Raw genomic sequence first — 72,089 nt, 5'->3', positions numbered from 1 at the left:
TTGTTGCCTGTACTTTTGGTGTTATATCCTAGAAATCGTTGCCAAGACCAATGTCAAGAAGGTGTTCTCCTATGTTTTTTTTCTAGGAGTTGGCCTATATGTCTGCCTTTATGCCAGTACTATACTGTTTTAATTATTGTACCTTTAATAAATTTTGAAATACGGAAGTATAATGCCTCTAGCTTTGTTCTTTTTTCTCAAGATTACTTTGGCTATTTTGGTTCCATATGAATTTTAGGATTTCTTTTATTTCTGTAAAAAATGCCATTGGGATTTTGATGGGGATAGCATTGAATCTGTAGATTGCTTTGGATAGTATGGACATTTTAGCAATATTAATTATTCCAATCTATGAACACAGCATGTTTCCAGTTATTTGTGTCTCTTAATTTATTTTGTAACTATTTTATGGTTTTCAGTGTACAGATCTTTCATCTACTTGGTTAAGTTTGTTCCCAAGTATTTTGTTCTTTTTTTCTTTTGGTGATGAAGATTGGCCCTGAGCTAACGTCTGTTGCCAATCTTCCTCTTTTTGCTTGAGGAAGATTGGCCCTGAGCTAATGTCTGTGCCAAACTCCCTCTATTTCGTACGTGGGATACTGCCACAGCATGGCTTGATAAGCGGTGCGTAGGTCCGCACCTGGGATCCAAACCCATGAACCATGGGCCACTGAACCAGAACATGCAAATTTAACCACAATGCCACAGAGATGGCCCCTATTTTGTTCTTTTTAATGCTATTGCAAATGAGATTGTTTTCTTAATTTCTTTTTCGGATATTTCAGTTTTGGTGTATGTAAACAAACTGATTTTTGTGTGTTTATTTTGTATCCTGCAGCTTTACTGAGTTTGCTTTTTAGTTCTAACAGTTTTTTGGTGGAGTCTTTAGAGTTTTTTACATATAGGGTCATGTCATTTGCAAATAGAGACAATTTTACTTCTTCCTTTCCAATTTGGGTTACTTTTATTTTTTTTTCTTGCCTAATTGCTCTGGCTAGAACTTCCAGGACTATGTTGAATAGAAGTGGTGGGAGTGGGTATACTTGTCTTATTCCTCATCTTAGAGTATTACTTGACTTTATAATAAACATGCTTCTTAGAAAGTATCCCAAGGATATATTAAAAACTCAGAAGAGGCCTTATTACCAAGACATTTATTATAACATTGCTTATGATAGCAAAATAATAAGAAATGAGTTTTTAAAAAAAATCAATAAGGGAAGATATGAATGAATAATGACATGCATACATAAGAGAATCATTCAATTATTAATTTCCGATTTTGGAGAAACTTTACTAGATGGCTGAATAACTTATAACTAAACATTTTGTGCTCAGAGTGAGCACATTACCTGGCACATGATTGGAATTAAATGCATATTTATTAAATGAATACTGAGAGAAATAAATGTTAAATAAAACAGTAAGATATGGACTTGTAAATTTATAATATATCAACTATGTAAATATATGTAATTTTTAAAAAAGTCTTAAGTATACCAAAATGTTAGTAAGTGTTTATCTCTAGTTGGGGGTAAGGATAAATTGTGAGTTATTTAATTATTTTTATTTATAGATTTGTATTTCCTGAAGTGCATATATATTATTTTTGTAATCAGAAAAATGTTTGAAAAAAGGAAATGAGGTTGTGTAGAGTTGGCATGACCTATTCTCAGTGAATTCATGTTGGCTTTGGATAATCACATCTTCCTTTTCTAAGTGCCCACAAACTGTTCATTTAATAATCCATTTTAGAGTCTTGCTAGGAATAAACATCAGGCTCATAGTTTGTCATATTTGATATATGCTTTTTTAAAATTCAATTTAGTTTAAATAACTAAAAAAACCCCAAAACAAACAATTCACCTATTCCTCCCACCCCCAAGCCTTGCCTCTGGTAATAACCAATCTACTCTGTTCTCTATATCTATGAGCTTGTATTTTTTTGCATATATATATATATATATTTCATATATATTTCAATATATATATTTCGATTCCACATACAAGAGAGATACTATAGTGTTTGTCTTTTTTTGCCTAACTTATTTCACCTAGCCCAATGCCCTTGAGGTCCATCAATGTTGTCACAAATGGCAAGATTTTATTCTTTTTTGTGACTTTATAATATTCCATTGTATATACCACAATTTCTTTATCCATTTGTCCATCACTGGACACTTAGATTGTTTCCATATCTTGGCTGTTGTAAATAATGCTGCAATGAACTTGGGGGTACATATATCTTTTCAAGTTAGTGTTTTTTTTTTCTTGATAGATACCCAAAAGTGGAATTGCTGGATCATATGGTGATTCTATTTTTAATTTTTTGAGAAACTTTCATACTGTTTTCCACAGTGGCTGTTCCAATTTACATTCCCACCAACAGTGTGCAAGAGTTCCCTTTTCTCCACACCCACGCCAACACTTGTTATTCCTAGTCTTTTTGATAACTGCAGTTGTAAAAGATATGAGGGAATATCTCACTGTGGTTTTGATTTGCATTTCCCTGATGATTAATGATGTAGAGCATCTTTTCATGTAGCTGTTGACCATTTGTATGTCTATTCTGGAAAAATTTCTATTCAGATTTTCTGCCCAATTTTTGATCACATTGCTTTTTTGCTATTGAGTTCTATGAATTCTTTATGTATTTTGGATATTAGCTCCTTATCAGATATATGATTTGCAAATATTTTCTCCCACTCAGTAGGTTGTCTTTTCGTCCTGGTTATGGTTACTTTCGCTGCGCAGGGGTTTTTTAGTTTGATGTAGTCCCACTTGTTTATTTTTCCTTTTGGTGTCAGATTAAAAAAATCATCATCAAGGTATGTCAAGTAGCTTACCACCTATGTTTTCCTCTGGGATTTTTATGGTTTCAGGGCTTCTGTTCAAGTCTTAAATCCATTTTGAGTTAATTTTTGTGTACGGTGTAAGATAGTGGTCCAGTTTCACTCTTTTGCATGTGGCTGTCCAAATTTTCCAACACCGTTTATTGAAGAGACTGTCCTTCTCCACTGTATATTCTTACCTCCTTTTTCATAAATTAATTGACTATATATGTGTGGGTTTATTCCTATGCTCTTTATTCTGTTTCATTGATCTATGTATCTGCTCTTATGTCAGTATCATACTGTTTTAATTATTATAGATTTGTAATAAAGTTTGAAATCAGGGAGCATGATGCCTCTAGCTTTGTTCTTCTTCTCAACATTGCTTTGGCTATTCAGGGTCTTTTACGCTTCCATACAAATTTTCGGATTGTTTGTTCTATTTCTGTGAAAATTGCCATTGGAATTTCGGTAGAGGTTTCATTGAATCTGTATGTTGCTTTGAGTAGTGTGGAAATTTTAACAATATTAATTCTTCCAATCCATGATCACAAACTATCTTTCCATTTATTTGTGTCTTCTTCAATGTCTTATAGTTTTCAGTGTATATATCTTTCACTTCCTTGGTTAAATTTATTCCTAGGTATTTTATTCCTTCTGATGCAATTTTGAATGGGATTATTTTCTTCATTTCTCTTGCTGATAGTTTATTGTTAGTGTATAGAAATACAATTGACTTTTGTATATTGATTTTGTACCCTTCAACTGCACTGATTTTTTTTATTAGTTCTACCAGCTTACTGATGGCATTTTTAGGGTTTTCTATATATAATATCATGTCATCTGCAAATAGTGATAATTTTACTTCCTCCTTTCCAAGTTGGATGCCTTTCATTTCTTATTTTAAACTGCACATCAAGCATCCCAACCTTTAAGACATACATTTGAGAGATGAGCCCACAAAACATCTAACTTTGAAAACCAATGGGGCTCATGTCCTGAGACTCACAAGGCTCTAGTGATCTGAGAAACTATGCTTAAAGGGCTTGCACACTTGGACTGTTCTGCCCTAGGGCCCAGCTTGCAGGTAGTCAATTGTGCCCAGACTTAAAGTGAAGGAGGCTCACCTGCTCATATTAAAGTGTCAGCCTCAGAGGCAGGCTTATAATCTAATACATATATCTAACAAACTGCTGTGACACTCTCCGGCAATGGAGAGTGGCACGTACCACCTTTGTGCTCTCCCTTTGCTGTACTCCCCAGGATCTCACAGAAGGGAGCTTTTACAGGGGTCTGGTGCCCTGATTTTTTTGGCTGCCACCTAGGGGATGTCTCTTGATTGCCTGGCTCTGGAGGCCAGAGGAGCTTGCGTTCCTGATCCCATGAGACTGTAATAATTGTTATCCATGAGAAAGGAGCTCATACCTCTGTCTGGTGCCCCAATTTTTGTGACTGCTGCCAGGTGACACCACTACATCGCTGGCTCTGGTGGGCAATTGGGCTTGCACTTGTGATCCCACAGAACTGTACATATTTGAAAACTTTTAAAAGCTGATGCCTTGGGGTCTGGCTTTTAGTCACCCTGAATATAGGTACAGATATCCTCCTCTTTGGGACACTGACAGGTCTTGGCACATCATCAACTACCTGGAGCTATTAAACATGTATTAGGTTGCTTGGACAAGTGGAAAGGTTTGAGATACAACCAAGGGCTGAGGCAGGGTTGAACAATAAGTTTCATCTCCTATACAAGGCCTACCCCTTCAAGACAGGGAGAAGTGGTTGTTTCATCTACTGTATAGAAACCAAGAAAGAGAGTCAAGCAAAATGAAGAAACAGAGAAGTATTTTCCAAATGAAAAAGAACAAAATAACACCTCAGGAAAAAAATGAAATGAAGATAAGTAATTTATCTGATAAAAAATTCAAAGTAATGGTCCTAAAGATGCTCACTGAACTGGGGAGAAGAATGGATGAACACAGTGAGATCTTCAACAGAGAAATGAAAAATGCAAGAAAGTACCAAATATAAGTCACAGAGCTGAAGGACACAATAACTGAACTGAAAAATTCATGAGAGGGGTTCAAAAGCAGATTAAATGAAGCAGAAGAAAGGATTAGTTAACTTGAAGACAAAGCAGTGGAACTCACCCAATCAGAGCAACAAAAAGGAAAAAAAGGAAAAATAATGAAGATGCCTTAAGCAACTTACGAGACAGCATCAAATGGACTAACATTCACATAATAGGGCTCCTAGAAAGAGAAGAGAGAGCAAAAGGGGTGAAAATCTTACTTAAATAAATAATGTCTGAAAAATTCCCTAACTTGGGGAAGGAAACAGACATCCAGATACAGGAAGCCCAGAGAATTCCAAATAAGAGGAACCCAAAGAGACCTGCACAAAGGCACATTATAATTAAAAAGTCAAAGTTTAAAGACAATGATAGAATCTTAAAAGCTGCAAGAGAAAAACAATTTGTTACATACAAGGGAGCCCCCAAAAGAATATCAGCAGAATTTTCAGCAGAAACTTTGCAGGCCAGAACGGAGTGGCACAATATATTCAAAGCTCTGAAAAAACCCTGCCAACCAAAAATACTCTACCTTGAAAAGTTATCATCCAGGATTGAAGGACAGCTAAAGAGTTTTCCAGACAAGCAAAAACTAAAGGAGTTCATCACCACTAAAATGGCCTTACAAGCAGTGTTAAAGAGACTTCTTTAAACTGAAAGGAAAGGGTAGTAATTAGTACAAGAACACATATGAAAGAATAAATCTCACTGGAAAGGTAAATATATAGTAAAAGTAGTGGATAAATCACTTACAGAGCTAGTAGAAGGTTAAAAGACAAAAGTAGCAAAAATAATTATGTAAAAATGCTTATAGTAATACAGTACTAGAGTAATATAGTACTATAGTAATATAGAAATATAGTAAAACTGATCATGATAATTTGTTAAGGGATACACAAGATAAAAAGATGTAAAATATGACGTAAAAACATAAAACATGAGAGGGAAGAGTAATATTGTTGAGCTTTACAATGGGATCAAGCTTAAGTCATTATTGACTTAAAATGTGATCAACTTAAAGTAAACTTAAGATGTTATAGATATAAGATGTTCTATGTAAGCCTCTTGGTAACCACAAAGCAAAAACCTATGGTGAATATACAAAAAATGAAGAGAAAAAATATAAGCATATAAGACTAAAGAAAGTCATCAAACCACAAAGGAAGAGAACAAGAGAAGAAGAAAGGAACAGAGAAGAACTACAAAAACAGCAAAAAAAAAACCAATTAACAAAACAACAATAAGCATATACCTATCAATAATTACTTTAAATGTAAATGGACTAAATTCTCCAATTAAAAGACATGGAGTGGCTCAATTAAAAAAAACACAGCCCATATATATGCTGCCTACAAGAGACTCACTTTAGATGTATGGACACAAACAGAGTGAAAGTGAAGGCATGGAAAAAGATATTCCATGCAAGTGGAAACCAAAAACAGCTGACATAGCTATATTTACATCAGATAAAATAGACTTTAAAACAAATACTGTAATAAGAGACAAGAAAGGGTATTACATAATGATAGAGGATTCAATCCAACAAGAAGATATAACATTTATAAATATTTATGCACCCAGCATAGGAGCATCTAAATATGTAAAGTAAATATTAACAGACCTGAAGGGAGAAATAGTCAGCAATACAAAAATAGTAGGGAATTTTAATACCCCACTTACATCAATGGATAGATCATCCAGACAGAAAAGCAATAAGGAAACATTGGCCTTAAATGACACATTAGACCAGGTGGACTTAATAGTTATTTACAGAAGATTCCATCCAAAAGCAACAGTATACACATTCTTCTCAAGTACACATGGACTATTTTCCAAAATAGGTCATATGTTAGGCCATGAAACAAGTCTGAATAAATTTAAGAGGATTGAAATCATATCAAGCATCTTTTCTTACCACAATGCTATGAAACTAGAAATTAATTACATGATGAAAGCTGGAAAATTTACAAATATGTGAAGATTAAACAACATACTACTGACAAATCAATGGGTCAAAGAAGAAATCAAAAGAGAAGTAAAAAAATATCTTGGAACAAATGAAAATGGAAATACAGTATACCAAAATTTACAAGATTCAGCAAAAGCAGTTCTAAGAGGGAAGCTCATAGTAATAAAATGCCTACATCAAGAAACAAGAAGAGCCTCAAATAAACAATCTCACTTTACACTTCAAGGAGCTAGAAAAAGAACAAATGAAGTACAAAGTTAGTAGAAGGAAGGATTAACAAAGATTAGAGCAGAAATTAATGAAATAGAGACTAAAAATACAATAGAAAAGATCAATGAAACTGAGTTGTGTCTTTGAAAAGACTATCAAAATTGGCAAACTTTTAGCTAGACTCACCAAGACATATGCCTTCTTGTACATCCTGAAAGTTAGGATAGTTGCCTGTCTCCAGTCTTCCATCATATATCTCTCCAGGTCGCCATGATTTCTCAAAATTGACAGCAGTAATTTTTTAATTATATGGAAGTTACATGGTCACTCAGGACCCTCAGAGGTAACTCTCCTGAGCTAGAAGATTTAAATTTCTTTAGAGCAACTAGGTGTTTTTTTCTTGCTTAACATGGACTTCTATTTTCTCTCAGGGAGGTTTATTCTACCTGTTTCTGTTGGAAAATCATTATCCCTGGTGGAAAAGATAGGAGTGTGGCAGTTCTTTCTAATCTGACCCAGGCAGAGGGTCTATCCTGTGTCTTTATCTTGTTCTAAAAAAAAATGGAAAAAGCACTGTCTTTTTTCTCAATTTAAATTCACTCTCATCTTTACCTTTCTGACTCTGCTCTTATAAGTTCATATAAGTTTTTCTTTTTCTTTTTCCTATTGAGAAATGGAAGAAGACCTGGGCTGAAACTTAATTTTGCTGTTTGTAAGGAAGTTGCTTTCTCTCCAAACCTGAGTGTTGGTTTTCTTGGCTGTAAACTGTTGATCATAATAATTGCCTTACTTATTTCTCATGTTTACAATGATGGTCAAATGGCACAATAGATGTGCAAATGCTTTGTAAATCTTGTGTTAGAACACATGCAATATCCTCTCCATGAAATGATTTGCAAACGTTTTGTTGAACTGCTCCCTCTTGTCAGTCTCATTGATTCCTAATTATCACTTAAGAAAGTGCCATCTTTTAAAAACTTTCCCAATCATTTGCATGTGTCTCATCTCTTAACTTCCTTCAAGGAGCAGTTATTACTTTTACATCTTTTCTTAGTACTTGGTACATATTTTGATTACTTATACAGCTAAAATTTATAACTTGCAACATTATTTCACTGTGTTATAATTGTTTCTTTCAATGCCTGTCATCCCTCTCCAAAGCCCAACTCCAAGCCTAGGTTTTGATTTGATTTCTTTGAGGTGAATTTGATTAATTTTTGTAACTCTGACCCAGGGCTTCTTACATACCAATGTTTGCTGAATGAATAAATCAATCAATGAATCAATGAATGACAGTACCAGCTATAACATGCTGTACACACATAAGGAATTGTTCTTGGTTGCTTCTTCTTCCTTTTCTTTTTGTATACGGCCTTTAAAATCTAGTAAGCCACACCATATATTATTCAGGCAATTAACACTTTTCTGTGTCCAGTTCTTTCTTGATTGTACTGTTGATTTCATTGCTAATAACCTCTCATACACTGAGCCATATTCTCCCTTAGAATCTCTGATCATTGGATCATACATAATTTGTTAAATCTGTCCACCCATTACTTTTTTGGCTACCACAGAGCCATAAAAATTATAGGGTCACTTTTTTCACCCAAGATTCATTTTCATTTCACTGATTCTTGTTATTAGGATTGGACTTGGAGTAACCAATCCTCCTTTTGCTTCTTTCAACTTCCGAGTTTTTACTCATTCCTTTTAGTAAGCAAATAATGTTTCATTGTAAGGCTAGACCACATTTTTTTTATCCATTCATCAGTTGATGGACATTTGGCCTGTTTCCACCTTTTAGTATTATAAATAATGCTGTTATGGACATTAGCGTACACAATTTTGCACAGACCTATGTTTTCAATTCCTTTGGGTATATACCTAGTGGAGGAATTCCTGGGTCAAATGGTAATTCTATGTTTAACTTTCTGAGGAACTGCTAAACTATTTTCCATAGTAGATGCCTATTTTTACCTTTCCATCATCAGTGTATAATGGTTCCAATTTCCCACATCCTCTCCGACACTTGTTGTCTGTTTTTTTTGATTATAGCTATCATAGTGGTTGTAAATTTACATCTCATTTTCATTTTGATTTGCATTTCGCTGGTGGCTAATGATGTTTATCATCTTTTCATATGGTTATTGGACATTTGTGTATCTTTGGAGAAAGATTTATTCATATCCTCTGCCCATTTTTCAATTGTGTTATTTTTCTTTATATAATTGAGTTTTAAGAGTTCTTAATATATTCTGGATACTAGTCTGTTATCAGGTATATGATTTGCAAATATTTTCTCCTATTCCATTGATTGTCTTCATTTTCATCACAGCATCCGGTCAAGTACAATTTTTTAAAATTTTGATTAAATTTGTTTTATCTATTTTGTTGTTGTTGCTGCTTGTTTTGTGGTGCTGTATCTCAGAAACCATTGCCTAATGCAAGGTTATGAAAACTTACTCTTATGTTTCCTTCTAAAGGTTTTATAGTCTTTGCTCTTACATTTAGGTCTTTGATTCATTTTGAGTTAATTTTTGTATACGGTGTCAGGAAGCTGTCCACCTTCATGCTTTTGAAGGTGGATACCCTGTTTTTTGTTGAAAACATTGTTTTTTGTTGAAAAGCACTTTTTGTTGAAAAGACTTTTCTGTCCTGCATTGAATTGTCTTTTGCCCTTGTCCAAAACAATTGACAAAAATAAATGTAAGGGTTTATTTCTAGACTCTCAATTCTATTCTATTTATGTATATTCCTCGACTAATGGAGTACCACAATGTCTTGATTACTGTTGTGATTTGGTAATTTTTGAAATTCAAAAATGTGAGTCCTCCAACTTTGTTCTTTTTTAAGATTGTTTTCACTATGTGGGCAGCCTTGCATTTCAAATTTCTACAGAAATTCATCTGAGATTTTGAATGACTCTCTGGATCAATTTTGGGAATACTACCATCTTAACAATATGAAGGTTTTCAATCTGTAATCATGGGATGCGTTTTCATTTACTTAGATCTTTAATATTTTTCAATGATGTTTTGTAGTTTTATTGTATCAGTCTTGCACTTCTTTTGTTAAATTTATCTCTAAATATTTTATTCCTTTTTTGGCTACTGTAAGTAGAATTGCTTCTTAATTTGATTTTTAGATTGTTTTATGTTAGTGTATGTAAGTACAATTAAATTTTTAAATTGATGTCATATCCTTTAGCTTTGCTCAACTAGTTTTTTTTTATTCTAATAGATTTTTTGTGGATTCCCTATAACTTCTAAATACAAGATCATGTCGTCCTCAAATAGAAGTCATTTTACTTCTTCCTTTCTAATGTGGATATCTTTCATTTCTTTTTCTTGCCTAACTGCCCTGGCTAGAACCTTCACTACAATGTTGAATAGAAATGGCAAGAGTAAAAATCTGCTATTTTTCCTAATCTTAGGGAGAAAGCATTCAGTCCTTCACCATTAAACATGACGTTAGCTGTGGGTTTTCATAGATGGTTTTATCAGGTTGAGGACATTCTCTTGTATTCTTATTTTGTTGAGTGTTTTTATCATGAAAGTTTATTGTATTCTTTCAAATTATTTTATTTTTCTATTAAGGTGATCGTGTACATTTTGTCATTTACTCTATTAGTATGGTGTATTGCATTGGTAGATTTTCATGTGTTAAAGCAATGTTGCATTCCTGGGATAAATTCCACTTGGGTATACTGTGTAATCCTTTTTACGTGTTGCTGGGTTTGGTTTGCTAATGTTTTGTTGGGGCTTTTTGTGTCTATATTCCATAGACATATTGTTCTATAGTTTTTTTTTTTTTAATTCTTGTGATGTCTTTGGTTTTGGTATTAGGGTAAGATTGGTTTCAAAGAATCAGTTGGAAATTTATCCCTCCTCTTCTACTTTCTAGAATTGTTTGTGAAGTGTTGGTGTTAATTATTCCTTAAGTATTTTGTAGAATTAATCTGGGAAGCCATTTGAGCCTGGGCTTTCCTGTGTGAGAAGTTTTCAAAATTACTATTAATTCAATCACTTTGCCTGTTATAAGTTTCTTGATATTCTATTTCTTCTTGAGTCAGTTTTGGTAGCTTGTGTCTTTCTAGGAATTTGTCCATTTCATTTAGGCTATCTAGTTTATTGGTATATGACTGCTAATACTACTCCCTCATAATCCTTGAAGTCAATAATGATGTCTCTCTTACATCCCTGATTTTCATAATTTAAGTCTCCTCTGTCTTCTTTTGGTCCTTCTAGCTAAAAGTTCTTCAATTTTGTTGTTCTTTGTAAATAAACAGTTTTGGTTTCATTAATTTTCTCTAATGTTTTACTATTATCTATTTCATTTATTTCCTCTCTAATCTTTATTATTTACTCCCTTCTGATGGTTTTAGGTTCAGTTTTCTCTTATTTTTCAGTTTCTTAAGGTACAAAATTATGTTATTTATTTGATATCTTCTTCTTTGAAATAGAGCTATAAATTTCCTTTAAGCATTACTTAGCTGCATCCCACAAGTTTTGGCTTGTTGTGGTTTTATTTTCATTCATCTCAAAGAATTTTCTAATGTTCCTATGATTTCTTCTTTCAGCCATTGTCTAGTTAGGAATGTATTGTTTAATTTGCACATGTTTTTAAATTTTCCAAATTTTCTTCTACTGATTTACAATTTCATCCCATTGTAGTCTAAGAACATACTTTTTATGATTTCAATTCTGTTAAATCTGTTGAGAACTGCTTTATGGCCTTATATATGGTTTATTCTGGAGAAAGTTACATGTACACTTGAGAAGAATGTGTATTCTTCTGTTGTTAAGTGTTCTGTTAAGTGCTCTAATTTTTCATTTAGTTATAGTACTTTTCAATTCTAAAATTTCTATTTGATTCTTCTTTACAATTTGTCTCTTATTGATATTCTTTCTTTGGTAAGACATTGTTCTCATATTGTTCTTTAATTCTTTGTTCATTCTTTCCTTTAACTCTTTGAGCATATTTAAGACAGTTGATTTAAAGTCTTTGTCTAGTAAGTCCAATGTCTTGTCTCCCCAGGGACAGTTCTATTCACTGCTTTTTAAACCTGTGTATATATCATACTTTCCTGTTTCTTTGCATCTCATAACGTTTTTGTTGAAAACTTGGCATTTAAAATATATAATATTGTCCCTGCCTCCACGCCCCAAGCTGGGCTTGTCACCTCCACGTCTCCCTGTACCCCTCGGACTAGAGATCCTTTCCCCCTTTGTTTGTTACCGGATATCCAGATAGCATCTCAAGACGCCTGAGAGACTTGTGCTGCTATACATCGGAAGATGGATGGACTTCCCCCCCGGGAGGAGGTGGAAATAGGTGAAAACTCTCTGACCCCTGACCCCCAGACAGCCTAGTACCTGCAAGAGGCTCTCTCCCAGTGGACTCCCCCATAGCATTGCCACACACCAAGGGTGGGAGTGTGCACTCACCAGCGGAGCGACGGTGGAAACAGGTGACAACAGCTCTACCTAAGTCCCCCGCAATTACACCTAAGCCCAGGGGGAAACTCCAGGGTCCTGCACCTGCTGGCAGGGAAGGTCTCTGCTCACCATTAGCAGGGAGGCCCCTCCCAGAAACCAGGACAAAGGGAAGCTCCCAGGGAGCAGATTCCCTGGCACAGCAGCAGCCCGCCAGCTGCTGCTGGACCCACAGTCTCTGGCTGTGCACGGGTCAGTGCAGGAGTCACCCAGACTTCCTGTGGATGTCCTTGTGGACTTGGTGGAGCTCCAGCACCCAGCTCTGCAGCCCAGGGGGAAACTCCAGGGTCCTGCACTCCCCCGGCAGGCAGGGCCTCTGCTCACCACTAGCAGGGAGGCCCTGTCCAGAAACCAGAACAAAGGGAAGCTCCCAGTGAGTGGATTCCCCGGCATTGCACCAGACCGCCAGCTGCTGCTGGGCCCACGGTCTCCGGCCCTGCACGAGACGGTGGAGGAGGCGCCAAGACTTCCTGTGGATGTGCTTGGGGACTGGGTGGAGCTCCAGTGCCCAGCTCTGCGGCCCAGGTGGAAACTCCAGGGTCCCACACCCCCCTGGCAGGGAAGGCCTCTGCTTGCCATTAGCAGGGAGGCCCCACCCAGAAACCAGAACTAAGGGAAGCTCCCAGGGAGTGGATTCCCTGGCAGTGCAACAGCCCTCCAGCTGCTGCCAGGTCCACGGTCCCCGGCTGTGCACGGGACGGTGCAGGAGGTGACCAGACTTCCCGTGGACATACTTGGGGACTGGGTGGCGCTCCAGCGCCTGGCTCAGTGGCCCAGGGGGAAACTCCAGGGTCCCACACCTGTCAGCAGGGAAGGCCTCTTCCTGCCATTAGCAGGGAGGCCCCACCCAGAAACCAGAACTAAGGGAAGCTCCCAGGGAGCAGATTCCCTGGCAGGGCACCAGTCTGCCAGCTGCTGCCAGGTCCACGGTTTCTGGCTGTGCATGGGTCGGTGCAGGAGGCACCCAGACTTCCCATGGATGTGCTTGGGGACTGGGTTTAGCTCCAGTGCCTGGCTCCATGGCCCAGGGGGAAACTCCAGGGTCCTGCACCCACAGGCAGGGAAAGCCTCTGCTCACCATTAGTGGGGAGGCCCCTCCCAGCATTTGGAACACCAGGAAGCTCCCTAGAGCAGAATTCCCCACAAGGTAGTAGCGTGCCAGCCGCCGCCTGGCCCATGGACTCTGGCCGTGTCCCAAAGGAGGCAAGGGGCTCCCAGAGATTCCATGAGAGTGGTGTGGGACAGGGTGGAGCTCCAGTGAAACGGCTACGTGGCCCAGGGTGGAACTCCAGGTTCCAACAGCAGCCTCAGTGAGAGCCTCTGCATAGCACTAGTGGAGAGGTCCTGACTGGCAATCACAAGGCTGGAAGGCCCTGGGGCAAAAGTAGCACAGCTAGGTGAGCTAAACACAGACTGCAGAAGATACCCATAGCTCTGCTGAGACCTATAGTGGACAAGTGTGATCTTGTGGGTTCTGTCAGTGACAAAGCTGTGATTATAGGTGATCCTGCTCCTGGCTGCTGGGAAAGCCCATAACACCGCTGCAGACCCCAAGGAGGGAGCAGGTCTAAGTGGGCTGCAACAGTAGGCACCTGCAGCCTGAGGCCCCCTTGTGATTGCCCCCACAACTGATGAGGGACCCCACAGGACCACTGTGACTACGAGGAGGGGTCCAGGTCCAGTCAGTAAAAGCTGACAGGGTTCCTGGTTGGTGCAGTCTAAACAGCTGCTCCCCTCCCACACCAGTCGCAACAAGTGGAAGCAGAGACTAAACTCTATCTCTATGTGGAGGCACAAATATACGCCATCAAGCAGTATGAAAAAATATATTAAATCTCCAGAATAGAAGGAAAATGATAAGCACCCAGAAAACAACCGCAAAGACAGTGAAATCTGTAACCTAAATGACGATGATTTCAAAACTGCCATTATTAAAAAACTCAACGAGTTAAAAGAGAACTCAGATAGACAACTCAATGAGTTCAGGAGCTATGGCACAAAAGAGCTTGATACTATAAAGAAGAACCAATTAGAAATACTGGAGATGAAGAACACAATGGAGGAGATTAAGAAAAATCTGGACTCTCTGAACAGTAGGGTCAATAATATGGAGGACAGAATTGGCAATTTGGAGCATAGGAATATAGAAATGCTGCAGACAGAGGAGGAGAGAGAACTAAGACTAAAAAGAAATGAAGAAACTCTCTGAGAATTATCCAACTCAATTAGGAGATGCAACATAAGGATTATAGGTATACCAGAGGGAGAAGAGAAGGAGAAGGGGGCAGAAGGCCTGTTCAAAGAAATAATAGCTAAGAACTTTCCTAACTTGGGAAGAGAGATGGAACTTCATGTGACAGAAGACAATAGATCTCCAAACTTTATTAATGCAAGAAGACCAACCCCAAGACATATAGTAGTGAAACTAACAAAAGTCAATGACAAAGAGAAAATACTAAGGGCAGCCAGCCTGAAGAGAATAACTTACAAAGGAAACCCCATAAGGCTATCAGCAGATTTCTCAGGAGATACCTTACAGGTTAGAAGAGATTGGAATGAAATATTCAAAACTCTGAAGGACAAAAACCTGCAGCGAAGAATACTCTACCCAGAGAAAATATCCTTCAAATACGATGGAGAAATGAAAACTTTCCCAGACAAACAAAAGTTAAGGGAGTTCATTGCCACAAAACCTCCTCTTCAAGAAATGCTCAGGAAGAACCTCATACCTGAAAAATTAAAAAAAAGGAAAGGTGTTACAAAATCCAGAACAAAGGAGATAAGCAGAAGGACAATAACACAAAGTAGCAGCTCTCCATCAGGACAGGTTAGCAAAAGTTAAATAAAACATTAAAGATAAACGGAATGGAAACACCAAGAATAACTATAGCCTAGTCATTTTAACCACAAACTCACAACACAAAAAAGAAGAGAAAAAAAATCAGACAATAACAACCTAGAAGGGGAAGAGAAAAGGGAAGGAACGTTTTAATTTAAGGAAATAAGAGGCTATTGGAAAAAGGACTATCTCATCTGCGAGATGTGTTATACAAACCACCTGGTAACCACTAAACAAATAACAAGAATAAAGACGCAAATTATAAATAAGAAGAAAGCCAATACAGAAATTTACCTACTTGAATTAGGAATCCAAAAATCATGGGACGAGAAACAAGGGAAATGCAAAAGAACCAGAAAACAAGTGATCAAATGGCAGCAGTAGGCCCCCACATTTCAATAATCACTCTACATGTAAATGGATTGAACTCTCCAATCAAAAGACACAGAGTGGCAGGATGGATCAAAGAACAAGACCCAACAATATGCTGCCTCCAGGAAACACACTTCAACCCCAAAGACAAACACAGACTCAGAGTGAAGGGATGGAAGACAATACTCCAAGCTAATAATGAACAAAAGAAAGCAGGTGTTGCCATACTTATATCAGACAAAGTAGACTTCAAAGCAAATCAGATAAAGAAAGACAAAGAGAGGCAGTATATAATGATAAAAGGGACACTCCGCCAAGATGACATAACACTTATAAATATATACGCACCCAACACAGGAGCACCGAAATTTGTAAAGAAACTATTAACAAAACTAAAAGGAGACATCAAGAACAATACAATAATAGTAGGGGACCTCAACACCCCATTAACACCAATGGACAGATCGTCCAGACAGAAAATCAACAAGGAAATTATAGAATTAAATGAAAAATTAGATCAGATGGACCTAATAGATATATATAGAACACTTCATCCAAAAACAGCAGGTTACACATTCTTCTCAAGTGTGCATGGAACATTCTCAAGGATAGACCATATCTTGGGAAACAAAGCAAGCATCAATAAGTTCAAGAGGGTTGAAATAATATCAAGCATCTTTTCGTATTATAATGCTATGAAACTAGAAATCAACTACAAGAATAAAGCTGGGAAAGGGGCAAAAATGTGGAGACTAAACAACATGCTACTGTACAAACAATGGATTATTGAAGAAATTAAAGAAGAAATCAAATATTATCTGGAGACAAATGAAAATGAAAACACACCATACCAACTTATTTGGGACGCAGCAAAGGCAGTCCTAAGAGGGAAATTCATTGCAATACAGGCTCACCTCAATAAGCAAGAAAAGTCGTACATAAACAACCTCAAATGACACCTAACAGGATTAGAAAAAGAAGAACAAACAAAGCCCAAAGTCAGTAGAAGGAGGGAAATAATAAAAATTACAGCAGAAATAAATGAGATTGAAACAAAAAAGACAGTGGAAAGGATCAATGAAACAAAGAGTTGGTTCTTCGAAAAAATTAACAAAATCGACAAACCCTTAGCCAGACTCACTAAGAAAAAAAGAGAGAAGTCTCAAATAAATAAAATTAGAAAGGAGAGAGGAGAAATCACAACAGATACCAAAGAAATACAAAGAATCATAAGAGAATACTATGAAAAACTATATGCCAACAAATTGAACAACCTAGAAGAAATGGATAAATTCCTAGACTCATACAACTTCCCCAAACTGAGTCAGGAAGAAATAGAGAATCTGAATAGACCAATCACAAGTAAAGAAATAGAAACAGTAATCAAAAACCTCCCCAAAAATAAGAGTCCAGGACCAGACGGCTTCTCTGGAAAATTGTACCAAACATTCAAAGAAGATTTAATGCCTATCCTTCTCAAACTATTCCAGAAAATAGAGGAAGATGGAGCACTCCCTAATACATTATATGAAGCCAACATCACCCTGACCCCCAAACCTGACAAGGACACCACAAAGAAGGAAAACTACAGGCTGATATCACTGATGAACATAGATGCAAAAATCCTCAACAAAATTTTGCCAAACTGAATACATCAATACATCAAAAAGATTATTCACCATGATCAAGTGGGATTTATACCAGGGACACAGGGATGGTTCAACATCCGCAAGTCAATCAACGTGATTCACTACATTAACAAAATGAGAAACAAAAACCACATGATCATCTCAATAGATGCAGAGAAAGCATTCGACAAGATCCAACATCCATTTATAATAAAAACTCTCAATAATATAGGTATAGAAGGAAAATACCTCAACATAATAACGGCCATATATGACAAACCCACAGCCAACATCATACTCAATGGACAAAAACTGAAACCCATCCCTCTCAGAACAGGAAGACAAGAGTGCCCACTTTCACCACTCTTATTCAACATAGTACTGGAGGTTTTGGCTAGAGAAATTCGGCAGGAAAAAGAAATAAAAGGAATCCAAATAGGCAACGAAGAAGTAAAACTCTCGCTGTTTGCAGACAACATGATCTTATATATAGAAAACCCCAAAGAATCCATAGAAAAACTATTAGAAACAATTAACAGCTACAGCAAAGTTGCAGGGTATAAAATCAACATACATAAATCAGTAGCATTTCTATAGGCTAACAATGAACTAACAGAAAAAGAACTCAAGAACTCAATCCCATTCACGATCGCACCAAAAAGAATAAAATGCCTTGGGATAAATTTAACCAAGGAAGTGAAAGATCTATACAACAAAAACTACAAGACTTTCTTGAAAGAAATCGACGATGACATAAAGAGATGGAAAGACATTCCATGCACATGGATTGGAAGAATAAACATAGTTAAAATGTCCATACTACCTAAAGCAATCTACAGGTTCATCACTATCCCAATCAGAATCCCAATGACATTCTTTACAGAAATTGAACAAAGAATCCTAAAATTCACATGGGGCAACAAAAGATCCCAAATTGCTAAAGCAATCCTGAGAAAGAAGAACAAAGCTGGAGGCATCACAATCCCTGACTTCAAAACATACTACAAAGCTACAGTAATCAAAACAGCATGGTACTGGTACAAAAACAGATGCACAGATCAATGGATCAGAATTGAAACCCCAGAAATAAAACCACACGTCTATGGACAGCTAATCTTTGACAAAGGAGCTGAGGGCCTACAAGGGAGGAAAGAAAGTCTCTTCAACAAATGGTGCTGGGAAAACTGGCCAGCCACATGTAAAAGAATGAAAATCAACCATTCTTTTTCACCATTCACTAAAATAAACTCAAAATGGATTAAAGACCTAAAGATTAGGCCTGAAACAATAAGTCTTCTAGAAGAGAATTTCAGAAGTACACTCTTTGACATCAGCTTAAAAGAATCTTTTCGGACACCATAACCCCTCAGATGAGGGAAACAATAGACAGAATAAACAAATGGGACTTCATCGGACTAAAGAGCTTCTTCAAGGCAAGGGAAAACAGGATTGAGACAAAAAAACAGCCCACTAATTGGGAAAAAATATTTACAAGTTATTTATCTGACAAAGGGTTAATCTCCATAATATATAAAGAACTCATACAACTCAACAATAAAAAATCAAACAACCCAATCACAAAATGGGCAGGGGACATGAACAGACATTTCTCCAAAGAAGATATACAGATGGCGAATAGACACATGAAAAGATGCTCATCATCACTAATCATCAGGGAAATGCAAATCAAAACTACACTGAGATATCACCTTACACCTGTTAGAATGGCAAAAATATTCAAAACCAAGAGTGACAAATGTTGGAGAGGCTGTGGAGAAAAAGGAACCCTCATACGCTGTGGGTGGGAATGCAAACTGGTGCAGCCACTATGGAAAACAGTATGGAGATTCCTCAAAAAGTTAAAAACAGAAATACCTTATGACCCAGCCATCCCACTACTGGGTATCTATCCTAAGAACCTGAAATCAGCAATTCCAAAAGTCCCATGCACACCTATGTTCATCGCAGCATTATTCACAATAGCCAAGTCATGGAACCAACCTAAGTGCCCAGCAACTGATGATTGGATAAAGAAGATGTGGTATACATATACAATGGAATACTACTCAGCCATAAAAAAGGACAAAGTCGTCCCATTCACAACAACATGGATAGACCTTGAGGGTATTGTGTTGAGTGAAATAAGCCAGACAGAGAAAGACGAACTCTGTATGACTCCACTCATAGGTGGTAGTTAACATATGGACAAAGAGAACTGATCGGTGGTTACCAGGGGAAAGGGGGGTTGGGGGGAGGGCGCTAGGGGTGAAGTGGTGTACCTACAACATGACTAATAATGATGTACAACTGTAATTTCACAAGGTTGTTAACTATCATAATCTTAATAAAAAATATATATATATAATATTGTAACTCTGGGAATCTGATTCACCCCTGTTCTAGGGCTTTTTGTTGTTGCTCTTTGTTATTGTTGATGTTGTTTGTTTGTGAGTTTAGTTGCTTTCTTGAATTTATTCTTTGAAGTGAATATTCTTTGTCATGTATGACCACTGAAGTCTCTCCTCGGTTATCGTACTTGTCAGCTAATGACTAGATAGAGATTTCCTTAAGTGCCTTGAACCAATATGTCTCCCTGCCTTTGCCAAGAGGGTATTTATGTGTTTTGGGGCATGTTCCCTGTTTGAACAGAACATCAATATCATGATGTGAGATATGAGAGATTAGGGCCTTCTCATATCTTTCCTGGGATACTGGGATTGCACACATCCTTGAACATGCACATGGCTTTCTCGAGTCGTAGAAGTATACTGGAGGTTTATCAAAGCACCCAGTGATATTTCATGCCAAGTTTTTCCTTTTTAGTTTTTCGGTCATATTTTTGTTACTCCCAACTGATATTGCCACCTTAAGCAGCTGTAATGTTACCAATCGCTGCTGATTGTTTTTGGCAAATGCCTTAGGGATAGGGCTATTTGCACAGAGTAAGCTCTGAATCAGATTGAATAATGACATGCCTTGAGAATGGAGCTTTTCAGGGAGTCTCCAAATAGGTTACATTATGACAATTATTTTGGGATTGGAGCTTTTTAAGAGTTCCAAACCCATTTTTCCTCCTTCAGTGTCTGCTGCGCTGTTGCTTTCCACAGCTTCAGTCACTGTGATGCTGTTGTCTTCAAGGTTACTGCAGAGCCAGAGAGAATGGGAATAGAGGACATTGAAATGCCAAAAAACTCACTGCTCTTACTGATATTCAGCCACTTTTCTTGAAAAAACACTTCTTGGATTGTTGCACACCTTACGTTAATTTCCATTGTTCTGAAAAAGTTGACAACTTTTTGCCAGTGTTCTGGTGCTTTTATGTAAAGTCAGATTTTCAGGAGTTTTTACTTCACCATCTCAGAGTGTTTCTTCAGGAAGAGCAACTTCTGTTCTTAGAATTCAAATAAAGTGCTCCTGAGGTGTTGTGATGGAGTGAAAAATCGTAGGCTTTGACATTAGACTCACTGTAGGTTGAATCCTGGATCAATTTCTTGCTTGTTGTGTGGTCTTAGGCAAGTGACTTATCTTCCCTGCACCTCAATTTTCCTGTTTATTTGTGAGGATGATAATACCTACCTCGTAGGATCATTGTGAGAATTAAATGAAATAATGGATATAAAGCTTCTGGTACACAGAGAGTATTCAATGTATGTTAAATTTGCCACTCACCTTTTCTGCTTAACTTCAAAGTCAGTGATTTAAATCTAAGTTGCTATGCCTCATGTTGGAGTTGCCCAATTTATTTGGTGCAAAAAGTATGTAATAATGGTGTTAGGATGCTTAGCCAGTGGATACCACCCCATTAGCTATCACCTTTTAGCTACAGACTCGTTTGCAAGGTTCCTTTAGGACTTGGTGGTTGCATTACAACTCCATTTTCATTTGCGCCTCCCAGCACTGGGTTGGCTTTACTAACAACGATAGTACATTGTTGACTTATTTTCAGCCTCTATTTATCACCATGCCCCATAGATCTTTTGTAGCCCAACTCACACATAGCCAGTTATTTCTCTTATTTATTATTTATTTATTGTTAGATTTATATAGTGCTTTCCTCTCTAAAAGCTTAAGGCACTGTACAGAGAACTTAAAAACATGGCCCATCGAACATTACACATCTAACATAAAATTGAAGATGGGAAAAGTAGGCAAGCAAACAGGAATGGAAAATCTGAGGGATAATGAATTATCAGGAGAAAGGGAAGAAGGCTATGTTGGGCAGTTCATTTTCCTTCTTTTGGTATGCCACTCTGAGAACTCATCCCTCATGAGTTTCTTATTTTCAGATCTCTGATCCAGTCTCAAGATTCCGGAGGTTATTTACAGTTCAAAAGAGATAGGTATGTTTGACATGTGCAGATTTAGGTGAACAAAGGCACAACTCAAGTTGTATTCCCTTCTACTGACCAAATCATAGATTCAAATGGCAAAAAACATTAGTCTCAGAATCAATTTCTTTCTTGAAAGTGGGACATGCTAATAAATTATGAACTCTCAGTAGGAAAACTGTATCTTGCATGGTTAGGCTTGTTGTATTCCACGTTTAATGATGGCAGACAGCACTAAAAGGAACAGGGTACTTCATAGGCTGTGAGTCACTAAGAGAATCATACTGATGTAAGGTATAGTGAATTTTGAATATTACTGTGGATGAAGTTGTAAGGAAGAATGATAATAGTGCCTTTGCTTGTTATTTCTCAAACTCTGGCATCCCACAGTGTACACTTTCAGTTTACGAGCATAAGTCAAATGGGTTTGGTGTTTAAAGTAGAGACCTGGTATTTGGAGGGTATTGAGGGGCATGTATAAATGGATATTGGCCTACTGCCTCTCACACTGACTTGCTGAGAAATCACCATTTGAGATCACTCACAAGACATTCTTTGTTTAATATCAGTGTTTTATACACACACATACACACTTTCCATCTAGTGTATTAAAGTGTGGTTTATATGATGAGAATTTATTACTCATTTTTGTTATTTTGATTACCATTAATATTTATCCCAAAGGGGCTAAAGTCAACTCAAAAGATTCACTGACTTGTTAGATTAGTAGGAAGAGCATTTGGAATTCATTTTTCCTGTCTCCTGTTACTATGAATGAGGATAAGTTGACTTTGACTTTTTTCATGATTCACAATAGGTTGGGGACTCCAGGACTTTGCTAATTATTTCATTAAACTGCAACTGGGGTGAGATGTTTTGTGAATTTCACTTAAAAGAGATGTGCCAAGGGACTGTTCAGAGAATACAGACCAAATTCCTTTTTAAAAACTAAATAGATTTTCCACAAGCCTTCTACTGTGACAAAAGCCCTGGATAAGGATCTTTATCTGGATACTCTCGGACCCAGGCCTATATCTATTTTCTCTGTTGGATCTCGGTACCTTATTATGGCTCTCTGTAGCATCCCATTACTTCAGGAAAAGTCATTGAGGCCCTTAGAATTTGGTTAAAATTCCAAAGGGCATCCTGCTCTGAAACAATCATGGTGGCTACAATTGTTCAAAGACTTGGTTGTCATTCTGAATTTTGGTTTTGGTTCTTTTGTTCAAAGAAGTTGAAGCATGTTTTGTGTAATACTTTAATATTATTGTGAAATGTCTGTAATATTTAATATAGTAGTGTTACGAAATATTTTGGTTGAGCCAAAAGAGTTTATCCCCTTCCCTTCCTCAAATAGCATGCAGCCAAATTACTTCATTTTGAGAGACAGAGGATACAGGGTACGTGGTACAGGGTAAAAACTGATTGTTTTAATATTTGTGATAAGTGACTGTTTTGTACTAAGGAATTCATACTGTCTGTCATATATCTTTGAAAGGTACACTGACATGGTCTCATTTTTAAGTGAAAAATAAAATTAGTGACTTAAGTTTCATTAGTAAGTTATAAGTATAAAATGAACCAATATTGCAAATTACTTCAGAAAATATTTTCACTTGACATTTTTTGCCAGTCCAAAGAACTTTTATCCTTTTCTCTTTCTCCATTGCTCATCATTGATTTGAGACTGAGTAACAATCTCCTTAGAATGATTTTTTCCTGTTTTTGATAGCTTTTTCCTTGCTCTAATTGATTTCAATTTGGTCTGGCCTAATTATGTTCAGGTGCAAGATATCAGAATCAGCTGTAATAAGGCAGGTTGGAGGGCTGGGAGCGAGTTGGCTATAACATTCAAAGCTAGAGCTACAATAACGCATAATTTTTTCTGTATGATTATTACCCCTTGTCCTAGAGTCAGATGATATGGTGCGTAGGTGTTTTGTGAAACGATCTACAAAGATCAACCTGAGTTTGGAACAAACTTCTAAGAGACAAACCTCCTAGACTATGGAGATTGGGGCACTGACTGTGGAGATCAGGGCACTGTCTTTGTCTTTCCTTTCTCCCAAGGCAGGTTACCCACCACTCTTAGACACAAAACTGCTATTTGAGCAAAACAAGCAGGTAATAATGGGAAATGCCTCTTAGTTAGGTAAATGGCAGTGTAATTGCAGCTGACACACCCTTGCCCCATCTTTCTTTCTTCTTCTTTCCCACCCTGTCTTTTTCTTTCTGTCTTTCCGTTCTTCCTTCCTCCTTTCCTTCCTTCCTGACACCCTCTCACTTCCCCTTGCTCCCTTCTCTCTCTCTCTCTCTTTTTCTTTCTTCTTTCTGAGATGGTGCTCCTGGGCTAAGCCAGTCTTACCATGGACAACATTGGTTTAATTCCTCATCTACACCAAGTGAGAGATACAGGATGGTACTGAATTCTCACTTTAAGTAATGCAGAGACCCCACAGAAGAGGGAAAATTCAACTTCCTTGTCAGTAAAACTACAAGAGCTCTATCTTAACAAACATTAGAGACTACTTTTAGCTGTTAAAAGGACATTACACCTTCCAGATAGGGAAGATAATTTAGTTAACATTGTATTGTTTTTATTGGCTTGTAAATAATTTTTAGTTAAACATTTTAATATATTTCTATTGAATTAGTAACAAATAAAGTAAAATATGAATATGAACACACAAACCTAAGCCTAAAATTTTACATCAGTTTCTGAGTATGTAGGGAAGAATTTTTCCTCCTTGGTTGTTTTTAGCTTGATAAATTCAATTTGGGGATTATAAACACAAACAGAGACCTGGTAGGTGATGCACACAAATACAGTGGACTTGGTGTTGAGGAAACAATAGGGAGTGCTGGAGACCGCAGAAAGCCCCAAAACATATGTCTATCTAAAGAGAATCACTGTTTCTCAGCTCCAGTGATTACTAAGTGAGAACGTGCATCCATTGTTGCCAGATTTTCTGATTTTCTAGAGCTGGAAATCCAGATTCTTCTGTGTACTCTTTTGAGTTGTGAATGTTGGCAAACAAAAAAGACATGAAAGTGTATATGTGTGGGAGGAGAGTGGTGTCTGTGGGATTTTTGCTACCTAAATGCTTATATTTGTGACTTCTGATGTAGTCATTCCCTCCACAGTGAGTGAGCTGTTATTTTTATATAGCTTTTTTATTTATCCTTGTAAAATTCTTTTTATTATTCAAGAATCATTGATTGAATGCCCTGGGTGTTATAGGGGAAATCTAGAAGAAAAAGAGACAGAAGAATGCTAATCTCATTTATCTGCAGGCTAATTATTGGAATTAGATGATATTAATTCCATTTTAGAAATTAAAGAAACTGAAGTTTGGAGGCTTTAAGTAATTTACCAACATCACACAGCTAAGGAGCAGCACTGCTGGGGTACAAATCCAGGTGTGTATGAGTCCAAAGCCTCTTAATTTTTTCTTTTCATAAAAATAATACAAGCTTTCTTTACAGGATTTGCAAAATGTAAAAGACAAATTGTGGAAAAGTTGCCTAAAATCACACCATGTGGAGTTAATGACTGTTAATATTTTGATGTACATATATACATCCAGTCTTACACACACACACACACAAATATATCAAAATCAGTGTCACACTGCATATATACTTGTATCTTGATTATTTTTTCCTTGACATCATATCAAGAGCATATTCCCATTTCATTAGCTATCCTTTAAAAATAATATATTAATGACTGGATAATAATCCTTCAAATAGCTGCACCATTATTTATTTAGCTAGATATTTTAATTGTCTCCAATTTTTCTCTATTATAAATAATGCCTTAACAAACATCTTTGGCTATAAATCTCTGTCTAAGCCTCTAATTATTTTATAGGATATGTTTCTAAGAATAAAATTACTAGGGCAAAGGATCCAAACAGTTTTAAGACATTTAACATCATATACTTAACTTTCAGAAATGTTTTTACCAATTTACATTCCCATCATTATGTCTGTTTTCTTATCTCCTTGCCAGCATTAACTATTATTATAAAATAATTATTTGTAAATTTGATAGACAATAATGCTATTTTTATTCTGTAGATGAGCTTTCCCTTATTTATTTGGCTTCTGCATTTTCTACAACATCAAATTAATTCATTTTTTTGTATTATTATGTTTCACTGCTGCTTTGTTGAGAAAGTGCTTCCCTATTCTCAGGTCAAATACATGCTGCTTATATTTTCTTGTGGAGTTTTAATGTAGTTTTTTATATTTAACTCTTTAATGTTATTGAAATGCTATGCTTTCTTGGCTATTCTACATTGCATTCCCAAGGGAAAGAAAAGACAGTGGTTCCTGTCCATGGGGCATGTGGCTCATGAGACAAACACTATGTGGCAATTCATTATATTACCTTTATATTACCAGCTCCCTATGCTGAAATGCTGAAAAGTTGCTGGAGTGTTAGAGTAAGTGATGTCAGGGGGTATTAGTCTGGGTTGGTATTGTAGAGGAAATGAGACCTGAGCAGAGTTTTGATTTAGAGAAGGACATAATGTGGTCAAACAGCGTACCCCATGCCTGTAGACAAGGTTCGGAGTATAACAATTTGTATATCTATAAAAGCTTGTATCTATCTCTCTATAGCTATTGCTTTATATATATTATGTATGTATGATTTTAACTATTTGAAATCTCATATCTTCTCCTATTTTGTTCTTTCCTTAATGCCATAGAGAATCCTGGTACCATGAAATAGAATCTTAGAGTATCAGAGCTGAAAATTATCTTAGATATCATTTTATGTTATGTAGATACAAAATCAATTTCTGGAATGATGAAATGATTTGCCTCAAATCACGCAGCTAGAATTGGCACTGGAATCCAGATCTCTGACTTCTCATTCAGGGCTCTTTCCATTACAACAAATTTGTTAAACGGTCCCTTTTATTAGATTGTAGATACTCATGATGAAGTGGTCATAGTGAATTCAAATATTGAAAGTGCTTCATTTTCATATATCTTATCACATGCATTTATAATTAAAGATACAACATATAAAATATGCACAAATATAAAAGATTTACTTTGTCTATAAGGAAACTATGTCAGCATGCTGACAAACTTTCCCTCTTCTCTGAAGAATGATGTCAAATTCTAATTAATGTCATCATCACTTATAGTTTATTCCTTTAAGTGGCATAATGGTTGTGATATATGGTTAGACTACATTTCAATTTTAAACTTTGCAATTTTCCAGCTTGACTATTTCAGCTGTTTTTTAAATTTCTTTCAGTTATACTGACAGAGACAACAAAGCTTCAGCTTTCAGACACACTCTAGAATATAAATCCCCATTGTGTTGAGCTCTGTAATTTTCTTGCTCGGTACTTTGGACATTTGAATCAATCATTTAGCAAGTTTTTGATGCACATCTTCTATATGCCTACTCTAGTGCTGGAAACTCTTGGGAACATAACAGTCCTTGCTAACTGAGGGTCTCCTTTTTCATTATAAGGATTGGCTTTGGATTTTGATGTTATATATGGGTAAGGTCACCAAAATTCAATTTAGGATCACATCAGGAAAACTGGATGAAGGAAATTATAAGGTTAGGCATAATCATTACCATCTTCATCACCAACAGCTACAAAAATTTATTGCATTTGATATGTGTTGGGGGCATAAATAAGTGGGAAAAATTTGTGACCCTAAGGAGCATATAATCCATTTAGAAGAATAACACATTGATGAAAGAATAAATAACAATACCAAGGGGGATATGCTAGAAACAAAATGAGCTGAACAATGTGACCTTATATATTCTGGACTTCAAAGGAATAACATACACATGGAGTGAGTGTGTGTTTGGACTGAGGGTTGGGAGGAGGTGAACAGGGCATTCCTGATAGGGAAATAAGTACGGATAAAAGGGCAGAGGTGAAATGTTCATGGACTATTTTAGAGAAAAATAAGAAAAGACTAGATGGCAGGTGCCATGAAAAAAGCACTGATAATTAGAATCAGGCAGACAGATGTTGGTTAAAATCCTAGATCAACCATGTAGGTACTGTTTGACCTCCACTTATCTGAGTCTAAATGTATTCTTCATCAAAATACTGATAAAAATATTCACTTCATAGGGTTGGTGTGAGGATTACGTGAACTGTGTGTAAAGTGCCCCACATAATATCATTTATTATGTCATTTAATTAGTACACGTTGACACTAATTAACTGATGGTTTCTTTCTTACTTGTTTTAGCTGGAGTAGAGGTAGGTGTAGGAGAATAGGGAGAGGTAAAGTTGCTGCGATGCTAACTCAGGCTAATGATTTTATCCTTTAGACCATCAGGAACCACTGAAAGCTTATGAAGAGGGGAACAAGATATGCACAGTGCAATTTTAGGACAATTAACCTCTTAATAATCCAGAATGTGGTTTGGAGAAGAGAGAAACTGGAGACCGAATGACGGTTACTGTAGTCTAGGCAGGAGGTGAAAGCGTTCTGTTCCAGAGTGGTCGTCGAATTGGAAAGGAAGCCATAGACAGAGAGATATCACAATGAAAGAATTGCCGCAAGTTGAAGAACGGTGAAAGAGGGAAGAAAAGGAGGAATAAAGGATGACTTAGAGGTTTGAAGACTAGATTACTGAGGAAAATAAAAAGATGAGGGGAGACGATTTTGGGTGAAGTATAATAAAATTGTTTTGATAAATATTAACTAAGCAGTGATACTAAAGTGGAGAATCAAGAATATTTGTAGAGCATCTGAAGACTTGGTTCTGCCAAGAGGATGTCTGAACTTTCAATGTACAAAGAGACTGTGCTGATTTGTTGCACTGTGTTCCTATGTATATACATGTATGTGGTTGGGTTGGGTCTTTGAGGCTTAGTGATCCATATTAATCTTATGGGAACCCTCTAATTCACAAGTGGAGAATCCATCCACATGCCAGCCTTAACAAAAAGAAAACATTGACTTTTTCTTATCAGCCTATTTCTTCACATCAGGGAAAAGTCTGTATCTGAAGAAGAATTTAAGCACTTAGAATAATAAGCAGCTCAATGTGCAGAATGGAGTAAGGGGAGCTGCAGCGACAGTGTGTCACGAGAGGTAGCAAAGCAGTTAAAAGAGAAAAGGGACAAATCTTTGAGAGGTGCTTTATTTGTGTGGACTAGACAATGGCAGTGCAAGCTGTTGGATGAGTTTGAACATTGTACTTTCATGGATTCATTTATGAAATGCAGTGCCTTTCTTAGAATCTGGAAGCCTAGATACCATTCCTAGGCATTGGGAAGTGTTGAGTTGAGATGGCGATCCCTGTGAAGTGCATTAGATAATAACAGCCCAGTGTGATGTTTTAGGTTTTCACAATAAACTAAATACCTCAATCAAACTCTATTTGCATGATTTCTCTTTTATAGGAGACCACAAAATTTGACAAAGTAAGCAGGACATGAAGTGGTTTTGCTCAGGGAGGTCCCACTTGAATGGCCCTGTATGTGTGTGGGGCAGTGTGTTTAATGAAAACCGTCTGTACCTTCAGCATGTTTGATGGTTTTGTTATGTTTCAAATCTGTAGCTCTTGTGTTAATTGCACAGAAGCTTTCAGATGATTCTTTTCCAACAATTCACATCCAAGTAAGTTTATCTTTTTTCTATTTTAGCTGGTTGGGGTAGCAGTGGAGTAAGCTTTTTTCCCAAGATGAGAATACCCAGCACCTCCAGAAAGGAAGCAGGCATTCAGGGCCAGCTTCTTCAAAAAGAAATTTTTTTTTCTGTAGATTTGCATCCATGGCAGTCAATTTGGGACTCATATTGTATGGGATTGAAAAGAGACTGATTTTACCTTGCTGAATTATCTGTGTTTCCTATTGATTGATCAAAAGGAAATGGGGTTGTGGCATTGCTACACATACTCAAACAATCTGCCTTCAGCCAGGGATGTGACTACATGCCTAGCAAAGGCTGCAGAATACCTTCTGCCTATTTTGATCTACTTAAAGAAATTGCTTTGTGTTGAGAGAGAATAGCTGACCCCGTCATCCTAGTCACATTTTATCCTTGAATAATGAGGAGAAAATCTCCCTGCAGTAAATGTTCGGTTTATGCTGTTTTCCCCTCACATCAAAAAGAAAAAAAGAAGCTTTATGAAATAACTATGCTATCCTCAGCTGAACATAAGAATTTGTCCTTAATATCGTAATCAATGGTTAGACTTAGGAAGGTCAGCTCATCTCTAAACTAAAGCTGGAATCAGCTGTCCACCACAGAAATGAAATCTGGCAAAGAGGGCCTCAGGCTCATCTAGCAGCTCCAGGTCTGCATCTCAAATGCATAAGTTTAGTAGTTGGTTTTCAGTACTTATCTTTGACATCTTGGCTAAGGGTCTTCAGAACTTTCATAGCCTAGCTAGAGACTACTCTAAATCTTCATTAGTGTTTCCATTTCAATTATTTTGCTCAAACCTGTGAGCAAGAGTTTGAAGTATGTCCCTATAAGAGCCCAGATTTCAGTTTTTGAAAACTACTATGGCATTTATTAATTTATTCATGCAATCAGGCATTCCTTTACCAAATATTTTTTGAGCACCTGTTATGTTCTAGGCACTGGATAGATAAGGGGATATAAATGGACTTATGGTCCAGGTTAGTAAACGTGCAATGGGCCAACTTAACCTTCATGCAGAAATGAATCTCAAATTTTTTACCATTTTAAATTGACCTAAGAGCACTAAACTCAGGTGTTCTCCTCATTCTATATGCATTTATTCTTTTCTTTATTTTGAGATGTTTAGACTTGAGATCAAATTCTGGTTCTGATATTTATCAGCTGTGTGATTTGGGTACATCACCGAACCATATCAATTTTCTTTATCTTATTTATTTTCCTTATCTGTATTTCTTTGTTTGTAAAACGTGGGTAAAGGTTGTACCTGCCTTAAGGAGTTAATATGAAGATTCAATGAAGCAGTGTCTAGTATACAACTATAACTCAATAAATATTAAGTTATACTAGTTCTTTTACTTTGAAAGAAAATCCTTTTATTTCTCCTCTATTGTCTGTGGAAAATGTGGACAGGAAAAATGAGCACGCTGGCAAATGGTGAATTTTTGTCTCCTGCCTCTTTAAGAAAGTCAAAGACAGCGTACAAGAGCATTGAGACCATTTAAAAATTGTTTCCTTTAAAATAAGTAAGCTATGTTATCGAGCTTGAAGATAGACCACTTAGGTTTGATTAGAGGTTCTGTACATTTTATGTTTTTACTCTCAGTATATTGAAGCTAATTTCATCATAATTTCTATTTCAAAATCAGGTGACTTGACCAATTTACCTAATTTCTGTCACTGCACAGCATGCATATATCCTGTAAGCCCTGAGAGGCACATGAGTAACATGTTTTGTGAAAGTGAGAGCTGCTAAAACTTTGAAAACAATTCCTCTTCCCTTCCCCTCCCCCTCAAAAAAGGATTTTCCTTTAACAAGACACTTTTGTGACCCATGATATCTAGTGATAAAAAAGGAGAGTAGTATTAGCTCATTCTAAAAGGAGATATAAGTCTTTTGCTATTATTTCATACAGAAGCAATGACTTTTGGCTGATGTCAACAGAATTATCAAGGTAGCAATCTTCCCACTCCTTATAAACTGTATCACTGGAATTCCCTCAAGCCACAGTCAAGTACCGGAGAATAATAGGTGTCCCAAATGATGTTGGTGGTTTTATGGGAATGAATGTCATTTAAAAGATAATCTCCCCTAAAAATCAACACGTCCTCAGAGGTGATGTATGACCTTGATGTCTTATGGTATTAACGAGCTCCCTAAAGGTAACATCAGTAAAAAATTATGGATTTTTTCTTTCTGCAAATTTTATCATAAAATTCAACAATCACTCATACGCAATGTTCAACATAATATTAGTCCAGATAATTATTCTTATATAGCTGGGTTTGGGTACATGTTAACACATAGGCAAACCTTTTATTGTCTATATTCAGAACTGGCCTACTTGAAGATAGGCATGTCTTGTCTGCAAATGAAATATCCTTATCCTAATATGATGGACTATCAAGGACTATTTAAAGCTTTTAGCACAGTTGGTTCTAACTTCAGAGAAGCAGGCCAAACAAGCCCTTACTTAAAGAGAATATCATCTGCTGTTCTTGGCTTCTCTAATTAACTTGGGAAAAGCTCTCAAATCTTAGTTATCTCAGATACCATTGAATGTGTTTCATTGTGTTGTTCACCATTTCTGATAACCTCAACTTTGCATCAGCTGCTTTAACAAATGTTGATGTTCAAGTTGTTATTGGGTTAATAATTTTCTATATTTCAGCAGGAATTTCTGAGAATAGGCTAGTTTCCACATACGGGCTGTGGGTAGTGACTGCAGATTTGAATCCCACCTTTGCAGTTCATGGCTCTAATATCTTTTTTTTCCTACTCTTTACATATTTATCTTTTTTTCAGTGAGTATATTTAAGTTCTACTCTCTTAGCAAATTTCAATTATATAATACAGTGTTATCATCTATAGTCACCATGTTTTGCATTAGATCCTCAGATCTTATTCATCTTATAGCTGAAAGTTTGTACCCTTTTACCAAGCTCACCCTATTTCCCCCATCCCCAGTCCCTGGCAATCGATATCTTGGAAAATAAATATAATTTATTTGAGCCTACCTAACTCATAGAGCTGTTTTGGTGATTAACATGAGAATGCCTATATAAAGGACCTAGAATGATGCTTGGCATATAATGAGTACTCATTAATTAGTAGGCATTATTATTGTTATAGCTTCAAACTGGCCTTAGACAATACTTAGTATTAATTCTGTCACATGAAAGAAGAAAGCAAACATTTTTCCCTCCTGGAGAATTGGAAAAGGCTAAGATGTTCAGCATGCAGAATTGATAAAAATCTGCACCAATGGGCATATCATGGAAGGGGTACTATGGTCCCTTAATAAGACAGACATCCATCTCCTGGGCCCACCAACACAAAGCAGTGAGGCACAGAAATCCAGAGCCCAACTTCAAATACTTTGAAAACCACCAGTTTCCAGAAACACTTTGAGGAGCTCAGTTACCTGGTTAGAATTTACTGTCACCAGTAAACAGATGGCTCCCATAAACTTGGCTGTCCTGCGATAAGCAGAGTTAAAAATTCCAGAAGCATTGTTGTATAAAATAAATGAGTTTTATAGGACTGTGTGACTATAGGTTGAGAACACCAACTCAGACATGTTTTTCACTCATTATTAATTTCAAACCCTTGAAGCATTTTGTTTTGCCAGTTGTAAAGTTGTGGCTCAGAAAGAAAAAATAAAGAAAAATGAAAGCAAACCCCCTACCAATCCATTAAAACACTGCAAGCAGCAATGATGGCTAGCAGCGTCTGATAATGCATCATGGTATCTTACTTATCAGCCCCAAGACTTTCATCCCTAAAAGGTTATTATTAGAGCACAAATGTGGTTTATTGTTCACATCAGTGTGTTAAGGTGCTGTTGGGGCTGGAATATTTGGGGAGCACACACAAATGGGACTTCCTGTGCATACTAAAGTGAGAAGACATTTTTGTCAGGACTTCGAGTGAGGCTATGGCTATTGAGAAAAACAAACCAAATGTGTGTGTATGTGAGAGAGAGAGAGGAAGAGAGAGATAGATTTTCAATGAAAAAAAATCAAAAGATGAGCATTGATCACGTAAGAGATCTCTAAGGGCTAGGACAGTGTCTTATTAAGTGCTACATTTTCTATACTATTCCTAGAATCAAGCACAGTGCTTAGCCCATAATACGTAGTCGGCTATGTGTCAAGCTGATTTTATAAAAAGCTTGACTGATGCAATCAGTGTTTCCTTTTGTCCAGGCTGTGGGGCAGAAAGATGGACAGTAGAGCTCTTCCTACTGACACCTTTGGAATAAGCATTTCATTACTAGTCTTCAGTCCCATGGGAGGGATAAACACTGAAGCCGTTTCCCATGTCATGTCCTCTGCCAGCTTCTTGGAGGTCTTAAAATTCACAACTCTTGAATATCAAGAAAAGGAAAAGAAGCTAAAAGCTCAGATATGAGCTCTTCCATCTACATTTTATAGATGAAATATTTAGTGTTTTAAATTAAACATGCCTAAAAATCTTATTCCAGAGAGGCTTTTGCAACCATCCTGCTTACAGAGCTCTAACCTTGGAACGAAATCTGCATCTGAATCAAGGTCAGCCTGTTGGAGTTTCTCTAACCAAAGTCTAAATTCAAAATCTCAACTTCAGGGAAACAGCAGGGGCTTGGTAGAAGGTGGGAGTAGAGAACACGGGGGATGACATGTAGGGGACAAGTGCAAAATCTGTATGATATTTGGGGTTGATAAATTATTGCCCCTTCTATCCTGCTTGGTATTTTTTTATTCAAATCAAGCCATTGGAAGTGAAAGAAAAAAATCGTTTTTAGAGGCTGCTGAACAAAGAAAATAAAAACTTAGCCTGTGTTGATAGACATATAATGTCCATTTAAAAAAAAAATCCCTGGTTCCACTCTACTCTGCAGTTGGTCAGCTTATAGTTTTAGTGCAGTATTCTGTTCTGGGTATCACATTTTACATGGAGTATTGATCAACCAGCATGGATTCAAATGAGAGGGACAGGCACGAGGATGGGTTTGGAAATCAGACGAGAGAAACTGTTGGGCATAACAACAATCATTCACCGTGTTAAAACTCTTAAATGGCGTCTTACTGCTTTTAGATGAAGATGAAGATCAAACTGTCACTATAGCCTAAGGTGCCTTACAGGTGAGGAAGACAGGAAACAGGAAACCAAGTTTTATTTCTAGCAAAGCATTCTGCTCCACTGTCCTATCTACTTTTACTTCCCACATTCCACACTCCCTGCCACACCCTCCATTCAATCTCTGTATGGCTCACTTAGAATACAACACAGTACAGTGCAATACACTAAAATACAAACCTACCTTTGTGTGATCTAGTTCCTGCGTGCTTTTCCAGCCTCATTGCTTTTCTCTTTCCAAGCAATCTCTCTTATGTTTTAGACAACTAACTATATTTCTGTACTTTCCAGGTATAAAGCTTTTCTTGTCTCAGGAACAAGCTTTGTATTCTGGTATTCAGCATGTTTGTTGAGAAGTTAGCTGTCAGGAGCAATATTTGCTTTTGTCAAGGTAATCTGTTCTTCCTCTTCCACCTCTGGCTGCTTTTACTACTTTCTATTGGTCATCACTTTTTAGCGGTTTTACTATGATATGCCTAGGTATGGTTTTCTTTGTATTTCTACTACTTGGGGTTCAGAGAGCTTCTTGAATCTGTGAGTCTTTTATCAGCCTTGGAAAAATTTCAGCCAAATATTGCTGCTGTCTGATTCTTCCTTTCTTCCCCTTCTGGGCTTCCATCACATGTTACGAAATTTTCTCTGGAAAATTCGGAAACCAATTTTTGTCACCCCAGCCCATGAGATCACCAAAAGTCTCTGTTGGCCTCTTTGACTCTTAGCTATCACCTTCTCTTCAGCTTCTCATTTTCTCTTGCCCTTTATGAAGAATTGGCAAATGCCCTTATGAGGAAAGTGGTATACAGTGAATTGACCTCATATTGGTGAGCTTTCTCTCTGAGATCTTAATCCCTTACTTCCTGGTTGACTGGGCAGCAACCTACACCTTCAAATAATTTTTCTTTTGGCATTTTATCCTGTTTTTCATAGTTTATAATTTTTCTTGGCAGATGTGTTAGTTGGCAAAATATTTCTCCTGAAATTCATAGCGGGAAATGGAATTATATTGTTATTATTATTATTATCAGTTTAAATTTAATTTTTGCTGGCATAATGGATGAGTCTGTGTGCATTTTGAGTAGGTAGCCACCTTCATGCCACCAGGCTGAAGGATTCCCAACGTTTTAGTGCCTTAATGTATTTTCTCTGTGGCAGAGGTGTCATAATATTGCTCTGGTGCCTGAAATCTTCCCTGTTGGAGATACTCCTTTAGGCTAAGGTACTATGCCTTAAGTTTCCAGCAATGTGATCTGATTGAATTTTGTATTTCCCACAGTGTATTTCCTTTGAACATTCTCCCTCAAGAGGTTCCACAGGGAAGATATCTATGGTCTCAGACTTGTTCATATAGTAGCAGTGGCTAGGTAATCAGAATGGAAGAAGAAACTTGCAATTTTGTTGAAGGGCAGGCTCAGAATTCTTAGAACATTATTTCTGCTCCACTCATTTGGCCAAAGGAAGTCACAAGGCCAGCTCAGATTCAAGTGGTAGGGAAATAGACTCCATCTATTGATGGGAGGTGCCGCAAAGAATCATGGCATTTTTGCTATTTTGTGGCAATAGTTTAGACACAAGCTAGTTCTGTGTCATCTTTGAAAAGTAAGTTCAGGTCCTTCAGAAACAGATACTGAGACAGGATAAGATGTCCAAAGATTTATTGGGAGAAATACCTGAGGATAAAGAAGAGGGAGCCAGAGATGGCATGGAGAACTTTTAGACCACATTGTAGACCTGACACCTATGAAGGAGAGGGAAAGGAAGGAATATTAAGTAGAAATAGCCTTAGACTGCAGCAAATTTCTAAAGATATGTCTGGAAACTGAGCGAAAGATTGTGACTTTTTATTGGCGCAACCTCCCTTAGCCTCCTGCTCTTCCACTTTCATCTTTTTCGGCTTATAGATGTTGATCAACACCCTTGTTGGTTATTCATCTATGTTGCTTTTATGGATGCCACGTTTTATCAACCATCTCCACAACTTGTAGGTAAAGCCCCCTTGGCTGCCCCTCTACATTACTGATTGTTATTTTAATTGTGGCCCCCTGGATCTTGGCATTTAAGCCTTGTTCATTGTCCCCTGTTACTTTAGGGTCCTATTATCCCCATGGATATTACTGAGCCCAGCTCTATGACTACCTCTCCTACAATCATCTCTGGTCTGCAGAGGAGAGCCAACACTGAAATTCTTAATGATGCTGGTACTCCTTTCACCAGTATATTCTTGATGGTCTCAGTGAATGGTGTGTCTTCTGGGCCTTCCTGTGGAACACTATCCTTGGTTGGATCTCCTGGCCTCTCATAGTCATTCCAGCCTTCCCACCTCCCTGAGACTGTACTTTTTCCTCTATTGTATGCTACTGTACCTCAGGCATTTCTGCTTCATTTAACATGAGCCATTGCTTTCTCCAGGCTTCTAAGAACTACACTAGCAATGTTTGCCTTATGCTCTGGGGTCCTTAAAAGAATGTTAAATCCCATGTCCCCCAAAAGTGCCACTAAGTCAATGAATTTTTGCTTATCCAGTCTTATATTCTGGCAACCTTAATCAAGCATCTTCAAAATCCAATCCCAGGAATACCTTCCTGCCTCCTGCTGGTACAAGCTAGCTAATTCTTGCAGATCCTTCAGGGCATAATCTCTTTTTTCCCCTTATCAGACCCAGCATGTCCCAGACAGGTTATCCTGGGATTTAACCCTAGTTATACACCTTGAAGCCAGGAAAGGAGGTGGAAACAGCTGTTGAGAGATGGAAGGGTGTGAGGATAGATACTGCAAGCTTGCAAGGTATGGGCCTCTACAGCATTTTCCAGCACAGCAAAAGTGTTAGCTCTTATAGGAAAGGCTAGGACATCTCTGCAACTTCTGAGGATTTGGGAGTCTACGGAATAAACATTCTCATGGGAGTCCATCCAGATGTCCTGCATTTTAAGGTCCCAGGTTTTCCACCCAGGACCCTAACCTAAGCATAACAGACCTCCCTTGTTGAGCATTTAAAAGTCTCTGGAGCTCTGTGACTCTGACTTTAAGATCCTATGTCTGCTCCTCAGCAGTATTTTGCTCTTCTACTGCCGAAGATAAACGCCTCTATTGATTTACCAAAGAAATTCTGTGATTTTAACCCTTAGCCTTTAATCTCAGTATCTCATTAACCCTCTTAAGGTCATCCATACAATTTCGTAATAACCAGTCTAGTCCATTGTTCTTGTGGATATACTCTTCCCATATCTTTAAAATGCCTGAATCATTGTTCCTGTAAGAGCATTCCCCTCCACTAGAATATGTCCCTAGGTCATCAACAGTGAAATTTATCAAGTGGGCTGTCACCTTGTGCCAGAGGCTATTTGTACCCCACATAACACTCAAGACAGTATTCTCTTTTCTCACTGGGTGGTGACTGAGCCAGTCTCAAAACCGCATATTACTGCCTATTTTATTAGACCTCTCTTGGCACCATTTTTGTTAGGGTCCTCTGAGAAGAGACCAAGATGGGATTAGATGTGCAATAGATTTATGGAGGAAAATGGCTTTTAAGGGTCAAAGGGAAGGAGCTGGGTAAAACTGAGAAAGACTTCAGATCTTGATATAGTTCAGACACTGTGAAGGAGAGAGAAAAAGAAAGAAGACTGGGTAGGAAGACTGCAGCACAGTTCAGAGAGTTTTTGGCCAGGCTAAAGTTACCCAATAGAGGAGTCCTACATCTGTCAGTAATGGGTCTCTATTTGTACCCCTGCCATGCTGTCACTGGTTGGGACCAGCCCATGGGAAGAGTGACCTCCATGTAAATATGGTGATGGATCCAGACAGGCAGCAACTGGGGCCATCAGTCAGTTTTGTTTTGTAAAGCAGGAGATCTGTGGAAGAAACAAAAGCTTAGCCATTTGGATTAGCATAAACTGTGCAAGTTTTCTAAATGTTTTAGATATTATTGTTTCATAAAGCAATTTCTGTTTAGTGGTGTTTATGTTTTCTTCTTTTAACGAACCCTCCCTAAACTTTAGAGTTTCCTCCCTAACTTTATCTGGATTGACATCTGTCTTTTTTTGGTGCTAGGATGTAAACACAGAAGTACTCTAGTTTGAAAATTTTATTTTGTGTTTTTCAAGGTAAGATTTAGGCAGTAAAATGTTTGGAGGACTCAGCCAGTTTCTTCCCTTAACCTGGCCAGTCTTCTTATAAAAGTTATAGATTCCTTGGTAACTAAGTAGCCTGAGTGAGAGTAGGGATGATTCAATTTATCTCCTTTACACAACTCAAAAACACCCAGCACAGAGTTCATGTCCAATTGCTGGTGGGTCAGTTTTGTCATTTTCACATCACATTGGTATCCACTACACTTGCTTGAATGAAGAGCAAAGTGCTGATGATGCAACTCTGATGGCATTTTACTTTATGAAAAGCAAGAAATATCAGCATGTGGTTCCCATGGGAACATCACCTCTGTCCCTTTGTGCTACTCTAATGATTAGAAAATGGCAGGTAGATCAGCAGTAATTGCTACTTTAGTTGGATAATACTGAAGGCTACAGGCACAATGGATGACACAAATATGTTAGGATCTTTCTTTGGAAGTTGTTTTTAAAAGTCTTGATTCTGATCCTTTTATGACCTGAACAGGGCTCTCAAGGTGCATATACACTGTAGGCTAATTTGTAGGCTTTGGGCTTTGATACTTTACATGCTGTTACGGTACAATGGAGCACATGCTGGCTTCCCTGATTGCTCAAATAATTCTCAGTGATTACATCAGTACCTCTCAACCCTAGGCACCACATAGCATTATTCTCGTATCTTTTAGTGGCTTTTGTTACTTGGCTAAATAGAGCATAAACCAGACGAGATAGGGTGGATTGTTCAAGAGCAGATGTTGCTAGTCAAGTTGGCTCTTTCCAACTCTAGATCCTGAATTTTGATGCTCGGGTTCCATCTCAATTTTTATTTGGAGGGCCAATATCCACTGTACATATTGATAATCTCTGGTAAGGTGAATAAACTCAGCTTATGATCAGGTCTAAACGTAAATATACAGCATACAATTACCAAGTGATGTTATCTGAGGGGTATTAAAGTAAAGTTTCCTGCAGTTAAACAGCTGCCTACCTTTTTAAAGCAACCTAGAATTCTTCCACATTAGAGTTACTTCCCTGGCTTCAACAACAATTGTATGGTGTTGAAGGACACTATGAAAATGCACATGTTATTTGGAAGAGTTAGATATGTCTTCACACTGGGTGAATATTCTTGTGAGAGTTAGTACCTGAAAGCTTACTCACCTTGAAGTCATATAACAGTATCATGTACAATCTGCTCATTCTTTTAAAAGTTGGGATGGGAGGGGCTTGAATCTTTAGCTCTCTGAATTCTTAGCTCTGGGAGGAGAGATCTGGCAGCCCCAGGGGGACATTTAAAAGCACTTCTATTATGGAGATATTATTTAATGCATTGTCATTACCGTATAGCAAATGAGCACTAATGAGTTACCAGGTGCCATTACTATTGCCATCGTACTAAATTAAAAATTTTCAGCCCTGAACGGCTAAGGTATCTTCAAGTTATTACCAAGGGAGAATACTCCAACAGGGAGAAAGCAGTTTATCACATATTATGATAAATTCAGGGCAACGCTATGTTCGTGAGTGTGTGTGTGTTCATGTGTCTCTTTAAGTATGTTGTATATATATACCACACATTCTGCCTAACTCACCCCATCTGACTCTGCAGGGCACAGCCAAATCTCTCAGACACTACAGCTTACAGCCTTCATGAAAATAACCTGATACTCTCTGTTCCGCATAGTATCTCAGGGTTTTCAAAGTGCATTCATACTGGTTATCTCATTTAATGCTGTCCACAAATCTGTGGTGTAGTCAAGGCTATTAACTTTGTACAATTGAAAATACTGGGGTTCAGAAAGAGTAAGTAAGTAGTCTAAGGTTACACAGTTTGTACCATGCAGAACTAGGACTATAAACCTGATTTTCTGATCCCTCTGATATTATTCTGGGTAGAAGTGAAATGATCAGTAAGGTCTTTAAGGGGAAAATGCCTCTGGATGCATGTGTGTCTCTATGTGCACCAGAAGCTGTGGGAGTGGGTTGTGGTAGAAACGACCAATCCTTACCTGAGACTAAAACTGATGAAAATCACGCTTATTATACATCATTGTTCAATACTAAGGTTATATGAAGTCCTCTTTTTCTTGTCTTGTATTTAAAAACATTTTTTTTTACTGTCTCAACATCTTTTTCTGGCTTAGCTTCACTTGGAAAGAATACAGTAATGATTATATTTAGCTGTAAAATTCTTCATTTCTTTAATTTTTATCATCAACCCTACTTATTTATGATTAAACGTTCAGATTCAAACTCCCAAAGAGCAATTATTTTGGGGGAAGCCAGAAATCTAGTCTGAATACACAACTTATCTTTGCCAATACTTGTAGAAATCTTACCAGCACTGGGTAAGCAAATTTAGTGACCAAACTAAGAGGAATTAAAAAAAAGTTAAGCAGAAATATATAGCTTTGCTAACTACTCTCCCTTAATATCTTTTGGATCTCTTAGAACACAAGGTGCTTGAAAGTTGTTAGATTATCAATTTTGCCAGCATTTCTTGGCTACAGGTAGCAAGATGATTGCAAGACAATGAACGAGGTGAAGCAGCTGGAGGATATTTCATCTACAATTACCTGCAATCTAAACCTCCAACTCTCCTCATCCCTACCACCAAATGTTTACTCTATGCAACTCCTTTTAATTTAGCACTCTTCAAGACAGCAAGGATATATGCGACCATCTAATTTGGGCCTAGCACTGCAATGAGTTTGGAACATTTCCAAGCATGTTTTCTTTACAACTCTTATTAGTAGCCCCAGCCTTTCATGAGCCCCCTTGCAAAGTTGCCCCTCCTCCATGATCTCTATAATAGACTGTATTATTTATCTTTCCACTTTGTGACATAATTATTGGTGTAACTGTCATTCGTCTTACTCAGCTGTGGGCTTCTTGAAAATGGAGACTGCATTTTACTCACCTTTGTGTCCTAAATATCACCTAGAACTATATTGTAATCATAGTAATAGGAACTTAATAAATATTTTTTGAATGAATAAGTTGGAAGTGGGGAGGTTGGTATTAGGTATTTGTGAATTGAATAGAAAGCACTTAGTGTTTCTTTGCTCAAATCCTTCATAACTATCAAATTCAGCTAGGAAAGACATTATTTTTTCAGAACAGATTCTTATGGAGTTTTGTTTTCTATGTAAGTTCAATCTAATTGTTTATATGTATGGGTCTTGTTTCTATGCTTTGTTTCAATTAAAATTTAACACAACATTAATGTATTTTATAAGACAGCACAACCATTCACTTTTTTTAAAATCTCTGTGCTCCTTAAATTCCATTTGTAGTGAGTCATATTTAAAGCTTAATCTCTGGATGCCTGAGCAAAAGTTTGGCTTTTTTTTTATCTTCCACAAACTTAAAAAAAAAAAAACTGTTTATATTCATAATGTATTTGTGTAATACTTTTAAGCAAAATGCTTAATAAAAGTTACATTTTCTGGAAGCCCTGTTCTTTTATCTTTCTCTCCATCCTCTTTTTATTGATCTATTTCATATCCTCTTTGTGTTCAGTGCAGCTCACCAGTGGTTTTGCCTGCATTGAATACCATTTCATTTGTTAAATCAGGAAAGATCTTCATTTGGGGGGAATAATCAAAGAATTTGATATTTTATTCTTGGAACTGAATCTCACCAAATAAACTTAGTGACAAACTTGTCACTTACCTCAACTTTTTATTGCTGAACACATGATAAGTACATAGTAATAGGTTGAATGTCACAGGTATGATTTGTACCCCTGATATCTCCCTTCCACCTTTTGGGTTCCAGGGAAACAGTTTTGCTTTTCCTGAGCAATTTTGCTTTATTAACATTTGCAGAATACTAGAATATCCAGAGAAATTAAAAAGTCAGTTGCTGGATGTTTTATTCACAAAATTCCAATCATATCAAAGTTTCCAGTATCCAAATGTTTAGTGTAATGGAGAGAGGGCCAATAAGGAAGCCAACAAAGAAGAAGAACCTCACTGGTTCTAGACAAAACTTTGAAATGGAGCTCCTTTGGTGAGCATTCATCTCTTCTTTCTGTACTGCTTTCCCTCATTATTCCCTCTCGACTCTATTAAAGCTTTAGCTCTTCCATTGATGACATATCTACCACATAGAATCAAGAGTTAAATAAGATGAAGCAAAGTTCATTATGTACTGTTATATTCTACACAAATTTAAGGGATTATTTATTAATATTAATAAAGCCCCCACTTTCTCAATATATTACTTAAAGCTAGTTTTTATAAAGGAAAGCAATCAGAAAAGTGAAGGTACAGTAGGGTATAATAACTAATAATAGCTAAAATTACCTTATAAGTGGCATATGTATTATAAAAACAGAGGAATGAATCTACATTGAAGAAGGTTCAGGTACATATATAACAGGCATTAGAGAGACATGGTCTAAGATTTTGAGGTAGAGCCTTCCTGGAACTTCTGAAATCACATCTCAGCGGTAGACATCTAGTTTCTATTAATGAGGCTTTTTGGGGGGCCCTGCAGCATTTAGAGGTATTTGCAGGTGCGTCTATGTTGTTCAAACACAGATTGAAGATGAAGAGGTGGGGAGCTATGTGGCTGGACAGGCAGATGGAATCTTTTGTCATGGATGACCTATTTGCTGCTAAAGTGTTTGAATTTTTATTCTGAAAAAAAATGGTGAGCTCTTAAAGAAGCTTAAGCAAAAGTATAACATAAATTTGTGTTTTTTGGAGAATGCCATTAGAGGTAAGAGTAAGCCAGTTAGGATGGGAGTGGCTGTGACTGCCACCTGGAGAATGAATTGCAGTAGAGAAAAGCACAGGTAAGGATTAATTGGGAGGTCATTGAACAAGTCCAGGTCAGAGATGATGTGGGCTTAAACTAGACTATTCACTAGAGCAAAGAAGATGCATCTGAGAAGTCAGGATAAGAAAGAATATAGAAATTTGGGGAACTGAAAGAAGTTCATTAAAGCTGTGTAGTTGAGTACCAAGTGGGTTTTGTTGAGAGATATGGCTGGGAGGTACTTAGGGACAAGATCATGCAAGGCTATGCAAATTATATGCTATAGACTGAATGTTTGTGTGTTTTCAAAATTCATATGTTGAAAACTAATTTCCAAGTGATTGTATTTGGAAGAGGGGGCTTTGGGAGGTGATTAGATCATGAGGGTAGGGCCCTCATGAATGAGTTAGTGCGCTTATAAAAGAGACCCTAGAGAATTTGCTTGCCCCTTCCACCATGTGAGGACACAGCAAAAAGATGGCCATCTATGAACCAGGAAGCAGGCCCTCACCAGACATCGAATCTGCAGGCGCCTTGATCTTAGACTTCTCGGCCTCCAAAACTGAGAAATAAATTTATGTTGTTTATAAGTCACCTAGTCTACAGTATTTTGTAGTAGCATCCTGAACGCACTAAGACATCATGTTAAGGAGTTGGGTTTAACCTGAGGTCCATGGGAAGCCACTGAAAGATTTCAAGCAGGGGAGGAAAGTGACAAAGCGGAATTTGGAATGAGTTGGGTAAATGGATGGTAGGAAAAAACAGAAACAGAAGTGCCAAGAAGTTCTTTATTTTAAAGAATTACTTTGTCGTGGTCCCTGAACTTTTTAGCAGAGTTGTTTTTCAACTTGACATGTCTAAATTGGTGAGGTCCAACATCCCAACGATGTTCAGATTCTCACAAAAGTGGAAGGGGAGTATGTATTTAATTGATTTTTATTCATTGCAGAGAAAGCAAGGTATGTTAGGTATGTTTGTCTATAATTTTTTTCTATCTCAAATAACAGTAAAATGGGTTGACTTGCATTATTAGTATACAGAGGGTAACATCCATATAGAATAGTGTTTAATGGCTTAAATCTCCATTCTCTTTTTAACTTTCATTCATTTTTATTTGTTTTTACTTTTTGCTGCCAAAGGAGCTAGAGTCGATACACACCAAGAGAAGACAGCTGGTCTATTCAACCTATTCTTCTCCAATAATGAAAAAGGCTTTTAGATAGATATTCCTCATGTAAATGGAGCCCTTGTAGTCAGAATTTCTCCAGCCTGGAGGGGTCCTTTCTCCCTTGTGCTGAGGGGTAAATTGCTAATCAATCTTTCCTTGGGGTGAGCTTCTTTCATGCCCCATCCAGGGCTGATGAGACACTCATTACAGTGAACTAGCCTATCTACCTCCATGTAGCACCAGATTGAATTACATAGCATCAAAGCTTACAGTTTCTTAGATGATGTGATTCAAATGGCTTGCTGGCAATGGTCGTTTCCCAGAGTATCTACTCCACTAGCTCTACCTGGGGCTTGTAAGATTAGCATTAATAACTTATTGAGGTTTAAATGCCAATGTGATCTGAAAGTGATAAGCCCTTAAATTATCATCAACACATTATCCCAACATTAGTGTATCCTTTTAATTTTGGAGCTCTAAGGAAATGAGACAGAATGCAGATAAGTTTCAATAGAAAGAGGAAGTCAGGAAGAATTTAGAAAAGGTATTGCTGCCAGAAAAGGTAAACAGTGCCAGGACCAGAGGCAGCAGAAGAGACTGTGCATTTGTTTGTGGACCCCAAAAGGAGGAGAGTTACTGTAGATGCAATTGGAAAGGCATAACAAACAGGTTTCCACTTTTAAACAGTTTTATAGATTGTGGTTATGCTACAGAAGTAATTTTCAATACAGAAAGAAACATATAAATACAAAAAATTCTTCCTGGTTAACTGATTGATCTGATCTAATCACGTTTTCTGCGATGCTTGGTGACTTTCAATTGCCATATCCACAGGTCAGTGACACTGGCCAGTGCCTGCTTGCTTAGCTTATTTCTCCTAAAAACATGTGTTTAGGTTTTTTTTTTTTTTTTTTTTTTTGGCAAATTGGCCAAGGAGGCTAAGGAAAGAATTATTTACTTAATCTTTGGCCAAATGTGTTTTGTTTGGTTTTTAGCTTCCTCTCAGGGCTTGCCATACAACCCCAGTACCACCAACTCACAGGCTTGTAATCAGACTGGAATGCATTTATGGTAATATACTCAGAGCTGCCAGAGCCCCTTTTAGTCCCTCAGACAGAAAGGCAATGTGCTACAGGGATTCTCAGCAAGGGCTTTGGAGTCAGACAGGCCTGGGTTAGCATCTTGACTCTGCAGCCAACTAGCTCTATAATCTTGGCAAGTTATTTAACCGTTCTGAATCTCCATTTCCTCATTTGTTACATGAGGATGTTAATAGTACTTACCTTGTAAAGTTACTTTGAGAATTAAATGAGATTATGCATGTAAAAGTTTTTCACAGTGCTTGCTCAGTACATTGTAATCACCCAGTAAGTGTTAGTTATAATCATGGTATTTGCATTAATTATAATTTTAATATCCTCATTGTAAACTGGGCAGCTTTTTCTCTCACTCCCTCTCTCTTTCCACAAAGATAGGATGAAAAGGAGGAAATTGAGTATGTTTGGAAATAGGGTGTCTAAGCTTTCACATAACTATCCTCCACTCCCTCCCTAAGCCTGAGTCTTTAAGGGAAGCAAGAGATGGCTGACTCATCATTATAAATAGATAAATTTGGTCCCTTCCTTTTCGTTTTTCCTGAACCTACCACCTTCAGTCTTGGCTGTCCTGCACTGATCCACACAGATATCAACAGTCTTGACACTATCTTCAGATACCTTATGGCAAAGACTTGCCAATTGAAGAAATTGATCCATTGTCGTAAGCCTATTCCTCTTCAAAGTCATCGTTTCTATCTTCCTCTGTCCAGGGAAAAGTTGCCACTGACAATCACGTCTGAGCATTTAAAACCCTATCACCTCTGAGAGGCTATCTGCTATAGTTCTTGTCTCCAGAGATTTTCTGTGAAAGAGAAATACAAAGTAATTTATTTATAACTTCTGAGTGCCCACACTCATTCCCCATTCTGGTGGGGGACTGGCCTTTCTCCACTGTATTGGACAGAGGAAATTTTTTTCTTTTCAATGGTGTATGGATGGATTTTCTTTCTATTCCTTGTCTGCTCTTCTTACTTCCAGGGATGCTGAGAGCATTAGTTTATATTTTGAAAACCTTTCTGAGCTCCTTATATGAAAGACATCACAGAGAATGAAAATATACAGAAAATAAATGTCATGCTAATTGGTTGCAATGGATCTCTAAAGATGCCCCAAGACTCTAGTCCAGTTTCTCCAGTCCAGCATAGTGCCATGTTTATTATATATACAAATTCAAGAAATCTCTTTGGAGAGGAGCAAACAAAATTTCGCATTCTAAAAAGCAATGTACAAAGTCAGAAAGAAATGTCAAGGGATTCAACCAATAGCCAAGCAGACAGCTATCCTGAGACACAAAGGAAAAACTTGAATTGTAGTGCAGGATAAAGCAAATGAATTTTTAAGTGGGTGTATTTCGAACAAACAAGGAAATACAAGCTTGTATTATTCTTAAGCATAATGTACCCAATGCAGGCTAACTGCTATAGCTTCAGGAATCTCTATATGAATAATAGTATAATTAGTAGATGACTTTTGAAAGACACGGAGTAGATGTGAGAGAAAATAGAAGTCCAAGTGGTTTTAGCCACATTGAATAAGAAGTTGAAAGTTTTATTTATGGGCTGTCTCCTGGCATTTGAGCTAAAGGGCAGGACATATGTCTTTCACTCTGTGCCCAAGACTCATACTTTTAGAATAACGGTTTCTTTCAGCTGTGGTGTTCATACTGAAGGAGAACGGCAGACATGTGAGCACCTTTCTATCCTTGATTTCCCCATTACCTTTCCCATGTACTCACTGCCCTTATTCCATCCTTTAGTTACTTAGACCATCCTGGGTAGACTCCCAAACTCCAAAATTTTCTTGCCTGCCCCAAGCCCCTCTGCCCATTAAGACTTAGGTATCCGTTCTTATATTCACTTAAGACCATTATCTTTGCTGGGTAGACTTAGTTGATTTCTCTTCCTAGAGCATGCATTTACGTTTGATCTGGGCCCTTCGCTTACTAAAACTAATGGAGAAACAGATAGCTGAAATTCTAGAAATTGTACTGGGGTCAGTGGAGGAGAGATTTTTGTGTGTGGGAGGGGTTGAGGGTATTATTAGCACCTGCCACTTAGTATCCTGGAGTTATCTGGTGACTCTAGATACTATTTGCAGTTAGGGAAGCCATAACTATAAATAATACATATGCAGCTATTACTGGACTAGCCTAATAGAACAGTGAGAGAAATCTTGGTTTGGTCGTCTGGAATATGGTGGCTATGCCCATAGCTCTACACTGTGGCCAAGCCATTCCAACCCCTGAGAAGAAAGGTTTATATAGAATCTTTTCTCCAGAATTTGAGAAATTTGGGTAGACTTAATATCAGATAGAAGAGATACAAGGAAGAGGGAGAGATAAATGCCTGTTAGGGAGAGAATACAGTGAAACAAATATTTTTCTTACATTGTATAATAGTCAGCATTCTTTCAGTGTGGTAACAGAAAATAACTTGGGCTAGGTTAGTAGGCCTTTTGTGGCAAATGCGTGTGGTTGCTGATGAGCAGAAATTAAAGAATCGAAGACTGGCTTTATGATTTGTATTGGAAAATACAAAGAATTAATTATAGAACAATAAAATAATAGATTAGGAATGGATGAAGGTAGGGGAGGAAAAAACAAAGTTAACATGGATTGGATATGACTTGGAGTGTTGGGAAGTAACAAGAGAGAAGGGACAAATATTGAGATTACCTACTATGTTATGATGACTGAGGTTTTGAAGTAATAAGTGGATGAGGAAGATTTTTAAAAACTTTTGTGATGTGTAAACTTTGGAAACTCTTTGTGGCATTACCCAATACCTCAGTAAATATTTTAATAGTTTTTGATTATTTTTGTATGCTGATTTTCTACTTCCTTATATGAAACATTGGATTGAGATTAAGCCACATTGTGGTTGAGGGACTGAAGGAGGCAATAGGAATAGGAGAAAAATTTAAGAATGCTATCAAAAAAGAAATGAAGAGCAGAATAATTCCATTGTAAAGATATATCTATAACATTCACACAGCTATGATAAAAGACAGACAGGCAAACCATTTTAACCATTCAGCAGGTGGTTAAATAGGATAGCACTCTGGATATGGGGGGAGGCATTGCATTTTTTCTTTAAATGGAAAGCAAAGTAAACATTTATTTTTAAGAATTTCAATTTCAAGTGAGACATTTGCATAGCAACACCAGCATCTTAATCCTTTGAAAAGCTTTTTATAAGTTATTTCAAGGACTCTAAAATAATGCTCCTTTTTATAGTTTGACTGCTTGGCATTAAAAACAGAGCTGAATGTTGCCCTTCACAGTGCTATATGAAAAAAGAACATGGATTTTCTTTCTTTCTCTGCTCTCAACAGTTCTGTGACTCTTCAGGCAGGAATTGTTTGAAGCTTAGACAATGTAGTTGTGTTTGGCTGTTCTGCTTGACAAACCTTTCCCCACTTTTCATTACTTTAATTTCAAAGCACATGGGAGTTAGATTTTCAGATCTTCATCTCTCTGTGTGAAGAACTAAACAGTATATTTAACCAGATCTCTTTTCAAAGAGGGGCTAGTCAAGAGTTTTAAACCAAACCAAACCAAACCAAAACATCAAACAAGCACATTAACTAATTACGATTATTGTTTAATTAATATTATCTTTCCTTCCATTCTTTCCAAGTAAAAGACTGGCCTTAATCATTGCATTTATGTGATATATATGTTTATGTATATAGTATAAAAATAAACACATATGTGTATCATATGTGTGGATATGTACAAATTACTTGTAAATATATATCTTATGGCAGCATATACTGTAATATATGACAGTACACGTAAAAACACTTCAGATCTTTATTTTTTGTTTAATAGAGAAAAATTGAGCAATAATGGTTTCAATTAAGTGGTTTCAATTACAATTGGCCCCATGGAGACAGAATAGTACATGCAAAGATAATAAATTGAGAAGAAGAATGGTGAGTATGAAGGACACAAATAAGACTAATGTGCTAGAGTACAGTGAGTGGCAAGGGAGCAGTGGGTGTGTTGATGGAGGGAAGGTTGTCCTCCCAGAAAAGGCAGTAGAATAAGCAGAACAGTAAGAAGTCTTAGAATGAAGAAGTAGTTCCAGGCTGCCCCATAAAGGGCTTAGACTGGCCACATTCATGAATTAATTTGTATCCTAACAACAATAGAAAACCAATGAAGAGTTATAAGTGTGGATGGGTTGAGACAACATGATTACATTCACATTTTGAAAAAAATTATGCTGTCTGTAGTATTCAAAAGATATGGGATGTGGGTAGATTCATGTACATTACTGAGGAAGCAGTTGTATTTGTTTAGACAGAAAATGATGGAGATTTGGACTGGGCTAGAGGAAAGAAGTGCACATATTTGGAAGATATTTAAGAAGTAAAACTGGCTAGTCTTAAGAGGTGGATTGGATATGAAGAGTAAGGGAGATAAATGTATTAATGATCTGGGGACATGATCATCTCAAAAAGGTGATTTCTGAGCCAGTGATCTTTCTTTTTCATCAGAGTGACTTTATTATACTTTCAAAAGTCTTAAAACTGGAGAGCTAAGAGAAACCTTAGAAAGTCACAAATCTTGTTTCTATTCCACTCTGTCCTCTTTATAAGAAGACAGAGATGTTACAGCTTTCAAGTTAGACAGCTAATAAGTGGCAGAACCAGGATTGGGTCCAGATTCCACAATCCCCATACACAATGGTGGCTCACTCCATAATGGAAGATCTCTATGTTCCTAGTTTATATCAGTTGGTATGAAGAGTCTGGGATTGAGAGGAAAGACTGGTCTTGGAGATAGTAGGAAAGGTGGTTATGAGAGAATCTGAGGCAGAAGAGATAAATGGTACAAATTCTATAAAACATTAGAGTTGATGGGTCAATGTAAAGATGAATATATTTGGAATATATCCTATTGTTGAAGTGCCTGAGAATTGCACTGTAACCATTCCTCTACAGTTGGCTATTTCTATGTAATGGAAAAAATGAAGATCAAATTGCTTCTAGACTTGGCTTATCAATGTGCACCACTCTGCAGTGACTGTCACCAATGGATTTGAAGTCAATGGGAAAGGAACTTATTTCTTATCAAAGCCATTTCAACACCTTTGAACTACAGAGAAGAATACATTCTGATACATGTACTATGCTTATTTTTATAACTTTACCACTTTGTCATTCCATTCTCGAAGGAGGGACTTCAAGACAAGCAATCAACCATTTAGCACATTGCAACTGTGGCCAGGTTTTTGGTGATCTACATAGTCTAGATTGGTGATTCTAGTGGAACACAAATATGTATTTATGTGTAGCATTGTGGTGGGGGGTAGTGCTTAGAGAGTTGAAGGAATTGTGAAATTTTCACAGGACTGTCTTTCTCTTCAGAAAATGTTCTCCCATAATGAAGCATTATGGTTGTAATGCGCAAGAAAGTGGTGATGGAAACATATGTGCTTATGCTAGTTCAAAGTGAATTTAATATTTTTTAATAAAATATCACAGGCTTATTTTCTTTTCCTCTTCCCTTTCTCTACCCATCCCTTGCATTCCCTTTCATTTCCTTCTCTTCTCTTTCCTTTTTACTGAACAATTCAGTCCTAAATCCACTAGATGGGGCACAGCAATATAGATGTCTGAATCTGATTGAATGGGGGGCTGCAGTGGGCAGATGAAGGCATGGGAGCCTATAGGGGTAAGAAGGACATCTGCATAGGAGAGATGTGCAGGATGTTAGAACCTGAGCAAGGTGAAGAGGCCATCCTCATTGAGGAGTGGCCCAGTATGTCATGTCAGAGCTAGAGTGGGGTGAGGAGAGCATCTTCCAAGGAGGGCAACCCAGTGGGGTGGCATAGGCTAATTGGAGTTAAGATTGAAGTCCACACAGGATTACTGGCTCAGTGCACAGTGTTGAAGCATGATTGGAATGAGGAGATTGCCTACATATGGGACAGCAGTGGTAGGTAGCCCAGCACAGAATCCAAATGCAGTGAGATTAGAATTCATTTGAGTTAAGGAGAACAACTGAATGGGGGAAAGTGTAACAATGGTGATAGAGGATTGGTCACATACAGGGGGACTGATCAAATAAATTATTATATTAAGGATAATGGGAACCAGGTTCATCCTCTTGCAGAAGGGAGATACAAATACAGAAAGGGAGAAAGCTAGAATGACACTGTGTTATTGGATTGTAATTGAAGTTTTCAGTGTGAATTCATGGTTTTAACACACATAGATATAGAAATATAGATGTGCCTGTTCACATAAGCACCTGAGTATGCATATGCTCGTATTCTGTCCACTGAAGGGTCTGGGAACAGTGATAACCCAATGTTAATGAGTAAAACCATTGCCCAGAACTTCTTCTAAATACAACTTTTCATTAAAAGGAACCAGGGCTTTTTGGGGAAATGGCTGATTCCAGGACTGGGGCAAAAACGGTACAAGATAAAGCTGGAATACTTTGTTCATCAGAAAGCAAGGAAATTCTTAAATAATGATGGGGACATGTCAAAGGGTACTGGAGGTGGCTTCAGCAGTATTTCTGCTGGTTAAAGCAGTAATAATTTCAGCATGAGGATAAGTAATGATAATAATGGATTATAATCTGTTGAATAAACTAGGTAACCACGAACCTATAATAATAAATATTGGTGGATAAATAAATTGAAAGTGTGATGAGAACTCTAATATTTACACAGATTCAAAGCATCTCTCCACAAAGTAACTATTAATTACAAAAGACAAAAAAGAATAACTTTACAGTGGAGAAGCCCCACAGGCACCACCTTAATCAAATGATCAGTGTGAACACCTTCTGTAATACGAGAGATTGAAATTGTGCACTACCTGATAGGATGCATGAGAAGAATGCAACACCGCTTCTGTGATAATCCTGTCAAAGGTACATAACCTAACGTTATTGTGAGACCACATCAGACAAACTGAAATTGAGGTACAGCCTACAAAATAACTAGCCTATAATCTTTAAGGTTATAACGATTATGAAAGTAAAATAAAGTTTGAGGAACCGTTCCAGTGAAGGAAATTAAAGTGGTATGACAACCAAATGCAATGCATGATTGTGAATTGGATCCTTTTGCTATAAGGGACATGATTGGGACAACAGGGGAGACTGACTGGGGAGCTGGAAAATAGATGATAGTGATGCAATGCTAATTTCCTGATTTTTTTTCTTCTTCTTCTCCCCAAAGCCCCCCAGTACATAGTTGTATATTCTAGTTGTGTGTGCCTCTTGTTGTGCTATGTGGGACACTGCCTCAGCATGGCCTGAAGAGCGGCACCATGTCCTCGCCCAGGTTCCAAACTGGTGAAACCCTGGGCCGCCAAAGTGGAGAGGGCGAACTTAAGTGCTGGGCCACGGGGCTGGCCCCTAATTTCCTGATTTTGATGGTTGTATTGTGGTTCTACAGAAGAATGCCCTTTTTGGTAGAAAATACACAATAAAATATTCAGGGTTGATGGGGCATTGAGTTGGCATTTTACTCTGCAGCATCTTAGGAGGAAAAAGTTCTTTTGCCTGTACATCTATACTTGCAAATTTTCCTTAAGTTTGGCGTTATATGTGTATGAGTGGTATAAAGGGAAGGCAATATAGTGTAGTGGCTGAGCAAATCCGACAGACCTAGGTCTAATTCTTGGCTTTATCACTTAATAGTCACATGATACTGAACCAGTTATTTAACTTCCCTGAATCTGAGTTTCCCTATCGGAAATATAAGGATAATGACAGTTACATTCTCACTGGGCCTCCGTTGTAGTTAAATGAGAAATGACTTCATGATCATCATCATCATTTTCCTACTATTGGGAAATTGCTATATGCATTGAATTTAGTGGAGTACTTGTCAAATCTCTGTGAGGAAGGATCAGATATTTAAAAAAATTAATTCATCATTGACTAATAGTTTTAGAAAATACAATAACAATGAATTACTAAAAATGAATTAAATATGAAATACAAGCCTACATTTTTATTAGATTCAACAAATATGAAATTACATTTTAATAAATATAATGAGAACAGACATTATAAGAAAAATAAATTAATTATAAAAACTGTATGTTCTTCATTGAAAGTGTAAGTATAAGCAATTAACGGTTATATGAGTGAGATAGTGATTCCCCATATTAGATGCCTACATTTACACTTTGAAAGACACTGTGTATATAAACATTTAAAATTTTTAATGTGACAAATGTGTCTGATCTTGGCTAATTAATTTACATAATCTAGGCTGGATTGATGACAATACTACTTGCAAGGAATAATGTACATGTAACTCTTTCTATGTTTTGTTTTAATAACACTTAGAGTAGAGAAATACACATCTCACATAAGTATGTTGACAGAAATAAAAGAGATTTTAAAGCAATTTCAGCAAGCTCAAGTTATTCATTTTAAACTTTTACTCAAAATGAAATGAATGATGCTATTATCTCAAAATTCATCTTCAAGTGTTCATTGATAGCCAGTTCCAAAATTTTAACCTGTAAAATTACAGTAAAATCATCTTTTGATAAAGAAAATGGATTTCCCATATTATATATGTTTGGGTTTTAGTTGATAAACTGATCTTAAAATATCACATGCAATGTGGTTCTACTGAGCATGACTACAGCACAGCTTGCATCAAATATGACTTATCACATGAGTTCAACAACACCTGAGTTGGTCCATCCCCTGTCCAATGAGACAAGCACTCTCTTAGATATCATGACAATGTCAGTGTGGTTATAGAAGTTTCTAAACTCAGTTTTTATTCTTATCTCATTGTGGACTGGTAGCAAATAGTTCACTTACCGGCACTGGTTCACAGACTACATTTTGAATAACACTGGCTTTGTGCTTTGGATGGATTAACTTAAGAAATAATGTATGTAAAGCACTCAGCACAGTCAGAGATACATAGTAAGTACTCAATAAATATAGCTATTATTTTGTTATTATTGATATTATTTAAAATGTTCACCACTAATCCTGAAAGGCTTGGCTCAATGGGAAAAGCAAGTTTCAGTAGCTAAGATATAAGCAACTTTACGTTAATGTACTGCTCACAGATCATGCAAACAGGAGATGTCCACCCTATCATCCATTCAAAAGCAGGTGCTATACATTCAAAAACATGTGTAAAAGCCTGTTCATTAATAACACTTGTCTGACCAGATAGTCTTTACTTAGTTTTGGTGTAGACTCCTTTCAAGAAATACCTGTCCATGCCCTATCACGAACCATTTTGATATTAGCTAAAGGTCCAGCCAAGAGAAACACGAGGCTTAATTAGTCTATTCAGGATGTCGACTACTGAGACTCTTCATTTCTAGGAAATGTGCCAAACTTCAGCTAAGTCAGAGAATTCCTCGTGCTCATTCTTCTAGTTTTTCCTTTTACTGGGGAAATTGGAATCTGGGAGTTGATATTTTGAAATTACCTAATGGCTGTACGGAGATCTCATGAGATTACAAAATTAAATGAATTCACGTTCCAGATAGCAGATGGGGCAAGTATGCTTGATTCTAGGTCATTAGCCAGAATTTTGAGGGCCTCTGGCAACTACTTCTCCCTTCTTCTTTGCCATCTTTTACCCTCAATAAGTGGCCTTAATAGATCAGATCACCTTCTTGGTCATAGAACAAATGCTGTGTACTGTTTGCTTATGAATATTCTACCTTGGCTATGAGCCACCAAATTTGGTGCCGTAATGGTCAAAAAAGTGTAAGCCAGGTAGAGTAATTTAGTAGTGCAAGACAGCATAGCAGAAATATATTAGTAACCAGAAGACCAATAAAGAATTCCTTGGGTAAGAAATTCCCAAAGGGATCTGGACTCTTCCTATCATATTACAAAATGACCTCAGACTGCATTTATGGGCCTAAGATAGCCAGAAGATATCTATTTCTCTCTTATCTGGTATGTTTATTATTATTTTTTTGTGGAGTTGTTTATGGCATTGTTCGGTTGCTATCTAGAATGTACATGCACATTTTCTGTATACAGTTGTGATTCAGTTTTAATTGTACATTTTATTTTAAGAACATTGGTTTATCATGGTTCTCATTAATTGTTCAATTATCACTCTGTTCTTGCTTTCATGTATATGGCACAGCAGCCTTGAAACATTAAAGTAGGACAGATCTAGCCTTCCAACCCAAGAAGTCACAGTTTCATAGTCAGCTCATTGAAACATCTCTGAAAAACTGCCAGAATGGGTGAAAAATGAAGAGTAGCAACAACCTTCCTAATCTCTGTTTCCTAGTTAACTTAAACTATCTGTTGAGCCCTGAATCTAATATTTCTAATGGTAAATGCCACAGCTACATTTTATTGTAGGAAAAAAAGAGGACTCTGAGCAATTCATAGTTCAATTTTTACTTCTAAACAACAAATAACTGGAAATGACTATCGTCAGATTTAGAAAAATGTTGTTTTTAGGACTGAGAATAATTTCATTCTTTCCCATATTTTTTGCTAAAAAATTATAGAGATAGAATAGGCTTCTAGCATTTAAAAAAATCAACTGAAGTTTGGTTGGACTTGATAAGCAGCATCTTTCTATTTTCTTATATTTGAAGAGTATCTCCCGGGTAATACTGAAGAAAAATGAGTTAACTTGGACTTTCTTGAAATTAATTGACAATCACAGGTTCCAGATGAACACCACAAAAAAACATTGCCACATTATAATTGCGCTATTGTCATCCCTAAATTTATAATATCTTTATGATTCCAAAATATATAACATCATGGTGTAATTAATGATCATGTTGGCTTAACTATTCTCTATTCAAAAGGGAAAAATTATATATATGCATATATATATGGATTTCATATATATTCGCATTATAAATTATTACTGTGTATCACTTCCTGATAAATGCAGTTGCTTTTGTGGTCTTCTGTTAAGCATAGTTTCCAGTTTTAAGTATATTAAGCTTCTGAAGGATCATTCTTACTCGTCATGTATGCTACACAGACAGTTAACATATAAGCCCCTTAAGTGTAGGGCATGTGCTAAAATAGTCCTTAAGAGAGTTCTTCACTAAGCATCCAATGTAAAGTGAGTCCCATTCCTTCCCGCCATTCTTTATATCAGACCCTTGTTTGTTTATTTCATGGCACTTATAATTTTCAATAAATTTATTTATTTTCTATTTACTTGATTTGTTCTTCCTCTTGCCTCCACCAGAATGTAAGCTTCATGAGGCAGGGCCTGTACTGGACACGTTCACTATTATATTCCTAGCACTTGAAACATTGCCTGGCATGTCACTGAAGCCTGATAAATTTCAATAGAACGAATGAAGATTCTTAGAATTCTTTACAATAACCCTTGTACTTAGCACCATAGTAGATATTCAGTAAATGTTTGTTGATTATTAGATTTTTGGATATGGTACAAGTAGTTTAGAGCTATCTCTGTGCAGTAGTGTTAATACTGAACTTGTTAGTTAGATAGTACATTCATTTCCTATTGTTGTCTAAACAAAAGCTAAATATCTTTCTCCAGAATGCCAACACTAATAATGCAGTCTCACTGTTCCACTGAGTCCCCAAAACATATGTAGCCCATTTTTCAATTTGTTTTATCAACATGTAATATTCAGAGGAGCCAAGTACCATACGTGACCAGTAAATCAATGCTACTAACAGAAAGAGTGCAAAAGCAATACCTAAAGCTGGAGAGGAGCAAGAAAGAGTGGATTAAAAAGAGAGAGAGAGAAAAAAAAGAAATATAGAGGAATGAAACAGTTAAAAGTCTGGTTATTTACCTGGTTTCTGTGCATTAAAGTGGGAAGGACCTTGGTTTGGAAATCAGATGATCTCGGTTTGAATCTTAGCTCTGCTACATACTAGTTGTGTGACCCCAAGCAAATGACTTAATCCCTTAGATCTTGTTTCCACTACTTTATTTTTATTTTTTTTATTGCAGTAACATTGGTTTATAACATGCTTCAGGTGTACATCACTATATTTTGATTTCTGTGTAGAATACATCATGTTCACCACCCTAAGACTAATTACCATCCATCACCACACACATGTGCCTAATCACCCCTTTTGCCCTTCTCCCTCCCCACTTCCCCTCTGGTAACCACCAATCCAATCTCTGTCTCTGTGTGATTGTTGTTGTTTTTATCTTCTACTTATGAGTGAGATCATATGATATTTGGCTTTCTCCCTCTGACTTATTTCGCTTAGCACAATACCCTCAAGGTCCATCCATCTTCTCACAAATGGCCAGACACCATTGTTTCTTATGGCTGAGTAGTATTCTCTCGTGTATATATACCACATCTTCTTTATCCATTCATCCCTTGATGGGTACCTAGGTTGCTTCCAAGTCTTGGTTATTGTGAATAATGCTGCAATGAACATAGGGGTGCATGTATCTTTATGCATTCATGTTTTCATCTTCTTTGGATAAATACCCAGCAGTGGAATAGCTGGATCTTATGGTAGATCTATTCTTAATTTTTTGAGGAATCTACATACCCACCACTTTAAAAGAAGGGTAGTAGTAGCCTTATGGACTATAGTGAGTATTGAATGAGATTATGTAAATGCAAGTCCATGAACAACTACATTTTATATTAACCACAAAATTTAGTTTAAGACAATTTTTAAATTTATTTTTTTGTTATTATTAATTAGGCTTTGTCACTTATTTTGGCAAGTTATTTAACTTTTGTAGGCCTCAGCTTCCTCATCTGAAAAATGAGCACAATTATATCTACTTAATTGGATCACTGGGAAAATTACATTGTGACAATACCTTTAATGGTGCCTCAATACATAGTAGATTATTAATATGTTGAAAGTGCTCCTGCTATGGTTAAGGATAAAGTTCATTTCTCTCAAAGTCTGTGTGTGTGTGTGTGAGAATGAGAACAAGAACTTGCATTACAGGAGCTTGCATCAGAGAGACACACAGAAAGTAGAAAAGGGACACTAATAGCCTACAAAGGCCAATTTAGAGATTCTATGGTCCACTCTAAGCTCCAAGATTACTGCCTGAGTTGAAGAAAACTACTGAACTTTCTGGAGATTGATCCTCTGAAATAGCACGATAATGCCACCCCTCTCCCATAATTGTTGTAAAAAATAGCCAAAATAATGGTTTGGGGACATTTTGCAAGTATAAACACGTTATAGAACTGCTTAATGAGAAAACAAAAAAGAATGCACTTCATCTTGTTCGATGATAAAAGTGAGACAACCAATACTATAAAGGTCAATGGTAATCATAACAAATGACACACTTTTCCACCTTTAGAGTTAAAGAAAATAGACCAGGCAAATTTTCAGAATAACAGGGTTATTTTCTGTAATAGAACATCTGGCGGTAGAGAGTTGAGGGGGCAGGGTTTCAAAATAGTATAATGAGATTCAATGAAAATCAACTTAAACACCCTCTACTGAGCTAGGACAGCTTGCTCTAAACACTATGGGCAGGGAGGGCAAGGTTTAGAGAAGCATGTTCTTCTGAATCACCACTCCTCTTGCTGTTCCCATTGATCTCTCTCCCGAAATGGGTATGCTTTACAACTGTTAGCTATGTGAGGAGGCGTGGCTTTCAATGAGCTCATCTGGGCTATGGCCAGTGGTGTGGTGGTAAATGTTTAAAAACTGCTGCCCCCCAAAGCCCTGATTTGTAGCATTTGCCAATTTCTATGGTAGAAATATTCCCATCACAGCTGATTTAAAGCTACCACGGGTTTAACTACCAGCTTGAAAAACGCTTGAAAATATAACAGCTCTTGTGGTCTGGTAGTAGCCAGCCCTAGCAAACCACTCACTGAGGGTGCAATGCACATGGCTTCTGGAGAAGGTTATGTAATTTTATGTGGAATGTTTGAGGCAGAGAGGGATGCTTTCATAGGAAGCCCAGCTGAGATGCACTCAACTATTTCCATCATGATAGCAATACTTTATATTGACTACTTCCATCATATTCTCTCTAGTAAATACAATGTACATTTTGAGTCTCTGGAAATGTTTAATTATTAATATTTTCCTAGGGTTTGGCTTTTTTCATGTTGCCTTCTCTTATTTTGTCCTGGTTTAGATATTCTGGAGTAGAATTTTAAGGCTGTGGCTTTGTGCACACATTGTGGCCATTTAACTAAATTATCCAGTTCTTTCAGTCTAAACATTCAAGAGAATTGATTCAATCCTCAAAAGCAGGCACCATTCAGTGATTGCTTCTTCTCTGCCTGTGAGTGTGCTAACCACTTGCCAATATAAAAGTGAAGAAGATGCGGCTCCTGCCTTCACAGAGCTCATTATCTTGCCAAAACAGTCAGTTATTGTTATGGGTTGAATAGTGTCTCCTCAAAATTCATATGGTGAAGTTCTAAGCCCCAAGTACCTCAGAATGTGACTGTGTTTGGAGAGGGGGCCTTCAAAGAGGTGATTAAGTTAAAATGATGTCATTATAGTGGGCCCTAATCTAATCTTACTTGTGTCTTCATAAGAAGAGGAAATTTGGACACACAAAGAGACATCAGGGATGTGGATGCACAAAGAAAAGACCAGATGAGGCTAAAGTGAGAAGGTAGCCATCTGCAAACCAAGGAGAGAGGCCTTAGAAAAAAGCAAATCTGCCAACACATTGATCTTGCATGTCCAGCCTCCAAAACTGTGAGAAAATAAATTTCTGTTGTTTAAACCACCCAGTCTGTGGTATTTTGTTATGGCAGCCCTAGAAAACGAGTGCAGTTACCACAAATAAATATTTACAATATATATTAGTTAGGGTTAGGTTCAGTTTGAGGAGTATAAAACCCAAAATAGCAGTGGTTTTATGGTGATAGATTACTTCTCTCTCGTATAAAAGTGCTGGCTGTAAGCAGAGCAGGGTTGTCATGACATCTCTGGTCGTGATATGCATTTGAGACCTCAGTTTCTTACAATCTGCTAGCCTGCCATATTGAGTGATGTGCTCCTTACTTTTACGTTTCAGGATTGTGGCATCTGTATTCCAGAAAGGAAGATGGAGGAGGATTTGGAAAGAGAGAAGGCAAAATTGTCAATGGAGGAAGAATCCCGGAAGCTGCCACATGATATTTCTGCTTACGTAGCATTTCACGTAAGTATGACCCATGGCTGCATCTAGCTATAAGGAAGGTTAGGAGTATCACATTTTGCTTAGCTAAAAAGTACATTATCATGGGTGCCAGCCCGGTGGCACAGTGATGAAGTTCTCACATTCTGCTTTGGCGGCCCGGGGTTCACCAGTTTGGATCCCGGGTGTGGACCTACACACTGCTTGTCAAGCCATGCTATGGCAGGCGACCCACATATAAAATAGAGGAAGATAGGCACAGATGTTAGCTCAGGGCCAGTCTTCCTCAGCAAAAGGAGGAGGATTGGCGGCAGATGTTAGCTCAGGGGTAATCTTCCTCAAAAAAATAAAGTACATTATCATGAAAAAAGTGGATACTAGTTAGAGAAACAAGTAGTAGCCTCTAATACACTCTGTCGTATTGACTATCCAAATAACATTATTCACCCTCTTTCCAAACATAGAACACATTTCACTCCTTCCCAAGAGAAAAGACCCAATGTCCCAACTAGTTACTGCATTCATATCAAGGTTCAAGATACCTGGTGATACACCTTTATTAAATCATGTCCAGATGTGATTCATTGTGTTCTGGTCACCCATAAATTAAGAAACATATTCATTGTGCTTTGGTTACCTATAAACTAAGAGAAAAGTCATAGAGAGGAAACAGAATCATTGCAGCAAAAACTCCCATTTAGAAAAAGGGAGAATGGGAACCACACATAAGTTACTCGTCCAAAGCAATGATCAAATCGTTTGGGGAAGAAGTTGTAAACACCTGAGCAAAAGCATGGAAGTATGAAATTGAATTTTGTGAATGGAACAGTTATTTCATATAACTGATTAGTGATTTCAACAAACTGACCAGTTTATTCAAGTGCTCATAGTTAACAACTGAATTATCCCTTGATCAGGCTATTTCAAATAATATTAAAACTTAATAAGATTTCTGATCCAACATAAAAGAAGAGGAAGAGAATAAAAGTGATATTTACCTATTGCCTATTATATTCATTCAACAAATAAAAAAAAATGATTGACCACCATTCTAGGCACTGGGGATAGAGGAGTGAAGAAAACTGGTAAAGTGCATGCTCTCACAGAGTTTATGTTCTAATAAAAAGAGACAATCAACAAACAAAAACATAATTAAATATATATTGTACCAGGTCTTAAGTACTATCGTGAAAAATAAAGCTTGATAAGGGTGTTAGGAAGAGGCAGGTTGGGGTGGTGGTGGTGACATTTTGTATAGTTGTCATATAGTTTTATATAGTAGAGACTCAAAGAAAGTGTGAAAGGTTGCATTTACTTTTTTATTAAAGTATAATTGACATACAATATTATGTTAGTTTCAGGTGTATAACATGCTGATTCAATATTTATATACGTTATGAAATACTCACCATGATAAGTCTAGTTACCAACTGTCACCATACAAAGTCATTATGATATTATTGACTATGTTCCCTACACTGTATATTACATCCCCATGACATTTATTTTATAACTGGAAGCTTGTACTTCTTGATCCCCTTCATCTATTTAGCCTGTCCTCTCACCCCCTCCCTGCTGGCAACCATCAATTTATTCCCTGTATCTATGAGTCTGTTCCTGTTTTGTTTGTTTCTTTATTTTGTTTTTTAGATTCCACATATAAGTGAAATCATATCGTATTTGTCTTTCTCTGTCTGACTTATTTCACTTTGCATAATACCCTCTAGGTCCATCCATGTTGTCACAAATGGCAAGATTTCATTTTTATTTATGGCTGAGTAATATTCCATTGTATATACACACCACATCTTCTTTATCCATTCATCTACTGATGGTCATTTATGTTGCTTTCACATCTTAGCTATTGTAAATAATGCTACAATGAACTTTGCATATGTCTTTTCAAATTAATGTTTTTGTCTTCTCTGGATAAGTATCCAGAAGAGGGATTGCTGGGTCATATTGTAGTTCTATTTTTAAGTTTTTGAGGAACCTCCATACTGTTTTCCATAGTGGCTGCACCAATTTACATTCCCACCAGCAGTGTACGAGGGTTCCCTTTTGTCCACATCCTCACCAACACTTGTTATTTGCTATCGTTTTCATAATAGCCATTCTGACAGGTGTGAACTGATATCTCATTGTGCTTTTGATTTGCATTTCCCTAGTAATTAGTGATGTTGAGCATCTTTTCATGTGCCTGTTGACCATCCACATGTCTTTTTTAGAAAAATGTCTGTTCGGGTCCTCTGCCCATTTTTTAATCAGATTTTTTTTATTGTGTTGTATGAGTTCTTTATATATATTTTGGATATAAATCCCTTATTGGATATATCATTTGCAAATATCTTCTCCCATTCAGTAAGTTGCCTTTTTGTTTTGTTGATGGTTTCCTTTGCTGTGCAAAAGCTTTTTAGTTTGATGTAGTCTCGTTTATTTATTTTTACTTTTGTTGCCCTTGCCTGAGGAGACAGATTAAAAAAATTATCGCTAAGTCTGATGCCAAAGATCTTACTGCCTATGTTTTCTTCTAGGAGTTTTATGGTTTCAGGTCTTAATATGTTTAAGACTTTAATCTATTTTGAGTTTTTGTATATTGTGTAAGACAGTGGTTCAGCTTCATTCTTTGCATGTGGCTGTCCAGTTTTCCCAACACCATTTATTGAAGAGACTGTCTTTTCTCCATTGTGTATTCTTGCCTCCTCTGTTGTATATTTTGTTGTTGTTAGTGCCAAGTCTGGCTACCAATGTTTACAGGCTAGAGAGAGGGTACCAGAAATGGTGCCATGGGCTCCTTCACCAACAAGTTAGGATGAGACTGCAAAAATGGCATCTGCAAGTGCTTCCATCCCCCAATAAAGTCCCTGCCTTTCCTGCAGCCACTTCAAGATTAGTAAGAGAATTTCCCTCACTGATGGTCTAGGCACTTTTCAAACTGTTGCTTTTGCATTGGATCTCAGGGCATCTGGGTCTGTGTGCCAGCCCTTTTAGAGTGGGTTCTCTGTTTCCTACAATTCTATGGTTCTCCTGGTCTTAATCTTTGTTGATTTTTAAAACCAGACGTTTTGGGGGCTCATCTTTCTTGTGCCAGCCCCAAGGGTGAGGGTGCCTGATGTGGGGCATGGTTCCTTCACTCCTTGAGGGAGAGTTCCATATTTTCAGGAGATCCCTCTGGATTGTGGGTCACTGCGCCTGGAGTGGGGTCTGGGGCAAGGCCGTGTCTCTGCGTCTCCTACTCTTCTCCATGCATCTCTTATCTTTTGTTTTGGAGGTGCTGTTCATCTAGTTCTCAGGTCCTCTTCAGAGGAAAATTTTTCCAAATGTAGCTGAAAATTTGTTGTGTCTGTGGGAGGAGGTGAGTTCAGGGTCTTCCGATGCCACCATCTTGAATGCACCTCCTGAAAGACTGCATTTAAGTCTTAAGAATAGTAGAAATTTTCATATATATATACCCACATTTTATTCACTCCTTAAAATATTGCTATTATAGATATCAGATGTCAGCATTATAATCTTATAGAGGAGGAAAAGGAGAGGAAAGATGGATAAACTACAATTCACAAAGAAACCAAGTGTCGTATATCAGGCTGATCCGAAGAGGAGATCTATACTCAGGTCTTATCACCTGTCATACTTTCAACCTGGCTCAATTCCTCAGATATTGTTCGGATGCATTTTGCAATTTTTCTGCTTATATACTCATTTATAAAATACACAAACAAGTTTTTATTTAAGGCAAACGTTATCTTTCTATATTTTATTATGGATGGACAAAGAAATATGGGCTGTGCTGAGCAGGGGCATGATGCTTTAAAATCAGATAGACTTAGAGATGAATCCTAGATCTACCACCTACCAGTTGTAAGAAGTTAGGCAAGTTAATTTGAGTCTTAGTTTCCTAGACTGTAAAAATGGGTTAACACTTACTTATCTTACAGCTTTGAGAAAATTCAAGATAAACATTAATATGAAGGGTCTAGATTTCTACCTGGCAGATGTTCGGTGTTGATTGCCTTGCTCTTTTTCACAACATATCTATAAACTACTTTAAATAATTTGGAAAGATAATATAACCTACAAAAATATAATTTATAGGAATGTAAACTTAACTCAATTTGATACAAATAACATACTTGACTCATTGATGGTATAAGAAGCTGGTGAAAAAGCAGAATTTGGGAGTCAGGCAGACCTAGAGTTTCCTCCCTGATCCATTACTTTGTGTGTGTCTCCTATGTAGTCAGGCACTTTAAATGCCTTCTTGCTTGATTCGTACAACAATCCTGTGAGTTCAGCCTTATTATCTCTATTTTACTGATGTGAAATAGACTCAGGGAGGTTAAGTGATCTACCCATGAACACAAAGCTGGTAAGCAGCAAGTATGATATTTGGACACATGCCTATTCAATTTCAAACCCATGCTTTTTCTATTATATTGTACTTCCATTATGGCTATCAATTTGTAGATCAGATAAGCATTGTCGCGTGGTCTGCTTTATTTCTCTAAAGGCTTAAGAAATCTAGTAGTGCAGTGATAGGATAAAAGCAATACCCATCGGTTTTCATTTCTGATTCTTCCGTACCACTGAAGGATTCTCCATTTTTTAAGTCACTTTCTTTTATTTTCTCTGACAGAAGCTATATCAGTTTGTTCTATTTCCGGGGAAACTTTCCCAATTCATCTTTGACATTCTGAATTTCTGCACTGGTTCCAAGTTTGTTTGTGTCACAAAGGTTCCTCAAAGTTGGATCAGGCTGACAGTGGAATGAGATTATGCAGGTGTAGGTGGATCTTCTCTGCAGTAAAATGCAAGTGCCCTGGAAATCAGTCTCTGAGGTTTTAACTCTGTTGTCATTACAATATCTTTGGCATTTATTTTGATTTTTTAAAGCAAATGTCTCAGTGATCACGTTTTCAACAATCACTTTTTCCTCTTGGGATATATGTGCCACAGGAAGGAAACTTTGTTGAGGAACACCAATATCCTTAGTATGGATGCTTCAATTTACTTATCAAAAAAATAAATGCTTCGGGCTTCCTACAGGTCTATTGATTCCAAGTGCGATGTTGTGCCTATTTTTGAAACCATTCTTTGAGTCTGCATAGTTAGGTTCTTTGAAAGCAAGGGGATGAATCTAAAAATGTTCAGAATCAGCAGTAGCATCAATAGACCAACACCTTAGTTTTCCAATGGGAGCATTTGTATAGGAACTTCCATAGCAATTATGTCAATTATCCACAGGTTTTAGAGTTTTAAGAAGGCAATCCAAATTTTTGTTTTTTTATTGGCACCTGAGATAACAACTGTTGCCAATCTTTTTTTTTTTTTTACTGCTTTATCTCCCCAAATCCCCCCAGTACATAGTTGTATATCCCAGTTGCAGGTCCTTCTAGTTGTGGCATGTGGGACGCTGCCTCAATGTGGCCTGACAAGTGGTGTCATGTCTGCGCCCAGGATCCAACCCGGTGAAACCCTGGGCTGCTGCAGCAGAGCACAGGAACTTAACCCCTCAGCCACGGCCCAACCCCGAAATCCAAAATTTTAACAGCACCAATATCAAAATAATTCCCATTCCATCTGCTGAATTAAAAACTTATAAATGTTATCACATACACATTTGGTGGAATGAAATTTTGTTCTCTTCCTAAAAGCAAAGTAAGAAGAAAACCCACTAAACTTGCACTCTGGGGTTGATACTTAATTAACTGAAAAACATATATTTTCTAGAGAAATCACATTTGATCTAAGAATACTTGCAATGGTATGAATCATTTTTCCTAGCACTTGACATTGTTTGTTATCAATATCAAATTTTCTCTTAGTTTTAAAAAAATTTTTCTGTTAGTTTTTATGACATATCTTAGTGTTATTGAACCAGAGTCAGCAATTCCTGAGTCTTGGACAGTGTCATTCTAAACTAAAAATGTGCCAGTGTCATTAACAACATCAGTAATAGATTTTGTAAATAATCTACTGGTGCTGTCCATGCCATTCAATGTTGAGTTATAAGTGTAAATTCAATGAGCACTTCTCCCATCTATAGTTTACTCTTTAATTATACAATATACTCTTATAAAATAAGAATAAATTGAAGATATTTCCTGTGTTAGCACACTTCTGCCTCAAAAAAGGAGTAATATAGTTTGGCAAAAATTATAATAGTGACTATTTATTAGATGCCTTCTATATAACAGGTGCTTTCTTAATCATACATCTTTTAATCCCCACCACAGCCTTTGTGAAAAGTCTAATTACAACCATTTTACAGAGAGTGAAATTGAGGCTTTTAGAGGTCTTGTAACTTGTCCAAGTTCATAGGCTAATATGTAGTAGAACCAGAATTGAAACCCATATATATATGGCTTCAAAGCTTGTTCTTTTTCATGAGATGAAATTTCTTTTTTAGATTATTTTAAATGAGAAAAGTCCTGAAGAATTCAAGACATATGTTCTTCATAAGTCTGGGTTATTTTCTTTGGGAAAGCTAGTTGCTTTGGCCCTTGAAAATTGAACTTTAATTTATCATCAAAGTTAAAACTATTGTTTATTTTTCATAAACCTAACTTCTTTTCTGAGCCTGTTTGGTTTTTGTGGCTTCTTGATCATTAAATTGGGGAAAAGCGGGGAAGGACTGTGGTATCATTTCTAGGAAATGTGTCATATGTCATTAGGTTCACTTGAAATAAAAATTGTGTCTTTCAGTCTCTTCAGTTATTTATGTCTCTATTTTATCATCCTTAATGCAAGTTATTTAATGTAAATCTGAATCTTTATTAAGCACATTGTACTAAAAAGTTCCTGTTTGTATTGAGAATTACTAAACTACATTGCCTCTTTATGAAGAAATGTATATTTCTCAGGGAAATCATTCTTAAAAAAGATTAACATGAACAACAATGGCTAAAAATTCAAGTTGGTTAATATAGGGAACTGAAAAGTCCAATCCAAGAATGGTCTTTGGCACTAGAACCATAGCATTTTCATTTGATTGTGAAATAGATAAAATTTTAGTCTTGTAAATTTATTGCCTCTTAGTAATCTACTGAGAGAGGCAAACAAGTGTCAATGGCCATGCTGTCCTTACTTAAATGATTCATTTCAGGTACATTATTGCCTGTTAAATACAACATTGTGCTTGCCAAAATGGAAATTTATCTAGTGAGAGATTACATAAGAAATGGTGATGTTTTCCTACATAGTTTGCTTTCTTCCATTACCAAGCTCAATTTTATCTCTCGTTCCTGCAAAACACAAGATAAAAATCCCAAGTAAATCATTTTATGTTTTGAAGGCCTCCTCCATCCACTCTTGAGTCTTCATGTCTAATTCAAGCTGGTTCTCTGTTCAGCCAGAAGCATGATGTCTCATTGTTCTGCTTCTACTTCCTTATCATTTCTTACTGTAGGCAGTACTCACCCAGGGTAAAGGTAACCACATGCCAGATGTGATTTATGGACATCAAAAGCTCCTCTGCCTAAATAGCTTCTTTTGTCAAGATAGCTGATATGGACTTTTTCTTTAGCAATTCCTTTGAGTGAGTGTTAAAGAAGTTTTTCAAATGCAAATGCTATATGGATAGGGTACGCTATTACAAGACATTGACTTTCTTCTTGTTTTGTCAATTAATTTAACCCTGGAACACCTACTATATGATATAGTAGTAGGTAGCTTGTTGCCGTGGGAGTGAAAGATACATTAAAAAAGAAAAGACGGAGTCTCAGTCCTCAAGGAACTTAATTGAAGAAAATGGACAAGACTGGGTGGACTGTTTCTTTGAAGAAGGCTGAGTATAGACAGTGGAAGGGCAGTGTGATGGTATTGGGTAACATTGTGTGTGTGTGTGTGTGTGTGTGTGTGTGTGTGTGTGTGTGTTGCATCCTAAGGGAGAGAGAATGAGGCTCCAACACAACCTTACAATTTTTCCAAGCACTTACTCTGGTTGTAAGGACTATTGTACTCATCCATAATCACATATTCCTTCTTGGTTCTACCATTCCAGGAAGTGGAATGACTTCTGCCTAACCAGTAAACTTTATAAATGGTTGGATGGTCATTGGATTGAAAAATATGCTGTATGTATTGAGATTGGTGAGAAAAAGGTAAGAAAATAGAATTTTCAATATGGCTTGGCCTTGTCTTTGATCCCTTTCCATCTATTCTACATACCTACTAACTTCTACAAAACTCCAGACTACTTTTACTTGTAAATAGGACTTAAAAACACATTTCCCATGGAAATGTAAAATGGTGCAGCCTCTGTGGAAAACAGTATGGTGGCTTCTCAAGAAATTAAACATAGAATTACCATAAGATCCAGCAATTCTGCTTCTGGATACATATATACACAAAAGAATTGAAATCACAGATTTGAACAGATATTTCTATGCTGATGTTCATAGCAGCATTATTCACAATAGCCAAAAGTTGGAAACAACTCAACTGTTGATCAACAGATGAATAGATAAACAAAATGTGTTGTATACATACAATGGAACATTATTCAGCCCTAAAAAAGAATAAAATTCTGACACATGCTACAATGTGGGTGAACCTTGAAGACATTATGCTAAGTAAAATAAGCTAGACACACAGAACGAATATTGTGTGATTCCGCTTATATAAGGTACCCAGAGTAGTCAAACTTATATATATAGCAAGTATAATGGCGATTGCCGAGGGATAGGGAGAGAAGGAATGTGGAGTTATTGTTTAATGAGTATGGAGCTTTGATCTGAGGTGATGAAACAGTTTTGGAGATGGATGGTGGTGATGCATCACCACAACAATGCACAACAACGCAAATGTACTTAATGCCTCAGACTGTGCACTTAAAAATGGTTAAAATGGCAAATTTTGTTTTGACATTTTACCATACAATAAGAAATTTTTAAAAATTAAACAAAACATGTTTCCCCAAGCCTTCTCTAAGTCAGCCGAAAATTCCATGGCACATCTGCATTATAAATTTCATACACATAGAGACAGAAATCTATATATTTACAAATTATTTCCTTGAAGGCAAAGTCCATGTTTCTTTCTTCACGATTAAATACTATTTCTAATGCCATGGAAATATGCAGAAAGTGTATAGTTCTTGCCTTCAAAGAACTTATAAACTTGTTAAGTAGACAACAATAACACACAGAATGAACAAAGAAAACTTAAGACACTATATGCCAAACATCATATATTACAATACTAAACTCTGTAGACCATAACTACTGTGTAGGTCAAAGGAAACATATTAATGAGAGTTGAGTTACAGGGGATAATTTCATGGAAGAAATGATGGTTGAGTTGGGCTTGAAGAATGAATAGTATTTGAATAGGTGGAAAGGATACAGTATGACAATTTAAGCCATGGGAAGACAATAGAAGTAAAAGCACATAGGTAGGAATTAGTTTGGCTTATCTGTAGGACAATGAGAATAAACATCTGACTAGAGAGCAGAGTCAATACCAGGAAATAAAGTTAGATAGATCAGTTGGGGTCAGATTATGAAGTACTTTAAAATACAGGCAGTTTGTTAGTATTAAATGGTATCTGACTAATTGTACAAGATACAGCCTCTCCCAACTTCCCACTAAATCTTTGGAGAAACACACAAAAAACCCCTCACAACATCACTGAAACCTGGCACCAATAGTCAATCAGTTGCCAAAGCTATGGGGAAAATGTCCACCCATAGGCTGTTGGAATTGAATCTAGAAACACAATTGGTGACCAACAATTGCTAGGACTAAAGCAAATTAGCTAGTCTGAAAGAAATTAAGAGGACCATTTTTTTGGCCTTTTCTCCATCTGTTCTTTGGTTCAGAATTTCAAATTCTGTACTAAAAATGAAAATGGGTGCAAAGCTTTCTACTGCATGGTTTCTACTTTTTCAGTCTTCTCACCATATTCATTCAGTCTCTATCAGTACCTCACTTCATAAATCCTGTCAGCAGTTACAACTCCCATGATGATTCAATCATGTTGTAGGGAGGGACTTAAGAGTGATATATTAATTCCGGATCTGTAGTTCCCTAAAGTAAAGCATGGTAGGCCAGCAAGGCAGACAACTAGCTATCTTTTGAAAACCCATGCTCTTTCCATAGTGTAGAGTTGTATTTTGGAAGCAGGTGTCCATCCAGAAATTATATTCCTTGTCACCCTCATATCTAGATATAGGCTTATAACTTGCCAAAATAAGATTAATGGAAGTGATATGTGTCATTTCCAGGCAGAAGCAGTTAAGAAGTAGGCATTCCTCTCTCCTGTGATTTTTCTATCTTCTAGCTGAAAATGAAGGATTCTAAGGCTCTAAGTGATAGAACCGTTAGATGAGAGGAGACTGAGTTTCTAAATCTCTACATGGAAGTTTACCCACTGAATATCCATTGCACAAATGTTTCAGCAAGAAATAAACTGGAGTAAGCCACTGAAATTTTAGAGTTTTTTTGTTACACAAGCTAACTGTGCTATAACTAATATAGCATGGGTGGACAGAGTAGGGTATCTTTTAGCAATGTATGTTGATGTAGTGGTTTTTAAAAATATATTCCATATAATTAGAATCTTAGAGAATGAGGTTGTGGAGACAATAGAAGTTCTCCTCTCAGTCCAGTAGAATATAGCAAATAAAAAAATAAAAACCACATTAAATGCTTGGAATTGGACTAAGAATAATGCACAGCAATCTGTGTTCAACATATAATACTATATGCATCTCATGCATCCTGCTGCATGTGTCACCTCACTTTATCCTCACAATCCTATAAATTAAGCAATAGCATCCCAGTTTTACAGATGAGGAAATGGAAATAACTCCCCAAGGTCACAGAGCAAGTAGTGGATCCAGGGTATGAATGCTAGTGTTTCTTATTTCAAAGTCACTTTTAACTACTACTTTCTAACATTTCCTGTAAAAGTGTTGAGAAAGACATGTGTCCAACTGAAAAATGGATAGAGAAGAAAGTCAAAGGAAATAGACATACGCTATCTGTTAGAAGTTTTTAGACCTAGGTAGATTTATTTTCATTCATAAATGAGTAGGATGCAAAATAGTCAACTGGGAGATGATTACCATGTAACTCACATATATATTAAATGTGACTTGTGGGACATAATCAGAAAGCAGCTTTGTTTTAATTTCCTATGACTTCTTCAAATGTATTCTGTAAGCTGAGTTCTTCTCTTGCCTCTGGATAAAAATCAAGGAAATTTCCACAACTTTTATGGTTACTTTTAAGTAAGAAGAGTCTCATTTCAGTAATTAATATATCTTCAGCAAGATAATAATAAAATTATAAACTTTATTTAAAGCCTCGCTCTTTTCCTGGCTCAGATCTGCTGCCAGGCTCACTAAGTTGA

Source organism: Equus asinus, chromosome X, assembly GCF_041296235.1.
Source record: "Equus asinus isolate D_3611 breed Donkey chromosome X, EquAss-T2T_v2, whole genome shotgun sequence".
Classification (NCBI taxonomy): Eukaryota; Metazoa; Chordata; class Mammalia; order Perissodactyla; family Equidae; genus Equus; species Equus asinus.
This window is presented reverse-complemented; position numbering follows the sequence as displayed.